General features: G+C 45.4%; 2 protein-coding genes across 2 annotated transcripts; one reads left to right on the forward strand and one right to left on the reverse strand.

Annotated features, from left to right (window-relative positions):
- Window positions 1-32,308: 32,308 nt before the first annotated feature.
- UBQLN4 (ubiquilin 4) lies at window positions 32,309-46,164 on the reverse strand. Its single transcript, XM_069727952.1, has 11 exons — window positions 45,918-46,164; window positions 39,040-39,191; window positions 38,757-38,971; window positions 38,414-38,676; window positions 38,179-38,337; window positions 37,802-38,027; window positions 36,859-36,998; window positions 34,735-34,818; window positions 34,536-34,651; window positions 34,290-34,452; window positions 32,309-32,932 (listed from the first exon to the last, which is right to left on the reverse strand). Exons 1-11 carry the CDS (start codon window positions 46,053-46,055, stop codon window positions 32,780-32,782), a joined length of 1,809 nt encoding a protein of 602 aa, XP_069584053.1. The 5' UTR covers window positions 46,056-46,164; the 3' UTR covers window positions 32,309-32,779.
- Window positions 46,165-46,320: 156 nt separating this feature from the next.
- Window positions 46,321-60,644, forward strand: LAMTOR2 (late endosomal/lysosomal adaptor, MAPK and MTOR activator 2). The gene is made up of 4 exons (XM_069727976.1): window positions 46,321-46,679; window positions 49,273-49,435; window positions 57,676-57,765; window positions 59,507-60,644. Exons 1-4 carry the CDS (start codon window positions 46,612-46,614, stop codon window positions 59,561-59,563), a joined length of 378 nt encoding a protein of 125 aa, XP_069584077.1. The 5' UTR covers window positions 46,321-46,611; the 3' UTR covers window positions 59,564-60,644.
- Window positions 60,645-65,664: the final 5,020 nt, after the last annotated feature.

Raw genomic sequence — 65,664 nt, forward strand, 5'->3', positions numbered from 1 at the left:
CCGTCTGGAAACACGAGAATCCAAGATCTTCTCCACAACATACTCCAATTCTCCCTCCACCAGCACCGGAGCAGGAGGCTCAAGCGAAGGAACAACAAGTACCTCATACTTCCGCAACAACGACCGATGGAACACATTATGAATAGCAAACGATGCCGGGAGATCCAAACGAAACGACACAGGGTTAAGAATTTCCAAGATCCTATAGGGACCGATGAACCGAGGCTTGAACTTAGGAGAAGAGACCTTCATAGGAACAAAACGAGAAGACAACCACACCAAGTCCCCAACACTAAGTCGAGGACCCACGCGGCGACGGCGATTAGCAAACTGCTGAGCCCTCTCCTGGGACAACTTCAAATTGTCCACCACATGACTCCAAATCTGATGCAACCTATCCACCACCATGTCCACTCCAGGACAATCAGAAGGCTCCACCTGACCAGAGGAAAAACGAGGATGAAACCCCGAATTACAAAAGAAAGGAGAAACCAAGGTAGCAGAACTAGCCCGATTATTAAGGGCAAATTCGGCAAGCGGCAAAAAGGTAACCCAGTCATCTTGATCAGCAGAAACAAAACACCTTAAATAAGTTTCCAAGGTCTGATTAGTTTGTTCCGTCTGGCCATTCGTCTGAGGATGGAATGCAGACGAAAAGGACAAATCAATGCCCATCTTAGCACAGAACGTCCGCCAAAATCTAGACACAAACTGGGATCCCCTGTCAGAAACGATGTTCTCCGGAATCCCATGCAAACGAACCACGTTCTGAAAAAACAGAGGGACCAACTCAGAGGAGGAAGGCAACTTAGGCAAGGGTACCAGATGAACCATCTTAGAAAAGCGGTCACACACAACCCAGATGACGGACATTTTTTGAGAGACAGGGAGATCCGAAATAAAGTCCATGGAAATGTGCGTCCAAGGCCTCTTCGGAATAGGCAAAGGTGACAACAATCCACTGGCCCGAGAACAGCAAGGCTTAGCCCGAGCGCAAACTTCACAAGACTGCACAAAAGAACGCACATCCCTCGACAAGGAAGGCCACCAAAAAGACCTGGCCACCAAGTCTCTAGTACCAAATATTCCAGGATGACCTGCCAACGCAGAAGAATGGACCTCGGAGATGACTCTACTGGTCCAATTATCCGGAACAAACAGTCTTTCAGGCGGACAACGATCAGGTTTATCCGCCTGAAACTCCTGCAAAGCACGTCGCAAGTCTGGGGAGACAGCCGACAAAATCACCCCATCCCTAAGGATACCAGTGGGCTCAGAATTTCCAGGGGAGTCAGGCACAAAACTCCTAGAAAGAGCATCCGCCTTCACATTCTTTGAACCTGGCAGGTATGAAACCACAAAATCGAAACGGGAGAAAAACAGTGACCAACGAGCCTGTCTAGGATTCAGACGCTTGGCAGACTCAAGGTAAATCAGATTTTTGTGATCAGTCAAGACCACCACACGATGTCTAGCACCCTCAAGCCAATGACGCCACTCCTCAAATGCCCACTTCATGGCCAAAAGCTCCCGATTACCAACATCATAATTCCGCTCAGTGGGCGAAAACTTTCTAGAAAAGAACGCACATGGCTTCATCACTGAGCAATCGGAGCTTCTCTGTGACAAAACCGCCCCCGCTCCAATCTCGGAAGCATCAACCTCAACCTGAAAAGGAAGCGAAACATCTGGCTGACGCAACACAGGAGCAGAAGAAAACCGGCGCTTAAGTTCCTGAAAGGCCTCCACAGCCGCAGGAGACCAATCAGCAACATCAGCACCCTTCTTAGTCAAATCCGTCAAAGGCTTAACAACACTAGAAAAATTAGTTATGAAACGACGATAAAAATTAGCAAAGCCCAAGAACTTCTGTAGACTCTTAAGAGATGTAGGCTGCGTCCAGTCACAAATAGCCTGAACCTTGACGGGATCCATCTCAATAGTAGAAGGGGAAAAAATATACCCCAAAAAATAAATCTTCTGGACTCCAAAGAGACACTTTGAACCCTTTACAAACAAAGAATTGGCCCGCAGGACCTGAAACACCTTCCTGACCTGCTGAACATGGGACTCCCAGTCATCCGAAAAAACCAAAACATCATCCAAATACACAATCATAAATTTATCCAGATATTCACGGAAAATATCGTGCATAAAGGATTGGAAGACAGAAGGAGCATTAGAAAGTCCAAAAGGCATCACCAAATACTCAAAATGGCCCTCAGGCGTATTAAATGCGGTTTTCCACTCATCACCCTGCTTTATCCGCACAAGATTATACGCACCCCGAAGATCAATCTTAGTGAACCATTTAGCCCCCTTAATGCGAGCGAACAAATCAGTCAACAATGGCAAAGGATACTGATATTTAACTGTAATCTTATTCAAAAGACGGTAATCTATACAAGGCCTCAAGGAACCATCTTTTTTGGCCACAAAAAAAAACCTGCTCCCAAAGGGGACGAAGATGGACGGATATGTCCCTTTTCCAAGGACTCCTTAACATAATCCCGCATAGCAGTATGCTCTGGCACTGACAGATTGAACAAACGACCTTTAGGAAATTTACTGCCAGGAATCAAATCTATAGCACAATCGCAATCCCTGTGAGGAGGAAGCGAATTGAGCTTAGGCTCCTCAAAAACATCCCGATAATCAGACAAAAATACCGGAACCTCAGAAGGAGTAGATGAAGCGATAGAAATCGGAGGTGCATCATCATGAACCCCCTGACATCCCCAGCTTAACACAGACATCGTTTTCCAGTCCAAGACTGGGTTATGAGTTTGTAACCATGGCAGACCAAGCACTAAGACATCATGTAAATTATACAGTACCAGGAAGCGAATCACCTCCTGATGAACGGGAGTCATACGCATGGTCACTTGTGTCCAGTACTGAGGTTTATTCATAGCCAAAGGTGTAGAGTCAATTCCTTTCAAAGGAATAGGGACTTCCAGAGGCTCCAGACTAAACCCACAGCGGTTGGCAAATGACCAATCCATAAGACTCAGGGCAGCGCCTGAATTCACATAGGCATCAACGGAAATGGCTGATAATGAACAAATCAGAGTCACAGACAGAATGAACTTAGACTGTAAAGTACTAATGGCAACCGACTTATCAACCTTTTTTGTGCGTTTAGAGCATGCTGATATAACATGAGCTGAATCACCACAATAAAAACACAACCCATTTTTCCGCCTATAGTTTTGCCGTTCACTTCTGGACTGAATTCTATCACATTGCATTGTCTCAGGTGCCTGTTCAGAAGACACCGCCAAATGGTGCACAGGTTTGCGCTCCCGTAAACGCCGATCAATCTGAATAGCCATAGTCATAGACTCATTCAGACCTGTAGGCGCAGGGAACCCCACCATGACATCTTTAATGGCCTCAGAAAAGCCATCTCTGAATCTTGCAGCCAGGGCGCACTCATTCCACTGAGTAAGCACCGACCATTTCCGAAATTTCTGACAATATATTTCTGCGTCATCTTGCCCCTGAGAGAGAGCCAATAAAGCTTTTTCAGCCTGAATCTCTAGGTTAGGTTCCTCATAGAGCAAACCCAATGCCAGAAAAAACGCATCCACATTGAGCAACGCAGGATCCTCTGATGCCAATGCAAATGCCCAATTCTGAGGGTCACCCCGCAGGAAAGATATAACAATCTTGACTTGCTCAGCAGGGTCTCCAGAAGAGCGAGATTTCAAAGAAAGAAACAACTTGCAATTGTTCCTAAAATTCAGAAAACTAGATCTATCTCCAGAAAAAAACTCTGGGATAGGAATTCTAGGTTCAGACATAGGAGCATGCACAACAAAATCTTGTATATTTTGAACCTTAGCAGCAAGATTATTCAGGCTGGAAGCCAAACTCTGGACGTCCATGATAAACAGCTGAGGTCAGAGCCATTCAAGGATTAAGAGGAGGTAAGACGCAGCCAGGCTGCAATTAAGGCTATGCAGCAAACTCTGAGGGGAAAAAAAAAAAACTTCCTCAGACTACTTTTCCTCCTACTTCAGCCAATACGATTACCACTTTTGTGCTGGCTATACTGTCATGATCCCAATGGCAGGGGATCACAAAAGGACAAGCACAAAAAACAAAACAAGCTCTAGGGTGATGGAAACTGAGCTGACCGCGATCCTGAACCTCAACACACAACTAGCTGTAGCCGGGGAACGTGCCTACGATGATTCTAGATGTCTCGCGCCAGCCGAAGAACTAACTTTCCCTATTAGAAGAAACACAGACCTCTCTTGCCTCCAGAGAAACACCCCACAGAAATAGCAGCCCCCCACATGTAATGACGGTGAAATGAGAGGAAAGCACATACGTAGTTATGAAAACAGATTCAGCAAAATGAGGCCCGCTAAAGCTAGATAGCAGATTATACAAAAGTGAACTGCGCGGTCAGCGAAAAACCCTACAAAAAACCATCCTGAAATTACTTGAACTCATGTTCCAACTCATGGAACATGAGGAGTAATATCAGCCCACTAGAGCAACCAGCAAAAAGGAATCACATATCTGCAAGCTGGACTAAGACAAAAATTAAGCAAAACGTGGAACAGGAAAATCAAAAACTTAGCTTGTCCTGAAGAATACAGAAGCGGGAAGCAGAGGTAACAAGACACACTGATTACATTGATAGCCGGCGAGGAAATGACAAGAAAGCCAGGTTAAATAGGAAACTCCCATATCCTGATAGAACAGGTGGACACCAGAGACCGCAGAGAACACAAGTCACCCAGTACCATCTGTAACCACCAGAGGGAGCCCAAAAACAGAATCCACAACAGGTATCCATCCACAGACACCTGTTTCGGGGTTTTTGCCCCTCATCAGTGCAGAGTAGGAAACTGGCTATCAGGAGCAGTGCCTAGTAGAAAGTCTATAAAGGCATGGATGATTGACCTCGTGGAGACCAAAACATCCAACACCGCGAAGACACCATCACGTGTTTCTCAACGCAGTGATCCAGAACACTGCCCCCAAATATGCAAATGCATGTAGAGGAGCTGCGGAGACACCATCACATGTTTCTCAACGCAGGCAGTGAATAGCCAGGCCTTTCCCCGGGAAGGAACAACCAAGGGAAGGACAGCATCCAATAAAGGAAAACATCCAATAAAGGAAAACCACCTATGCCAAGCAAGGTATCCATCCACAGACAGCTGTTTCGGGGTTTTTGCCCCTCATCAGTGCGGAGTAGGAAACTGGCTATCAGGAGCAGTGCCTAGTAGAAAGTCTATAAAGGCACGGATGATTGACCTCGTGGAGACCAAAACATCCAACACCGCGAAGACACCATCACGTGTTTCTCAACGCAGTGATCCAGAACACTGCCCCCAAATATGCAAATGCATGTAGAGGAGCTGCGGAGACACCATCACGTGTTTCTCAACGCAGGCAGTGAATAGCCAGGCCTTTCCCCGGGAAGGAACAGCCAAGGGAAGGGCAGCATCCAATAAAGGAAAACCACCTATGCCAAGCACGGTATCCATCCACAGACAGCTGTTTCGGGGGTTTTGCCCCTCATCAGTGTGGAGTAGGAAACTGGCTATCAGGAGCAGTGCCTAGTAGAAAGTCTATAAAGGCACGGATGATTAACCTCGTGGAGACCAAAACATCCAACACCGCGGAGACACCATCACGTGTTTCTCAACGCAGTGATCCAGAACACTGCCCCCAAATATGCAAATGCATGTAGAGGAGCTGAGGAGACACCATCACGTGTTTCTCAACGCAGGCAGTGAATAGCCAGGCCTTTCCCCGGGAAGGAACAACCACGGGAAGGGCAGCATCCAATAAAGGAAAACATCCAATAAAGGAAAACCACCTATGCCAAGCATGGTATCCATCCACAGACAGCTGTTTCGGGGTTTTTGCCCCTCATCAGTGCGGAGTAGGAAACTGGCTATCAGGAGCAGTGCCTAGTAGAAAGTCTATAAAGGCACGAGGTCAATCATCCGTGCCTTTATAGACTTTCTACTAGGCACTGCTCCTGATAGCCAGTTTCACGTGATGGTGTCTCCGCGGTGTTGGATGTTTTGGTCTCCACGAGGTCAATCATCCGTGCCTGTGTTGTTATGGTGACATCACAATTGATTTTCTGTTTGTTTTATTACGTTGACATCACAAGTGAGTTTCCATCTGTTTTGCTACGGTGACATCACAAGTGAGTTTCCGTCTGTTGTGTTATGGTGACATCTGAAGGAGGTTCCCATATTTTGTGCGATAGTGATAATACAAGTGAGTTTCCGTCTGTGTTGTTATGGTGACATCACAAGTGAGTTTCCTATTGTTTTTTTACGGTGACATCACAAGTGAGTTTCCGTCTGTTGTGTTATGGTGACAACACAAGGAAGTTCCCGTATTTTGTGCGACAGTGATAATAAAAGTGAGTTTCCGTCTGTTTTGTTATGGTGACATCACAAGTGAGTTTCCGTCTGTTGTGTTACAACGACATCACAAGTGAGTTTCCGTCTGTTTTGTTACACCGACATCACAAGTGAGTTTCCATTGGTTTTGCTGCGGTGACATCACAAGTGAGTTTCCGTCTGTGTTGTTATGGTGACATCACAAGGAAGTTCCCATATTTGGTGCGACAGTGACATCACAAGTGAGTTTCTGCCTATTGTGTTATGGTGACAACACAAGGAAGTTCCCATATTTTGTGCGACAGTGATAATACAAGTGAGTTTCCATCTGTTTTGTTATGGTGACATCACAAGGAAGTTCCCATATTTGGTGCGACAGTGACATCACAATTGAGTTTCCGTCTGTTGTTTTATGGTGACATCACAAGGAAGTTCCCATATTTTGTGCAACATTGATAATACATGTGAGTTTCCGTCTGTTTTGTTATGGTGACATCACAAGTGAGTTTCCCATTGTTTTATTACGGTGACATCACAAGCGAGTTTCCATCTGTGTTGTTACGGTGACATCACAAGTGAGTTTTCGTCTGTGTTGTTACGGTGACATCACAAGTGAGTTTTCGTCTGTGTTGTTATGGTGACATCACAAGCGAGTTTCAGTTTGTTTTATTACGGTGACATCACAAGTGAGTTTCCATCTGTGTTGTTACGGTGACATCACAAGTGAGTTTCCGTCTGTGGTGTTATGGTGACATCACAAGTGAGTTTCCGTTTGTTTTATTACGGTGACATCACAAGTGAGTTTCCGTTTGTTTTTTTACGGTGACATCACAAGTGAGTTTTCTATTGTTTTGTTACGGTGACATCACAAGTGAGCTTCCGTCTGTTGTGTTATGGTGACAACACAAGGAAGTTCCCATATTTTGTGCAACAGTGATAATACATGTGAGTTTCCGTCTGTTGTGCTACGGTGACATCACTGGTGAGTTATTCCAGGGTACTCCATCAAAGCACTGCGACCAAGTTGAGGCCTGAGATTGACCGTTTACGGTCACGTGGGGTGACAGGAGGGAAGGGCAATGAATATCAAAACGTGATTGTCAAAATGGAGCAACATAAGAACAGAATACCGGCATGGAGAATCGTGGAGTGAAAAGTGAAAGAAAAGGCGAATATAGTTGTTTTTTTTTGTTAACCCTTTTCAAGCCCTCAAAGAATAAAGCAAAATGGTGGCTTCCTGGGTAATTTTTTGGGAATTCTTTGTTTTGTAGAATGTCCCCTTTAAAAAGATGTTAGTTTAGAGCAAATCCAGTTCTGTCTTAATAGAGCCCTTAAAGTGAAGATGTGGCCACATTTTGGCTTTCATCGCCTGCTATCCTTTTAATTAGGGGGTCATTATGGATTTTGATTTGCACTTTATGGAGTTAAAGCAGCTATGGTGGTGTATTATTACTGAGATCAAGGTAAAAGGTGCAATTAACAAGATGGAGGGTGGCATTAACTGGGCATGGAAAGATCCGTCGGCGCTGGGCACCATCAGTTAAGGCTTTTAAAATTTGGACACAATTCATCCCCCCTTTGAGAATGTAATAACAGGGACAATACTGGGAAGGATGAAATGCGTATATTCCGTAAGAGGGCTGAAAAGGGACGCACATTAAAAGGCCTAGAACAAAAGGACGGCAGATCATTTGGGAACCTTTGTGTGAGGCACAACAAAGGCTCAGGGATGGCAGTTGTCTGCCTCTCATGTCTCCGGGCACTGCTGTTCCAATCTGTCTCTTTTAGAATGGAGCCGGGAAAATTTCCTGCACAGCTTTAAAATGAATAAATAAAACCATCAGACTTGAAAAAGTGAGGGTCTCTCGGCTCCAGCCTGATTATCTTGGTATCTGAAGGCCCTCTTGGTCGAGCAGATGATGGAGGCGGCGGGGGGATTCAGAGAAAGTAGCAGAAAACTCTGAAGATGGATGTCTGAATGAGCAGACTTTAGAAGTGCAAGACTTTATTAAAAAAAGGGCAGCGGAGCCCCCTATGTATAATCCTACAAGTGGGCCAGAGATCTGAATCTAGACAGTGCCGGAGAGTGTTAGGATATCCATAACTCCTGACTGTGAAAGACGGAAGAAATGGACTTGTGGTGCGGAAAGTTGTTTGTTGTTGTTGTTGGTTTTTTTTTAATTTTACCAAAAGCCACCACCTTTAATTCAGCCCAGTGTTTTTTTTGTATGCCCACACAGAAATAATGACCATAATTGAGCCCACACAGTTTGATAACATGTTTATGGCCCCCAAGCAGTACAATTCCCCAAAAGGCCCTTCAAACAGCATGATGCTCCAATAAAGTCATCACAGTGCCCCTCCACACACACAAAGTCGCCAGTGCCCACACACACACATACACAAATTACATCCTACAGTGCCCCTACACACACACGCACACGTCCCCACAGTGCCCCTCCACAAACACAATGAAGTCCCGACAGTGCCCCTCCACATGCGTGCGTGCACACACAATGTCTTTATAGTGTCCCGCCACACACACACACACTGAAGTCCCCTCAGTGACCCTCCACACACAATGATGTCCCCACAGAGCCCCTCCACACACAGACATACACAATGAAGTCCCCAGTGCCCACACACACACACACACAACGTCCTCTCAGTGCCCAGCTACACACAGTTAAGTTCCCACAGTGCCCCTCCACACACACACAATGATATCCTCACAGTGCCCCTCCACACACACAATAAAGTCCTAACAGTACCCCGCCACATACACAATGAAGTCCTCACAGTGCCCCTCCACACACAAACGATATCCCGCAGTGCCCATCCACACACACACAATGATGTCCCCCCAAATAGCCCCTCCACACAATGATGTCCCCACACTGCCCCTCCACACACACACAATCACATCCTCAGAGCTCCTCCACACTCAAAGAAGTTCCCACAGTGCCCCTCCACACACACAAACCACATCCCGCAGTACCCCTCCACACACAATGATGTCCACACAGAGCACCTCCAAACAATGTCCCCACAGTGCCCCTCCACACACACAATGAAGTCCCCACAGTGCCCCTTCTCACACACACTGAAGTCCCGACAGTGCCCCTTCACACGCCCACATACACAACGTCCTCAGTGTCCAGTCACACACACACGATGATATCCCCACAGTGCTCTTCCGCACACAATGCAGTTCCCACAGTGCCCCTCCACACACACTCTGATGTCCCCAGTGTCCCACACACAATGAACTTCCCACAATGCCCGCACACAGTAGGATGCTCATATTGAGCTGCACACAGTAGGATGCCTCTACAGTGCCCCAATGGAGTATGACGCCACAAAAAAGCCCATCCACACAGCATAATTCTCTAAAAATATCATCACATTGCCTCCCATATACACAATGCTAATTCTACAGCGCACACATTATGATGCTCGTACAGTGCCCCCACTGCACAGTATAATGCCCGCACACAAGATGATGCCTCCACTGTGCCCCCATATAGTATGGTTACAATCTACTATTCCCTCTGGCAGATGATAAAAAAAAACCATTCCCATGAAGAGCAGATCTCTGCTCTGTTATGTGATTGGTCAGATGAGCCAGGCACATGTAGTAACATAGAGTCTCCTGCTCCGAACCTCAGACATGACTTTTGGATACGGGATGGACCCCACTACTTCTTAAAACCACCATAACTACTGTAAACCTAGGTACTAAAATAAAAACACAAAACACATTATTTTGGTTGTCAAAATGGCCACAGCTTTTATTCAAATCACAGGATTAAATAATCACAGTAGGAGTCAGGTGGAGTGCTAGTACATTGGGATTCACAAGTACTGCGATATCCCCAGCTGTCTGACATACAGCACCAGGACAGACAGCCATAAAGGGGCGGCACGCACTGGCTTGCCATTCAAGCAGAGCCAGTAAACTTTCAGGGCACCAATGACCCTATTATCCTCACTCCTGTGCTTAACCACTGTGCCCGCCCCTGATTGATGTTACCATTACAACGTCCTTGAGGCTGCCCACCAAAGCTGAGCCTGCTCACCACCATGAGGTTTTACATCCTCTATTAGTTAAAATGAGTCCACCTTAACTTGTCTGCAACTTCCACATGACTCCTAAACCGCAAAGCCGTGACGGTTTATAAATTCCAAGTCTCATTTGACACTTTTTTTTTTAATAATTAAATCATTTTTGTAAACTTAAAAACTAGAAGTCCCTGCAAAAGCATTAATGGGACTAAACTTGGCAAACCCCCGACTCACAAAGAGTCATCCTACAGCGCTCAGGAGAGGAAAAAACCCCTGTGGAGGAAACCTCCAGGGAACCATGGCTGAAGGATTGCCCTTCCCTTGGGCTTAGAAGGTTACCAAAAATAATAACTCTTTATAGCCAATATACAATTGAACCTGGTACAAGATATACAATGACAAATTCAAAAATACAATAAAGCATTTATCATTATACAAGCAATAATTAAAAAGTTTAAGGACAGAGATTATAAACAGGGCGGGAGGGTGGGTAATGTTTCCTCCTGTCCATCCTGTGAGAGAAAGAGGGAGAGCCAGAGTTGACTCCCCTATACAGGTCCTTCTCAAAAAATTAGCATATAGTGTTAAATTTCATTATTTACCATAATGTAATGATTACAATTAAACTTTCATATATTATAGATTCATTATCCACCAACTGAAATTTGTCAGGTCTTTTATTGTTTTAATACTGATGATTTTGGCATACAACTCCTGATAACCCAAAAAACCTGTCTCAATAAATTAGCATATCAAGAAAAGGTTCTCTAAACGACCTATTACCCTAATCTTCTGAATCAACTAATTAACTCTAAACACATGCAAAAGATACCTGAGGCTTTTATAAACTCCCTGCCTGGTTCATTACTCAAAACCCCCATCATGGGTAAGACTAGCGACCTGACAGATGTCAAGAAGGCCATCATTGACACCCTCAAGCAAGAGGGTAAGACCCAGAAAGAAATTTCTCAACAAATAGGCTGTTCCCAGAGTGCTGTATCAAGGCACCTCAATGGTAAGTCTGTTGGAAGGAAACAATGTGGCAGAAAACGCTGTACAACGAGAAGAGGAGACCGGACCCTGAGGAAGATTGTGGAGAAGGACCGATTCCAGACCTTGGGGAACCTGAGGAAGCAGTGGACCGAGTCTGGTGTGGAAACATCCAGAGCCACCGTACACAGGCGTGTGCAGGAAATGGGCTACAGGTGCCGCATTCCCCAGGTAAAGCCACTTTTGAACCATAAACAGCGGCAGATGCGCCTGACCTGGGCTACAGAGAAGCAGCACTGGACTGTTGCTAAGTGGTCCCAAGTACTTTTTTCTGATGAAAGCAAATTTTGCATGTCATTCGGAAATCAAGGTGCCAGAGTCTGGAGGAAGACTGGGGAGAAGGAAATGCCAAAATGCCTGAAGTCCAGTGTCAAGTACCCACAGTCAGTGATGGTGTGGGGTGCCATGTCAGCTGCTGGTGTTGGTCCACTGTGTTTCATCAAGGGCAGGGTCAATGCAGCTAGCTATCAGGAGATTTTGGAGCACTTCATGCTTCCATTGGCTGAAATGCTTTATGGAGATGAAGATTTCATTTTTCAGCACGACCTGGCACCTGCTCACAGTGCCAAAACCACTGGTAAATGGTTTACTGACCATGGTATTACTGTGCTCAATTGGCCTGCCAACTCTCCTGACCTGAACCCCATAGAGAATCTGTGGGATATTGTGAAGAGAAAGTTGAGAGACGCAAGACCCAACACTCTGGATGAGCTTAAGGCCGCTATTGAAGCATCCTGGGCCTCCATAACATCTCAGCAGTGTCACAGGCTGATTGCCTCCATGCCACGCCGCATTGAAGCAGTCATTTCTGCAAAAGGATTCCCGACCAAGTATTGAGTGCATAACTGAACATTATTATTTGATGGTTTTTTTGTTTGTTATTAAAAAACACTTTTATTTGATTGGATGGGTGAAATATGCTAATTTATTGAGACAGGTTTTTTGGGTTATCAGGAGTTGTATGCCAAAATCATCAGTATTAAAACAATAAAAGACCTGACAAATTTCAGTTGGTGGATAATGAATCTATAATATATGAAAGTTTAATTGTAATCATTACATTATGGTAAATAATGAAATTTAACACTATATGCTAATTTTTTGAGAAGGACCTGTATAAGCCCCACCCTCCTCACAGTAATACACCAGGCACAAACATCTAAACTCCTTCCTCTTAAAGCAACAGCTCTCTTGTTTAAAATCTACACCGCAATACAACAAAAGCTGCAGGAGTTCTCGGTCCACCCATCCCCAAGTCATGTCCACCTCCATCTAGTCTCCGGTGGTTTCTGTCCAGATAATGGGGGGCTTAATGCTCCACCATTAAATTCAACTAACCGTGTTCTGAGTGTGTGGAGAACATCATGCAACCAATATAAAAAGCAACTAAGTCAGTGTATCTACTTTAATTCTATATCTTGTGCGATATTGTCTGTTGAGCTGTGTATCTAATTCTGTGATACTGCCTGCTGAGCTGTGTATCTAATTCTCTCCTGTGTGATACTGTCTGCTGAGCCGTGTATCTAATCCTATCCTGCATGATGCCGTCTGTTGTTGATTAGACACAAGATCCGTTTTTGGCAGATACACCCGTTAGTTAGGATACCCGCGATGATGTGCCCGTGCTGTCACATGCGGACCCTGTGTCCCCCCCACCCCCCCAATAATCCTTATAACAAACAGCTCCTCATTATCCATGGGATGACAATGGCTGCAATTTTCCTGTCCTTGCCTCATCTTACAAAATGAAAAGAGGTAAAAGAGAGGAAAAAAAAACATGCACAAAATATAGAGGTAAGGCCGAGGTTGTGAAATAGGGAAAAACAACAAGCAGATGATGCGTTCCCAGCACTGATTTTTTTTTTATGCTGGAAACAAAAGCCGTTGCCTAATTATCGCCATTTTCAGCCCAGTGAACGGAATTTATTTTTTGTAATAATGTCATTTATCGGCTCTCTCGCTTATTGTGAGACATAAGTGTCCCTGATCCATTATCTGAACAATAGGAGCCGTGTTTTTGGCTGATAGGAGGAGAATCGGCCATTTTAAAGCTGAAGCTGTGGCTCCTAGCAACATAAAGGACCACGACCTCGCACAGCGCCCCATCCCTGGCTAATTATGGTGCTAAGGTAGATGACGGGAAGGAATCGAAAATTAAAACTAAAAAAAAGCCATCGGCTTCTCTTTTCATGACACAAACCGAGTAATTATTTATCGGACTGAAATCTCCACATTAGGCCTGGGAAATGGGGCCAGTTCTTTATATTCAGTAGGAAGAGGTGCATTCCAGCAAAGAGCAGCATATCCACAGCGGCACGATCGTGCGGCCTCACACTGAGCAGCGGTGATCGTGTGCTGGTGTCAGCTGTATGTAACAGCTGACACCCCGCAATCAATGCCCACGATCGGTGCTAGCACCGATTACGGGCATTTAACCCCTCTGATGCCGTGTCAGTAGTGACAGTGGCATAGAGAAGCATCACACAGGGAGGGGGCTCCCTGCACGCTTCCATCATGGCATCGCATTGCGATATCCTGATGGTCTCCATGGAAGCCCCCGGCATCAAGATGGCCGCAGGGTCCGTCCGGGTCCCAGCATGCCTCCTTCCCTGTCTGCAAGATCACTGATCTGATACTCTGCTGTGCATTATATAGTGATGTCCCATACTGGGTCAAATTAAAAAAGCTAAAAAAGAAAAAAAAAACATAAAAAATTACAAGGTGTAAAAATATATATATTTTTAAAAATCCCTAAATAAAGAATAAAAAATATTTTTTCCAATAAATACATTTATGTAAATAAAAACAATAAAAGTACATATATTTGGTATCGCCACATACGTAAGAACCTGCTCTATAAAACTGTCCCACTAGTTAGCCTCTTTCCTGCACACCATTAAAAAAAAAGAAAAAAAAAAAAAGGGAAACAATGCTTTATCAACATACCGCTGAACAAAAAGTGCAATAAAAAGACAAAAAGCAATTCCTGAATTACTGGTTTTCGTTCATTGTCTCCCAAAAATCAGAATAGAAAGCGATCTAAAAATATCATGTGCCCGAAAATGGTACCAATATAAACGTCAGCTCGTCCCGCAAAAAAACAAGCCCTCACATGACTGTCAGACGAAATATGAAAATATTTATAGCTCTCAAAATACAGTGATGTAAAAACTAGCTTTCGCAATAAAAAGCATCTTTTAGTGTGCGACAGTAGCCAAACAAAAATCAGCTATTAATCTGGTATCGCTGTAATCGCACCAACCCGAAGAATAAAGTCATCTAATCACTTATACTGCAAGAGGAATGGCACAAAAAAATAAATGAAACCAGTGCTTCACCTACTGTTGATTTGTTCATTCTGCCTCTCAAAGATCGCAGTAAGGCGCACATTTATCCTGCGCTCACACTGGGGTTTCCGTGTAAATCTCTGAAATACTTGATTCAGACAGAACCTCAGCAGAAGATTCCCTATGAGTCAGATGGAAATCACTGTGGACACCATATGACCCGTGATCCAGTGGTTTCCGTCTTTTCAGGAGTGCAGTTTTGTGCCTAACTCTGCTGCCTCATTATAGTGAATGGATCCCTCAGGGGTATCCTCTGTCACGTCACTCAGATTTAGATGGAAAACCCAAAAGTAAGTGCTCAGTGTAGAGCGCTAGATAAATGTGATACCTAACGTTATGTAAAATGTTCCAAATAAAAGTGTCAACTCAATCCACAAAAAAAAAAAAAAAAGTCCCCACTCAGGTCCATCACCTGTTAACAGAAATATAGGAAGCTTTCAAATTACTGGTAGTACAAAGGCTCTGGAAAAGCAAAATGGCTCCTCACCCACCAAAAGAAATTTAGCAAATTCTCCGCTCCCAAATCCAAATGTCCCCTCCCCCCTGTGTGCCTAAACCACATTTAGCGTCCACACGTTTGGCATTCCTGTAGTGATGAGAGCCCACCTAATTTACAGGTGCGTGTCTCCAGAAGCACGGGCTGGGCATAACGTACTGGTCACTACAACGGCAATTTGCAATTTTCACTCAGCAACATTCACTGCTGCCTGTTTCTGGAAAACACTCATGGAGCCAAAATAGTCACTACATCTGTAGATAATTCCCGAAGGGGTATAATTTCCAAAATGGGGTCACTTGAGGGGGGTTTCCACTGTTTAGGCACATCAGGAGCTCTTCAAACGAGACATGGGGTCCGCTTATTCCAGCATATTTTACATTCAAAGAGTCAAACGGTGCTCCTTCCCTTCCAAGCCTTGTCGTGCACCCAAACAGTAGCATTCCCCCACATACACTGTGTGCAGAATTATTAGGCAAGTTGTATTTTGATCACATGATACTTTTTATACATGTTGTTCTACTCCAAGCTGTTCAGGCTTGAGAGCCAACTACCAATTAAGTAAATCAGGTGATGTGCATCTCTGTAACGAGGAGGGGTGTTGTCTAATGACATCAAAACCCTTTATAACGTGTGCTTAATTATTAGGCAACTTCCTTTCCTTTGGAAAAATGGATCAGAAGAGAGATTTGACGGGCTCTGAAAAGTCCAAAACCGTGAGATGTCTTGCAGAGGGATGCAGCAGTCTTGAAATTGCCAAACGTTTTTAGTGTGATCACCGAACAATCAAGCGTTTCATGGCAAATAGCCAACAGGGTCGCAAGAAGCGTGTTGGGCAAAAAAGGCACAAAATAACTGCCCATGAATTGATGAAAATCAAGCGTGAAGCTGCCAAGATGCCATTTGCCACCAGTTTTGCCATATTTCAGGGCTGCAACGTTACTGGATTAACAAAAAGCACAAGGTGTGCGATACTCAGCGACATGGCCAAGGTAAGAAAGGCTGAAAAACAACCACCTTTGAACAAGAAACATAAGATAAAATGTCAAGACTGAGCCAAGAAATATCTTAAGACTGACTTTTCAAAGGTTTTATGGACTGATGAAATGAGAGTGACTCCTGATGGGTCAGAGGCTGGATCAGTAAAGGGCAGACAGCTCCACTCCGACTCAGACGCCAGCAAGGTGGAGGTGGGGTACTGGTATGGGCTGGTATAATCAAAGATGAACTTCTGGGACCTTTTCGGGTTGAAGATGGAGTGAAGCTCAACTCCCAGACCTACTGCCAGTTTCTGGAAGACAACTTCTTCAAGCCGTGGTACAGGAAGAAGTCGGTAAACATGATTTTCATGCAGGACAATACTCCATCACATGCCTCCAACTACTCCACAGCGTGGCTGGCCAGTAAAGGTCTCAAAGAAGAAAAAATAATGACATGGCCACCTTGTTCACCTGATCTGAACCCCATAGACAACCTGTGGTCCCTCATAAAATGTGAGATCTACAGGGAGGGAAAACAGTCCACCTCTCGGAACAGTGTCTGGGAGGCTGTGGTGGCTGCTGCACGCAATGTTGATCGTAAACAGATCAAGCAACTGACAGAATCTATGAATGGAAGGCTGCTGAGTGTCATCATAAGGAAAGGTGGCTATATTGGTCACTAATTTTTGGGGGTTTTGTTTTTGCATGTCAGAAATGTTTATTTCTAAATTTTGTGCAGTTATATTTGTTTACCTGGTGAAAATAAACAAGTGAGATGGGGATATATTTGGTTTTTATTAAGTTGCCTAATAATTCTGCGCAGTAATAGTTACCTGCACAAAACAGATATCCTCCTAAGATAGCCAAATCTAAAAAAACCCCCACTCCAATAGGGTATCGGCGTACTCAGGACAAATTGCACAACAAATTTCATGGAGCAATTTCTCGTTACCCTTATGAAAATGCAAAATTTGGAGCTAAAAAAGATTTGGGAAAAATGTGATTTTTTTTTTTTTTAATTTTCACAGCTTAACCCCTTAATCCCATATGACGTACTATCCCGTCAAGGTGACCTGGGACTTAATTCCCAGTGACGGGATAGTACGTCATATGCGATCGGCCGCGCTCACGGGGGGAGCGCGGCCGATCGCGGCCGGGTGTCAGCTGCCTATCGCAGCTGACATCCGGCACTATGTGCCAGGAGCGGTCACGGACTGCTCCCGGCACATCAACCCCCGGGACACCGCGATCAAAGATGATCGCGGTGTGCCGGCGGTGCAGGGAAGCATCGCGCAGGGAGGGGGCTCCCTGCGTGCTTCCCTGAGACGATCGGTACACGGTGATGTACTCACCGTGTACCGAGCGTCTTCTCCCTGCAGTCCCCGGATCCAAAATGGCCACGGGGCTGCATCCGGGTCCTGCAGGGAGCACTTCCGGGTCAGGATCAGGCTGCAGCTGCAGCTCTAATCCTGCACGGCTGTATGTAAGATCACCGATCTGACAGAGTGCTGTGCACACTGTCAGATCGGTGATCTGTGATGTCCCCCCCTGGGACAAAGTGAAAAAGTAAAAAAAAAAAATTTTCCACACGTGTAAAAAAAAAAAAAAAAAAAAAAAAAAAAAATTCCTAAATAAAGAAGAAAAAAAAAAAATATTATTCCCATAAATACATTTCTTTATCTAAAAAATAAAATAAAAAATAAAAGTACACATATTTAGTATCGCCGCGTCCGTAACGGCCCAACCTATAAAACTGGCCCACTAGTTAACCCCTTCAGTGAACACCGTAAGAAAAAAAAAACGAGCCAAAAAACAACGCTTTATTGTCATAACGCTGAACAAAAAGTGGAATAACACGCGATCAAAAAGACGGATATAAATAACCATGGTACCGCTGAAAATGTCATCTTGTCCCGCAAAAAACGAGCCGCCATATAGCATCATAACCAAAAAAATAAAAAAGTTATAGTCCTCAGAATAAAGCGATGCCAAAATAATTATTTTTTCTATAAAATAGCTTTTATCGTATAAAAGCGCCAAAACATAAAAAAATTATATAAATGAGGTGTCGCTGTAATCGTACTGACCCGAAGAATAAAACTGCTTCATCAATTTTACCAAACGCGGAACGGTATAAACGCCTTCCCCAAAAGAAATTCATGAATAGCTGGTTTTTGGTCATCCTGCCTCACAAAAAATCGGAATAAAAAGCGATCAAAAACTGTCACGTGTCCAAAAATGTTACCAATAAAAACATCAACTCGTTCCGCAAAAAACAAGACCTCCCATGACTCTGTGGACCAAGATATGGAAAAATTATAGGTCTCAAAATGTGGAGACGTAAAAACTTTTTTGCTATAAAAAGCGTCTTTTAGTGTGTGACAGCTGCCAGTCATAAAAATCCGATATAAAAAACGCTATAAAAGTAAATCAAACCCCCCTTCATCACCCCCTTAGTTAGGCTAGGTTCACATTGCGTTAATGGGTTAACGCTAACGGAAAGCGTTGCACGGCGAAAATGTCACAATTAACGCCGTGCAACGGGTCCGTTAGCACACCCATTGACAGCAATGTGATTTTCGGGTGTAGCGTATCGCTAGAGCGTGCCATTTTCGGCTTGCGCTAGCAAGGTGCCGTTCTTTTGTGGCGTGCCTCGGACGCTGCTTGCAGCGTCCGCGGCGCGCCCGAGGTCCGATCCCCGATCTTCCAGAGCGGGGACGTTAACGCGACCACTAAACGCGACACCTAAAAAGACATTGCGTTAGCGCAATCCGCTAGCGCTAAACGGATTTCCCTAACGCAATGTGAACCTAGCCTTAGGGAAAAATAATAAAATTAAAAAAAATGTATTTCCATTTTCCCATTAGGGTTAGGGCTAGGGCTAGGGTTAGGATTACATTTACGGTTGGGATTAGGGTTGGGATTAGAATTAGGGGTGTGTCAGGGTTAGGTGTGTGGTTAGGGTTACAGTTGGGATTAGGGTTAGGCGTGCGTTTGGATTAGGGTTTCAGTTATAATTGGGGGGTTTCCACTGTTTAGGCACATCAGGGGCTCTCCAAACGCGACATGGTGTCCGATCTCAATTCCAGCCAATTCTGCATTGAAAAAGTAAAACAGTGCTCCTTCACTTCCGAGCTCTCCCGTGCGCCCAAACACGGGTTTACCCCAACATATGGGGTATCAGCGTACTCGAGACTAATTGGACAACAACTTTTTGGGTCCAAGTTCTCTTGTTATCCTTGGGAAAATAAAAATTTGGGGGGCTAAAAATCATTTTTGTGGGAAAAAAAAAGGATTTTTTATTTTCATGGCTCTGCGTTGTAAACTGTAGTGAAACACTTGGGGGTTCAAAGTTTTCACAACACATCTAGATAAGTTCCTTGGGAGGTCTAGTTTCCAATATGAGGTCACTTGTGGGGGGTTTGTACTGTTTGGGTACATCAGGGGCTCTGCAAATGCAACGTGACTCCTGCAGACCAATCCATCTAAGTCTGCATTCCAAATGGCGCTCCTTCCCTTCCGAGCTCTGCCATGCGCCCAAACAGTGGTTCCCCCCCACATATTGGGTATCAGCGTACTCAGGACAAATTGGACGACAACTTTTGGGGTCCAAATTATTCTGTTACCCTTGTGAAAATACAAAACTGGGGGCTAAAAAATAATTTTTGCGAAAAAAAAATATATATTTTCACGGCTCTGCGTTATAAACTGTAGTGAAACACTTGGGGGTTCAAGGCTCTCAAAACACATCTAGATAAGTTCCTTAGGGGGTCTAGTTTCCAAAATGGTGTCACTTGTGGGGGGTTTAGGCACATCAGGCGCTCTCCAAACCAACATGGCGTCCCATCTTAATTCCAGTCAATTTTGCATTGAAAAGTCAAATGGCGCTCCTTCCCTTCCGAGCTCTGCTATGCGCCCAAAAAGTGGTTTACCCCCACATATGGGGTATCGTCGCACTCAGGACAAATTGCACAACAACTTTTGTGGTCTAATTTCTCCTCTTACCCTTGGGAAAATAAAAAATTGGGGGCGAAAAGATCATTTTTGTGAAAAAATAAGATTTTTTTATTTTTACGGCTCTGCATTATAAACTTCTGTGAAGCAATTGGTGGGTCAAAGTGGTCACCACACATCTAGATAAGTTCCTTAGGGTGTCTACTTTCCAAAATGGTGTCACTTGTGGGGGGTTTCAATGTTTAGGCACATCAGTGGCTCTCCAAACGCAACATGGCGTCCCATCTCAATTCCTGTCAATTTTGCATTGAAAAGTCAAATGGCGCTCCTTTCCTTCCGAGCTCTGCCATGCTCCCAAACAGTGGTTTACCCCCACATATGGGGTATCAGCGTACTCAGGACAGATTGTACAACAACGTTTGGCATCCATTTTATCCTGTTACCCTTGGTAAAATAAAACAAATTGGAGCTGAAATAAATATTGTGTGAAAAAAAAGTTAAATATTCATTTTTATTTAAACATTCCAAAAATTCCTGTGAAACCCCTGAAGGGTTAATAAACTTCTTGAATGTGGTTTTGAGCACCTTGAGGGGTGCAGTTTTTAGAATGGTGTCACACTTGGGTATTTTCTAGCATATAGACCCCTCAAAATGACTTCAAATGAGATGTAGTCCCTAAAAAAAAAAATGGTGTTGTAAAAATGAGAAATTGCTGGTCAACTTTTAACCCTTATAACTCCCTAACAAAAAAAAATTTTGGTTCCAAAATTGTGCTGATGTAAAGTAGACATGTGGGAAATGTTACTTATTAAGTATTTTGCATGACATATCTCTTTGATTTAAGGGCATAAAAATGTAAAGTTGGAAAATTGCGAAATTTTCTAAATTTTCGCCAAATTTCCGTTTTTTTCACAAATAAACGCAAGTTATATCGAATAAATTTTACCACTACCATGAAGTACGATATGTCCCGAGAAAACAATGTCAGAATCACCGGGATCCGTTAAAGCGTTCCAGAGTTATAACCTCATAAAGGGACAGTGGTCAGAATTGTAAAAATTGGCCCGGTCATTAACGTGCAAACCACTCTCGGGGCTTAAGGGGTTAATGTTATAAACTTCTGGGAAGAGTCTGTGGGTTCAAGGTGCTCAATACACATCTAGATAAGTTCCCTAAGGGGTCTAGTTTCCAAAATGGTGTCACTTGTTGGGGGTTTCCACTGTTTAGGCACATCAGGAGCTCTTGAAACGCGACATGGCAGCTGCTAATTATTCCAGCATATTTTAAATTTCAAAAGCAAAATGGCCCTCCTTCCAGTTTTTCGAATGGTGTCATTTTTGGATATTTTCTGTCATATAGACCCCCTCAAAGTGACTTCAAGTGTGAGATGGTCCCTAAAAAAATGGTTTTGCACATTTTGTTGTAAAAATTAGAAATCACTGGTCAACTTTTAACCCTTATAACGTTCCAACAGAAAAAAAAGTTTCCAAAATTGTGCTGATGTAAACATGTGGGAAATGTTATTTATTAACTATTTTGTGCGATATGGCCGATTTAAAGGCGTAAAAATTACAAGTTTGAAAATTACAACATTTGACAAAAAAAAAAGAATTTCTTTAAAAATATTATATATATATATCTCACACACAGCGTTCCATTTTGGGGACAAAACCTTGCAGTGTATATAGTTTCCATACAGGCAAGAGTAAGATTTATTTATTTTTAAAGAAATTAAACCTCCAAAACGCCACCATACCAGGTATCAAGAAAAGTATAAGGTTCAGAGTTATGTTCTTGCTGCTGGTGCTGAACGTCCTAGCAGTCGAACCCCACAGTTCAAAAAGTAATCACCTATCCTATGGAATTGTTGGATTGTGGCCGATTCCTGGTGAAGGCTACGTTCACACAGTTTTTTGCCGTCACCCTCAATCCAGCGAGTTGTGAAAAAAACGGATCCGTTGCAAATTGTGAAAAACTGATGGATCCGGAGGGAGGGAGGGAGGGAGAGACCCCAGAATGGAAACCGCATGCTTAGTTTAAGAAAATGGAATCAGTCGCCATAGGTTTCCATTATACCAAACGATGGATGGCGACGGATCCATCACTGTCCGTTTTTCAATGGATACAAAAAAAGTTACTATGTCCGTTTTCTCCGGCCGCCAGAAAAACAATTTGAAGGATCCGGCGAAAAATGGATGAAACGTGAGGCCATCCGTCGCTAATACAAGTCTATGAGAAAAAGTGGATCCGGCGGCAACTTTTGCCAGATCCGTTTTTTTTTTTCCAAATTCACTGGATCGTGCAAAAAACTGATGTGTGAAAGTAGCCCAAGTCAAACTTGCCAGACACCCTACTCACTTGACTGATGGCCGGCTAGCCAGGTAATTCTTTCCTCTATGTGATTTCCAACTCCAAAACAGGAGGTTAAAAACATGGCTTTTCAATGCTTTAAAGCTATGGACCCATTACTGGGAAAAATGTTTTTTTTTTTTTTATTATAAAGTAGCCTTAATATCAACACAGCTTTAATTTTGCACTTATTTCCTCTTGATATGATTTCCAACTATTGTCTGATTTTCTCTGCCCTCCTTGAGACTGTAGATACTGTCTCCAGTCTCAACACAGTTGAAATCAATATAGAGTTAGCTCTGAAATTTCTTTGGTGCCTTCTTAGTTTATTCAATACTGCAGTGAATTTTACATGATTTAAAACCACCTTTAACAGGATCCGGAGCACCTTACGATGGAAAAAGAAACAGAATTCTCAAGCCTGTATACAGTCACAGGGGTGGTGCCATTTTCCAGGGAAGTCATGATGGACGTTCCCCCTCTCCTAGAATGACTGATCCCAGGTATCGCAGATTAATTCCAGCACATGGGCACCTCATGTTAGAAAAAGATCCAGAATTCAAGCCCATGGAGCCGCTTTTCAAAAAAAAAAGTGAGGCCAGCCGATCCCCCTCTTGGGCACGTACGTCATTACAAGCCACTTCCAGTGACATACGACACATGCGCAATGCAGACCTCGTTCTCTGTGTGTGTGCTCTAAATTGGTGGTCATGATAAATCCAGCCTGTGGAACTGCTCACCCGGACCTCTCTGGAAATATCTCCACCTCCATGACTTTACAACACGTACTGCAAAACCACCACCGAGAAAGAAATAATAAAAGAATAAGAATCCCATTCCAGTGCAAACCCTTAAAGGGAACACACAGAATTTGACTTCGTTATTAATATGCATTTTACGGTAATCATCATGGTGCCTGGAGCAACATGAGAATAATCAGAGGCATTGCCTGAGGCTGACACAGCCCCACAGCAGGGATATTCCAGCAGGCGTCTGCTCTATAGGAAGGAATAGTGTGAGTCTTTAAAGCCAAAAACCAAGCTTTGCTATTTTTCCCCCATCAATTTTGAAAGGTGATTTAGCACAAACACTTATCAGCCTCTCCATACATTATCATTGTGTGGTTTAGAGATATGAAACTCGGGTCATCGCCTTTAAGAGATGGGACACCCCTTTAAAGAGGAGCAGGCACCAAGTCAAATGTGGCTTTCAGCTTATACCCAATTAATTTTTCTCTTTTGTTCCTCTCATGGGAATAGGGCTGCTCTGCACTAAGACATGCCCATGAGGATCCCAGGAGCACTGCCCTATTGTTAAGACCATAACATTAAAGCCCCGATTTCCAGAACTGTAGCAAAGACTTTTTTTTTTTTTTAAATAAAGAAGGCATATTCAGGGGAGCGGCGAGAATAAAATGGGGACAAACTGTTCACTTTGGACCTGGTGACAGGCAAGGGACCCACCTCCCGACTTCAATGGTCAACTCAGGTCCTCCATGATGCTTGGAGGCTCCATGGATCAGGGGCCATCATATGGGCAGGGACTACGGTATATAGATGGAGGTCTATGCTTAATAACTTTTTTTTTTTTGTATATTTTCAGGAAAGCAGCAGCCACTCTCTTCTTGGTCGGTGTGGAAGACTAGTGATTTTGTTGTTTTTAGTGTAAGAGACAAAACAGCAAATCATAGTCTCCAAACTGCCCCGGAAAAAAAAAAATCTCTTCAGAGAAGACAAGATGGTGGACAGACGCAACGTGAAACCTCCTAAGCTACGCAGATGGTGAAACTTTTGCGCGTGTGACAAGCATGAAACGCCCTTTCCACTCGGATGATTCCCACCCCCCCAACATCAGCCGTGTGTGCCCCCATGCCAACGGCCATTTTGAAGGCAACACCAGTTTTAATGAGTTGCTGCCTCAGCGTGAAGGCCTCATTTATCACCCAGTCTCCATTTACTGGGCCCTAGAAACGGTGAGGTGACCATACCAGCCAATCAGAGCTTAGCTTTCATTTTGTACCCTGCGCTAGAAAGAGGAATGATTGGTTGCTATGGGCAACATCTGCTCTACAGCGGTCTCAATACATCTGAGGCCTAGTGACCTGACTAGATTTACTGACACAAATTAATGCCATTAACAACAAAATGGCGTACATGCCACGGAGACCGGCATGTTAAGAGCCGCAAATCTCCATTTTTCCAGTCAGGAAACAATTTCATCCTTCATTGGCTGTATGTACTGTATAGCAATAAATGCAGTTTTCTAGAAAAACGTATTAGGTAAAAAAAAAAACTAAAAAAAAATTTCTGTACATTTGTCTCATTTCATTTTTATGGACTTTACCATTTTATGAGGGTGTGATTATCTATACAAGAAGGTTACAGTGAGATTAAAGAAACTGACATTGCTTTGATAGGAAAGAGTTAAACAATTTTTTTTTTTTTTTTTTATGCTTTAGTCTTTTCTTCCAAGAGCCATAACTTTTTTTGGCTGTACGAGGATTGTTTTGTGGGACGATTTGTAGTTTTGCACAGTGTTATTCATTTTTATCATAAAACAATGAAAAACGAAAAAATTCCAAGAGGAGTGAAATAGTGAAAATAAGCCTTTAAATATATTTTTGTGGTTAAGATTCAGAATTTTCTATATAAAACACAATAAATATTTTTACATTGTTTTAAGTTGACTTTTGTTGAAAATCAAGAGCCTTTAAAGGATATCATTTTGGGGCACATGTTTTAATTGCATTTTTTGGGGAAATGCAGCCATCCCCCCCCCCCCCCAAAAAAAAAAAATGGGCAAATTTATACATTTCTTTTCTTATTTTGTGGCTTTTTATATACGCAATAGATATTTTTACAGATCGGACCTTTGGGGAAGCTGCAAAGACTTTCTTATGGGAAAAGAGGGGTACGGTACATATAAGTTTTTTTTTTTTACATTTTCTTAAAAAAAAAAAAAAAGTGTACTCGGCTTGACTGTCCGTTAGTGCTTTATAGTGCGTTACTTTATTGTATAGTGAATTTGACACTATGAACAAAAATCTGCTCCAGACATCTGTAATTATGCCATATTTTGCTGCAAATATGGAAACAAAATTCATTTTTTATACTGCATCTAATTAATACTACAGCCGAGGCTTACCCCTTAGTGGATTGTCGTGCGAGCGGTGAGTCGTGGAGCCAAATCCCCATCTGCCTTATTTTAGGTCTATGACAGCTGACGTTTCGTCCCTCCATAATCCTAAGTAGCTTCTCACATTCTAAAACAGACGACCTCCTGTCCGCTGGTTGGTTGCGGTATCACACCTCAGGGAGAGGGCTAACCATAGTTTTACAAACCTAAACTATACAATAATATGTATACATATATACAGTGAAGGAAATAAGTATTTGATCCCTTGCTGATTTTGTAAGTTTGCCCACTGACAAAGACATGAACTGCCTAGAATTTTAAGGGTAGGTTAATTTTAAAATTGAGATACAGAATATCAAAAATAAAATCCAGAAAATCACATTGTATAAATTATATACATTTATTTGCAGTGAGAAATAAGTATTTCATCCTATACCAACCATTAACAGTTCTGGCTCCTATAGACCAGTTAGACGCTCCTAATCAACTCGTTATCAGCACTAACCCCTTCCCGCCGCGGCCCTTGTTCGTTTGTGTTTTTCGCTCCCCTCCTTCCCAGAGCCATAATTTTATTTTTCCGTCAGTATGGCCATGTGAGGACTTGTTTTTTTGCGGGACAAGTTGTACTTTTGAATGACACCATTGGTTTTACCATGTCTTGTACTAGAAAACGGGAAAAAAATTCCAAGTGTGGGGAAATTGCAAAAGAAGTGCAATCCCACACTTGTTTTTTGTTTTGCTTTTTTGCTAGGTTCACTAAATGCTAAAACTGACCTGCCATTATGATTCTCCACGTCATTACGATTTCATAGACACACAACATGTCTATGTTATTTTTTTTTATCTAAGTGGTGAAAAAAAAATTCAAAACTTTGCTAAAAAAAAAAAAAAAAAAAAAACACCGCAATTTTCAGATACCCGTAGGGTCTCCATTTTTTGTGATCTTGGGTCGGGTGAAGGCTTATTTTTTTGCGTGCCGAGCTGACGTTTTTAATGATACCACTTTTGTGCAGATACGTTCTTTTGATCGCCCGTTATTGCATTTTAATGCAATGTCGCGGCGACAAAAAAAAACGTAATTCTGGCGTTGCTAATTTTTTTCTCTCGCTATGCTGTTTAGCAATCAGGTTAATGTTTTTTTTTTTTTTTTGATAGATCAGGCAATTCTGAACGCGGCGATACCAAATATGTGTAGGTTTGATTTTTTTATGGTTTTATTTTGTATGGGGCGAAAGGGGGTGATTTAAACTTTTATATTTTTTTTCATATTTATAAAAACTTTTTTTTTTTTACTTTTGCCATGCTTCAATAGCCTTCATGGGAGACTAGATCAAATTGCTGCTATGTAGCCGAATTGCAGGCTTGCTATGAGCGCCGACCACAGGGTGGCGCTCACAGCAGGTCGGCATCAGCAACCATAGAGGTCTCAAGGACCTCTATGGTTACCATCCTGACGCATCGCCGATGCGCTCATTTCCGGCCGCGCGGCCGGAAGCAGTAGTTAAATGCCGCTGTCAGCATTTAACAGGTTAATAGAGGCGGGTGAATCGCGATTTCACCCGCCGCTATTGCGCACACGTCAGCTGTACAAAACAGCTGACATGTCGCGACTTTGATGTGGGCTCAGCGCTGGAGCCCACATCAAAGCAGGGGATCCAACCTCCGCAGTAATAGTACGACGTAGGTCGGTAAGGGGTTAAAGACAGTTGTCTTTATAAAAGACTCCTGTCCACAGACTCAGTCAGACTCTAACCTCTACAACATGGGCAAGACCAAAGACCTTTATAAGGATGTCAGGGACAAGATCATAGACCTGCACAAAGCTGGAATGGGCTACAAAACCATAAAGACGACGCTGGGTGAGAAAGATACAACTATTGGTGCAATAGTAATAAAATGGGAGAAATACAAAATGACTGTCAATCGACATCAATCTGGGGCACTGTAATGTGAATATAAAAATGGCTATTTTGAGTCCATTTTGGAATATACTGAACGCATACAGACCATTACAGAGCAGCATCTCTTGTCATACATTTACAGACAATGCTCATTGTGACACAATCTTGAGAGCTGTTTATTTATTGTCTGAAGACCTTTCAGTTCACAAACAGTTCTATGTTTCTGTTTGTTATTGTAAAACAAGGTTTATTTAACCTCTGTCTGAGGTGGGTTAATAACCTTTGTGGGCTTTTATGTATCTATGGGTTTATGGCCCATTGTCTGATGTATGACTGATATCTTGGTCTCATCCTATCTTGAAAGCTGGCCACTTGAAGGGCAGAATGAAACCAAATGAAACATAGTGCAAATCACTATATAAAGGCCAGAGAAACATGACTAATACAGAGGCATAAACTGGTGAACCTGTACTTACATGTGTACAGTGTTTGATACCTGCATAAGTAGGGACGCCCGTGCAGTGTTTTGAATTTTCCAGGGGTTCTCTGTCTAAGGCTATGTGCACACGTTGCGGATTATTTGCGGTTTAGCTTTTTTGCGCTATAAAAACGCTATAAAACCGCAAATAATCTGCATACATTAAGCATCCTATCATTTTTAATGAAATCCGCAATTTCTGTGCACATGATGTGCGTTTTTCCGCATGAAAAACGCATGGCGGAAAAATAATGAACCTGCTCATTAATTTTGCGTTTTTTTTCGTGGTTTTCCCACTGTCTAATGCATTGGGAAATGTCCGGAAAAAACTGCGCAAAAACTGCGTCAAAACCGCACCAAAAACGCATGCGGTTTTCTTACGGAAATGTAGCAGAAATGTCCGGATTTTCACGGGAATTTTCTGCATGAATTCCTGAACGTGTGCACATAGCCTTAGTGTTGCTCCTCTGATTTTCCAGACAGATGATGTTTAAAAGCCCCTTAGTGATGGATGATGTGAGTATATGTACTTAATCATTATATGTATTTAATCCTTATATGTACTTAATCATTATATGAATTTAATCCTTATACTGTATGTACTTTGTATCTTAAAATATACAAAAGGTGTACGCAATCAAACTATTCAATCATACTATTCCTTTAATTTTGTATTTTGAATTAAAATTGCATTATATCGCAAGTAGTAGCCTTCTTTAAAGCCGTATCCGAACCTTAGTGTTAAAAACTTGGCAATATAGGCACCATGCAAAATCTCACCTCGTGGGGTATCCTTGATCATGGAGAAGGTGAGAGATCAGCCTAAAACTACACGGGGGGGAACTTGTTAATGATCACAAGACAGCAGGGACCACAGTCACCAAGAAAAACCATTGGTAACACATTACGCCGTTAGGGTAGGTGCACACGTTCAGGATTTTGTGTTTTTTTTCGCGTTTTTTCACTATGAAAACAACACTTACATATGCCTCCCATTATTTTCAGTGGATTCCGTATTTCTTGTGCAAATGTTGCATTTCTTTCCGTGGAAAAAAAAAAAAAAAAAAAAAAAAAAAAAAAAAAAATCGCATCGTAGAAAAAAAAAGCAACATGTTCATTAAATTTTTGAAATCGCAGGGATTCCGCACACCTAGGAATGCATTGATCTGCATACGTCTCGCATGGCGCTATGCACACCATGCGGGAAGTAAGCAGATCGTGTGCGGTTGGTACCCAGGGTGGAGGAGAGGAGACTCTCCTCCACGGACTGGGCACCATATAATTGGTAAAAAAAAAAAAAAAATTAAAATAAAAAAATAGTGATATACTCACATTCTGATGGCCCCAGAGTCTTCCCGCCTCTCATCGGTGCATGCTCTCTCTTCCGTTCCTATAGATGCTCTGTGTGAAGGACCTGCGATGACGTCACGGTCATGTGACGTCATCGCAGGTCCTACACATAAAACAACAGCTGAGGAGATCGGGGGCCATCAGAGGGAGAGTATAACTTTTTGTTTTTTTTATTATTTTTAACATTCTAGCTTTTTACTATTGATGCTGCATAGGCTGCATCTATAGTAAAACGTTGGTCACACTTGTCACGCACTATGTCTGACAAGTGTGACCAACCTGTCAATCAGTTTTCCAAGCGATGCTACAGATCGCTTGGAAAACTTTAGCATTCTGCAAGCTAATAACGCTTGCAAAATGCTAAAAAAAAAAAAAAAAAAACGCGGGAAAAAACACGCAAAAAGCAGCATGCGGATTTCTTGCAGAAAATTTCTTCAATAAATCATGACGTGTGCATAGCCTAAAGGTTTAAAATCCTGCAGTGCCTGCAAGGTCCCCCTGCTCAAGAAGGCACATGTGCAGGTCTCCCCTTTGAGAAAGCCATCACGCGAAACGCGCGTCAGGGGTCATAGGGCGGACCACTGCACTTCTCGGACTTACAATGGGTGAGCACTGATGCCAATGTTATATATGCTGTATTGAATTGGGCGGTGTTTTCAACACATGTGTGTTCTCTGATGCTATCTTGATCTTTTGAATATACTACTCTGAAAGCATCCGCAGTAATGGGGCCTCATTTTGTGTATCGGTATATACTCTCCCAGGTCTTATAATGGAGCAGTGTTCCTCCCTTTGAGTGTTCAGTTGTTGTTCCTTCCTCCATTTTTTTTAATTAAAAAATGCTACATGTTATCACAATATAAGTTTAATAAAAATTACTTTTATTGAGTTGATGTGTTGGTGATATATGTACTCTTGTTCTTTCTGTGTTGAATTGCTGTTTTGGAGTATTTCACCTGGCGATATGCCGATATACAATATATGGGAAAGGTTTCTATAATAATATACCTTTGGCCCTGATGGATATGAAGTGCTGGATTATTTTTGTTTATACATGTGCAGGTCTGTCTGAAGTTTGCCAATGAACACCTAAATGATTCTGTGAGTGATTGGGAGAAGGTGCTGTGGTCAGATGAGACAAAAACCTGAGGTCTTTGGCGTTAACTCAACTCGCCGTGTTTGGAGGAAGAGAAATGCTGCCTATGACCCAAAGAACACCGTCCCCACTGTCAAGCATGGAGGTGGAAACATTATGTTTTGGGGTGTTTCTCTGCTAAGGGCACATGACTACTTCACCGCATCAATGGTAGAATGGATGGAGCCATGTACCGTAAAATCCTGAGTGACAACCTCCTTCACTCCACCAGGACATTAAAAATGGGTCGTGGCTGGGTCATCCAGCAAGACAATGACCCAAAACATACAGCCAAGGCAACAAAGGAGAGGCTCAAAAAGAAGCAATAGAAATTACAAGTCAGCTCAAAGTATATGGGTAACTTCCATCTCCATCAATGTATTGGCCTAGCCAGTCTCCAGACCTTAATCCCATAGAAAACTTATGGATTGAGTTGAAGCTCCGATTTGCCAAGTGACAGCCTCAAAATCTTAATGATTTAGAGATGATCTGCAAAGAGGAGTGGACCAAAATTCCTCCTGGCATGTGCACAAACCTCATCATCACCTACAAATAACGTCTTACTGCTGTGCTTGCCAACAAGGGTTTTGCCACCAAGTATTAAGTCTTGTTTGCCAGAGGGATCAAACACTTATTTCTCACTGCAAAATGCAAATAAATTTATAAAATTTATACAATGTGATTTTTCTGGATTTCATTTTTGACATTCTAACTCTCAAAGTTAAAATTAACCTACCCTTAAAATTATAAACTGTTGATGTCTTGGTCAGTGGCAAACTTACAAAATCAGCAAGGGATCAAATACTTATTTCCTCCACTGCGTAATATATTATATATAACAAAATATAGGAGCAGCACCAGCAAAAGATTATAAACGGGTGCAAAATCAAACCTAAAAGCATGTCTAGAAAAGATGAAGGCAGCACTCCAAAATATAATTGTTTATTGACCCATCATGCCAGGTTGACATTTCGTTCCAAAGAGGTCTTGGAAAAGTTCCCCATTTGGAATGAAACGTTGCCCTAACATGATGGGACAATAAAGCACTATATTTTTGGAGCGCTGCTGTTCAAGCTAGCCTACACCCTTAACACTTAAAGGGGTATTCTGGGCCCACTCCCTTCCACATAGGAAGACTATCCTAGCCAGTGACTTCTTTACCAACGTAAACGATGATGAACGATAACGGCCCATGTGGTAGGTTAGAGTTACCATCCGAATTGGAAGTGAGCGGAGCTAGAATATCCCTTTAACAGCCAAGGTCTAACAAACCATCAGGACCAAAGACAATCCCTTTAGCTAGACTGGCTGGAAGTTTAGCAAACCCTCAGCTGTGACAATTAAGAGTTTTCAAAATCTGGGGGTAAGTTTGGATATTTCCATTCACTCTCAGGATGCAGAGATGTTGAAGATTACACTTGGTGGAGACCCTGTTTGGACTCTGACAGGTCCCCCTGGAATGGAGTGGTGGGCTCCATACTTCAGCAGCCGGCGAGGCACAGCCACAGCTTCTACTATGAGGCATGTCAGAATCCCATTTTGTGGGGAACCAGGTGATGGTAACCATTGCACACAGCCATTACCCATCCTTGATTTTGAAAGAACATTCTCCAAACCTCCCCTCCTTCCTCTTATATCAGGGGTCCAGGCCCGACCACCATCACGAGGTCTTGTGCGCAAGATCAGGAAAAATAAAACATTTGGTTTTATTGTTAAAATTAAAATCTAATGAAAATAAGACTCCAAATCGTTAGGGGTGATGGAGGGGTTAAACTTTAAAATATATCAGTGGGGTAAGGGCAAATAAAAAAAAAAAAAATCCTAGGTGGTTTGAGAAGTTGTGATATCCGCTGAGCAAAGTCACGTGGAGATTAGCGAGTTAAATAATTATGAGCAGTCGGCTATGAGCGAGCTTTGCAGGCTGTGGCGGTCCGGTATGGAAAATGGAGCCCCGATGATGGGGGAGATGAAATGTGTACAGCACCACAGAGCGCCTCCTATGGGCAGGAGACCGGAACTGTCCAGTGTCAATATAGTATGGAGGCCACTTCCCATGATGCTCGGCGGTCAGGACTAAGTACTAGAGGCCCGGATGGTTCTGGCAGGGTTTGCGCGTTTGTGGCTTTTGTTTTTTTCCTCGCTTTTGCTCATTATTAAGAGGGCTGGGAGCCCAAGAGTCTTTCGATGGCAGCGTTGATGTCCCCGCCCGTTGCTATCAGCGCCTGTAGGTTGGCTTCCCGGTTAATAAAACCCATCGCGTTTAACTGGTCCAGTTGGGACTGGAAGCGCACTTCTGGGGTCTGTCCCTGCAATAGAAATTACAAGTCAGCTCAAAGTATATGGGGTTTCTTTTATCAAAGACCCTCCAAAAGGACCCCTGAAAGGGTAACTTCCATCTCCATAAATGTGTATTGTAGAAACAAGCATTTTTTGCAGTTTAATGCTTTTTCAAGTTTTCAGCAGTTCTTGAGATATCAGCCCTTTGTTTACAGCTTGATGCCTTGGAGGCCGACCACGGCTGCTAAACTGTACAACATGCACAATGCTTACAAGGTGTATTCTATTGCGCTTTTAAAGTGGACCATGATCGCTGGAGCGCTATTACCTCCTAATCATGGCCAGCTTCAGCGCAGTACTTACAAGCTAGGCAGCAGTGGTGGTCGGTCTCCTAGGCAATGAATTGTAAACAAAAAAGTGTTAATATCTAAAAAAAATGGCTAAACATTTTTGAGTAAATTGCAAAAATGCTCGTCTCAAAGCACTATCCAACATAAAAGAATGTAAAAACCCCTTTAACTACTTCCTACTCAGGTTTACAGGGCACTAGTGCCAAATGCAAGCAGATTATCCCCCTAAATAAAGGGGTGGTCTATTCAGAAGTACATCATTCCTTTTCATGCTAATGGCACTGTCTTAACCAGACTACTGTAGATGCTCCTTGATGTTATCTTAGTACTTATAAGGTGGGGGGAAAAAAAACAAACAAAAAAACAAAACAAAACCGGAAATTAGAATAAGTATTGTGGTGTCCAAAAATGTACAGCAAAAACACACACCATATGAATAATACATAGGCCAAAATTGTGGTTTTTCAGTCTACGCACCCCCCTCTTCCCCCCTCTCAAAAAAAAAAAAAAACCAAAACAAAGGGATTAGAAAAAAAAAATTTTTGATTGAAATGTCTTATGTATGCCAAAATGGTACCAGCATCAAACTAGAGCTTTTCCACTGAAAAACAAGCCCTTGCACGGCTATAAAATTGGGGAAAAATATAGGGATCTTGGGAAAAAAAAAAATGGTGACAAAACATGAAAAATGAATAATATATATTATTTTGAACCGTAAAAATGGAAAACTTTTCTTACAATTTCACCTCATTTTGAATTATTTTCACAATTCTCAGAGCATTATGTGGTAATGTGAATGGTGTTGTTCAAAACTTGTCAAAAAAAAAAAAAAGCGAGAAAAAAAAAAAAGCAAGTTCAAAAACAAATACACAGTGGTAGGAAGGGGTCGATTCACATACCGGGGGCCGCCATGACACTTAAAAAGCCCACAGGAGTGCAAAACAGGTTTTGTGACCATTACTAGTGGAGACTGTTAAAGGGGTCATTTTCTAAAGGGGCTTGTCCGCATTTCTCCCCACCCCGCCCGCTCTCATACCGGGGCGCTTCCTCCTGCTAGAAGCTGGATCATTTGCTGCATCATTTGTTGCTGCGCACTGCTAGTGCCCCCTGCTGGAGAGGCACTGGCCGGTGTGGGGGGATTGGGATTATCAGGGACTGTGCTTCCGCTGGATGTAGGGGGAATCCCAAAAGTACCGAGACTGGAAGACAGAAAATGTGAAGGTCAGAGGGAAGATCATTAAGAAGAAAGGAACAGGCAGGGCACTAGTTAGGGAAATCTTACCCGGAGATCAGGCTGGGGGCTTCTGTCTGGAGAGTCTGCAGCCCCTGCTGTATCTGGAGGAGGGCCTGCATGGCTCGGGGATTGGTCATTACAGAGAGAGATTCTGGATTCTGCATCTACGGCCCACAACAGGGGTATAAGGTGAGCACCAGTCACACTGGTTTACCATCTCGGACCGTGGTAGCATTATGGCACTCACCTGCTGTAGGAAGACTGGCAGCTGGAGCCGGAGCTGTTCCTGTAGCTGGGGGTTACCCGAAAAGATTGGAATGTTTCCCATCATCTAGAAAAGACACAGAAAGAGAAGGTTGCATCAGTCACTAAAGGGTATATAATTGCGGGGGATCTGAGCTCGGAGACCACTACTGACCCTAAGGTCAGTTTCACACGCCAGTGCCTCCGTGTAGTGACAGTTTTCTCACGTATCGGAGACACCAACACACGTAGACCCATTCAGATGAATGGGTCTATGCAGATGTCAGCGTGTTTTTCCGGACCGTGTGCAAAACACGCAGACATGTCCATTTTTACCTGGACTCACGGCCCGCCAAACATCCTGCACACAGAACAGTGTACACGGCGGCCGCGGGGGAAGCAGCGATACTGTAAGCCGCTGTTCCCCTGCATGTGGTGCTGAACCTGGCTTTCATCCATTGTCCCCTGCTCTGCTGGCAGCAGCGCGATCAGGGGACAATGAATGAAAGAGAAAAAAAAAAAAACGACATGGGGTCCCCCCTATATTTTACAACCAACCCGTCAGAACTCACAGGTGCGGGCTGCTATTCTATTCCAGCCTGAGAATAGCAGCCGGCACCTGTGAGTTTTGCCAGGTTGGTTTATAAATATAGGGGGGACCCCATGTTTTTTTCTTTCATCATTTCTCCCCTACTTGCCGGCCGAGCAGGGGAGGAAGGATGAGAGCTGGCTTCAGCACCACACGCAGAGGAACAGATCTTACTGTAGCGCTGCTTCCCGGCGGCTGTCCATATGGTCCTGCTGCGGCACACGGTTGCCACACGGATGTATCACACGGACACATGGATATCTCCGGTACCGTGTTTACCAGTAATATCAGGACGTGTGAAACTGGCCTAACAGAGATTTCCCTGCACTTCCATAAAGGAGAGCTGCAGTTACCTGCTGAGCCACAGCCATCATTTTTAGGATTGTTAAACAGTCCTACCCCAACAAAACAATGATGGCGTTTACTAGTAGTATTCCCCTTTAAACGTCTGAATGTCCAAGGATCACATTGATGCAGGGCCAGTTATAGATAAAGTGGGGCCCCAAATGCTCACATATTGCTCCATCCCCCAGAAACATTTCTGCTACATATACATGCGCAGACTTCAGGCCGCTAAACGAGCGTGATCGACAATATTGAAGTCATTCGACGCTTGTTTCCCGGCCTCTTTACATCGGCTGAGGGTGAATGATGAGGACAGAACGACCACTAATAGATCAAGCTGTCCCTGTACATGTAATGTTATCAGCAGCAGTTTACCCCGGCAAAGTGCTGCCGAGAACAAGGATTTCTGTTGCGGCATAAACAATCCAATCTCCTGATGAATAGGCAGCATTACGCTCGTTTGATGGGCGATTACCGATGTTTACACCTATGGACGCCCGTCTGTGCTACCGATATTGATAAATGTGGCTGCCAAACACAAGCAGTATGTGACACACACTTGTACACAAACTGCATCTCACATATACACACAAACATAGCACAGATGCATGGATACACGGAGCACATACTTACATGCAAGGACGCACATAGGACCCCACACAGCCCTATAAACAATATAATGGTGCCACACAGTGTGATGGACCCCACACTAACCATCACATTGTATAATTGCTTACATAGAGTATAATGCACAGCCCGACTCATGGCCCCCAAAGTGACCACTTAGCTTGCAGAGGCTGCGGGCCCTTGGGGGGGGGGGGGGGGGGCAGGGGGGGGTTGGGTGGGAGGGAGTGTGTGCCACGGGCAATTGCCTAGTTTGCCTCCTCCCCTACCCAATGATGGCCCTGCACCGACGGCGCCACTAATCAATGCCTATAAGACACTTCTATACCCCCATTCTTATGGTATTACAGGGGCTATTCAGGATATTTAAAAAAAACAAAAAAAACAGTTAAGTTATAAGAACAGCGCCACCACTGTCTACAGGTTGTATGTGATACCGCAGCTCAGGTCTAGTGGAGTGAAAGAGCTGTAGGGCAAACCGTGTAGACAGTGGTGATGCTGTTATTGAAAGAAAGCAGCCATTTAAACAAAAAAAAAAAACGGAAACCCCCTTTTAAGAAACAGACCAACCTGAGCCGCAAAGTCGGGATTTTGGGAGAGTGTCTGCATCATAGTACGCATGTAGGGGGCAGATATCATGCTCTGTATTAGCTGGGGGTTCTCAGATATCTGCTGTAACAATCCCTGCATCTCGGGGCTGTTGAACATGCCTAAACCAAGAAAAGAAATACATTTAATCATTTACAGAATAAAGTCACCTAAAAGGGTTATGAGGTACTTCCTATGTCCACGTGGGCGGTGGAGGCGCAGTTTGTCACCATTTTCACAAACCCGTACCTTTTTTTATTTTATTTTACTACTAAAAGAACAGCTGTCAGTGATTGGCAGCGGCATCTAAGCAGTACAAAAATGGCGACCTCAGCTGCTGACTGCTAAGTGGGCCTGGTGATGAGCCCCACCAACCAAGCAAACCAATGAGGATGCATCTAAGGCTATGAGCACACGTTGCAGATTTACTGCAGATCCGCAGCGTTTTTTTCCACGCATAAACGCTGCAGATCCGCAAGTGATTTACAGTACAATGTAAATCAATAGAAAAAACAAAACGCTGTGCAGATAGTGCGGAAAATTCTGCATGGAAAACGCAGCGGATTGAAGGAAGTAGCATGTCACTTCTTTTGCGCGGATCTGCAGTGATTCTACACCCTTCTATTATAGAAATCCACAGGGGTAAAAACGCATGAAATCCGCAGCAAATCCGCAAGAAAAATGCATCAAATCTACACATGCATTTTCTGCCAAGAGATGGAGATTTTGTGCAGAAAATTCTGCACCCAAATCTGCAACGTGTGCACATAGCCTAACAGTGACTGGCAGCAGCATCCAAACTACAATAATGCAGCCGGCTCCAGACCCCCACGCCGTGTCATGTCCACGCCATGAAGGGGTTAGCGTTAAGTCGTCTATGGATCGTCAAACATGGAGAGAAGCCGAATGTCTCCGGAGATCATACCTGTCCCCAGGCTGGCAGCATTGATACCAAATGGGTTGGATACAGTTGGAGCGCTCTGGCTGGTCGTGGACCCGCTGCTGGTGCCACCACCCTCACTGGTGGGGGGCTGACTCTGAGGGGACGATGGATTCCAGGGGTTGGGAAGAGGCTCGCGATTCTCTGTGCGTAACGGCTGTGAGGCGGAACCATCCGAGCCCCCTGCCGATGAAAAGGGGTTGTTGCCAAACTGGGGGAAGGAAGAGAAACAGACACAATAAGCAAATATTATACAGAGCCCCTCCAGAAAATATACTGGGGACAAAGCATCATGGGAAAGGATACGTCCCATGTTGGAAATTACTGGATGCCCTCTGCTGGCAAAGTGCGCCCTGCATTACCTGCTCCCGGGCCGCGCTGAACATGGGCTCCTGGATATCAGTGTACATGCGCCGTAAGGCGTTGTACCCTCCAGGGATGCTTTCCAGGTTACTGAGGGCCCGGTCCTGGTTCCTCATCATTTCCTGCATCATGGCGGGGTTGCGTGCCAGCTCCATGGTCTGAAATAAAGGAAGCAATCAATGGAGGCATAGGGGCAAACATCTACGACATGAGATAGTGCCCAGCGACACCTACCTGTCTCATCAGCTCTGGGTTGTTCAGCATGTGGCTTATTTCGGGGTTCCTCTCCATCAGCTGCTGCATCTGTGGATTGGCCATGATCATTTGTCTCATGAGGTCAGGGTTAGACATCATGTTCTGCACCAGCGGGTTCTCCATGATCTGGGACAACATCTCTGGGTTGGACATAAGCTGGCGCTGCATCTGTTGCTGAAGCTCCATGAAGTTAGCAGAGCCCATTCCCAGGTTGCCCAAGCCGGACAGGCCCCCAAACCCAGCTGAGGACAGAACATTCACATGTTATACCTCTGTGGCAGGAGAAGCCCCTGCAAGTCAACCATGGAGGCTTTATACTCACAAAGGATGCTGGGAGAAGAAGCTCTATCAGGCGGGCTTGTGCCAGACCCCCTGGCGGTACCACCAGAGCTTTCAGGGGAGGCGGCAGATGACGAGTTTGACTGAGAAGAGGGGGCAGCAGTGTTTCCTGTGGGTGAAGAGGATGCGGTAGAGGCAGCAACGGCAGCAGCGGTGGCAGCAGCAGCAGAAGGGGACAAAGCGGATGGATCCTGCGACCTGAAGCCATAAAAGTGCATTAGTACTTTAGATGTTTAGATTCCCCCTATCCTGAGAACGTCACTCACTTCTGTGCTGTCTTGATGACTAGATGAACGGTGAGGCCGTCTTTGATGCCGTGTTGGTTCAGCGTATCTCCATCTTTCAAGATCTTCCCGGCAAAGATCAGTACCAGCTGATCCTTCTTGGCTTTAAACCGCCGGGAAATCTCCTCTTTGAACTGTGGAGAGGGAAAAAATAAAAAATTCAATCAGTTGGGAAAGGAAGGGGGTGACAGCTTAAAAAACAAAAAAAAAAAAAAGGATGAACACGACAGACCTCATTCTTAAAATCGAGGACACAGACCCCTATTGATAGTAAAACTGAGGGAGACATATCCCTGCTGCGCCCCCTTCATTCTCAGAATTGGCCAGGATGGCCGTGTGTCTCTTGCCTCCTAAAGGCAGCCTACACAGGGATGGCGGAGGGAGCTACACACCAATCCCCCTCTACACAGACATGAAGGGGTATTCCTGATAGATGATATTGTTGGATAGTACTTGTAAGAACAAGCATTTTCCTCATGTTCTGCTTCCTAAAATTCTCCGCCATTCTTGAGATAGCAACACTTGTTTACAGCTTGTTATGGGAACGTAGGACTGATGCACTGCAGGCTGCAGCTCTGGGTGTGACTAGTGTCAGGCAGCATGCCATGGATCTGTAACATGTGAGAAGATTGGAAATCTCTTTTCACTGTCAAGGGGTTAATAAATCCTACATTCCCAGGGCCCCAGCTCTGGAAACACTGCAACCAGGCGCGTCAGCTGCGATTACACCACCACCTCAGCTGTGTCAGAAGGACATGGGCAAACTCCACAGAGACTGTCAGCCTGGCACAGAGGAGTTCTGACTACAGAGACGCCATTATACATACCGGGAGGACAGGGCACAGGTGGCTAAAGCTGCGGCCCTGCTAAGAGAGGGGATGCCGGCCCCTACAGAAGTGCTGGACACCATCACAATTAACGGCTATCCTGCTGCCGTCAGTGAACGGGAGCCGGCATACCAGCACCTAGCGCTTGACCACCTGTACCCCATACTCCTGGCAGCTGAGAGCTCCCTCCACTCATCTTCATCCTGACAATGTAACAAACCATCTAGGAATCAGTTCTGCTGAATGGAGGACTGACAAGACCGGATACAACTGTGGCAAACCCTCAGCTGAGAGAAGTGCAGGGCAGGCGCTCTCTGGATGTAAACGGCATAGCTCAAATCACAGACAGCAAACAGATCTAGAAAATAGTGCAGGACTAAAGCAATCTCTGGTGGAGAACTTCATAATATACAAAGATTAAGCCGCATTACAGCAGCCTGGACTAGCCGGGTACAGAGGGGGCTGCAGTGCTTGGCAATCAGAATTACACCATGGTGACACAGATCAGTGGGGGAGGCACAACCAGGATCAGGGGATCAAACATTGCCCAAACAGCGGTGACTGCCAACCATACCGACACCATCAGTACTGTGATACAGTGGGGCAAAAAAGTATTTAGTCAGTCAGCAATAGTGCAAGTTCCACCACTTAAAAAGATGAGAGGCGTCTGTAATTTACATCATAGGTAGACCTCAACTATGGGAGACAAACTGAGAAAAAAAAATCCAGAAAATCACATTGTCTGTTTTTTTATCATTTTTTTTTGCATATTATGGTGGAAAATAAGTATTTGGTCAGAAACAAACAATCAAGATTTCTGGCTCTCACAGACCTGTAACTTCTTCTTTAAGAGTCTCCTCTTTCCTCCACTCATTACCTGTAGTAATGGCACCTGTTTAAACTTGTTATCAGTATAAAAAGACCCCTGTGCACACCCTCAAACAGTCTGACTCCAAACTCCACTATGGTGAAGACCAAAGAGCTGTCAAAGGACACCAGAAACAAAATTGTAGCCCTGCACCGGGCTGGGAAGACTGAATCTGCAATAGCCAACCAGCTTGGAGTGAAGAAATCAACAGTGGGAGCAATAATTAGAAAATGGAAGACATACAAGACCACTGATAATCTCCCTCGATCTGGGGCTCCATGCAAAATCCCACCCCGTGGGGTCAGAATGATCACAAGAACGGTGAGCAAAAATCCCAGAACCACGCGGGGGGACCTAGTGAATGAACTGCAGAGAGCTGGGACCAATGTAACAAGGCCTACCATAAGTAACACACTACGCCACCATGGACTCAGATCCTGCAGTGCCAGACGTGTCCCACTGCTTAAGCCAGTACATGTCTGGGCCCGTCTGAAGTTTGCTAGAGAGCATTTGGATGATCCAGAGGAGTTTTGGGAGAATGTCCTATGGTCTGATGAAACCAAACTGGAACTGTTTGGTAGAAACACAACTTGTCGTGTTTGGAGGAAAAAGAATACTGAGTTGCATCCAACAAACACCATACCTACTGTAAAGCATGGTGGTGGAAACATCATGCTTTGGGGCTGTTTCTCTGCAAAGGGGCCTGGACGACTGATCCAGGTACATGAAAGAATGAATGGGGCCATGTATCGTGAGATTTTGAGTGCAAACCTCCTTCCATCAGCAAGGGCATTGAAGATGAAACGTGGCTGGGTCTTTCAACATGACAATGATCCAAAGCACACCACCAGGGCAACGAAGGAGTGGCTTCATAAGAAGCATTTCAAGGTCCTGGAGTTGCCTAGCCAGTCTCCAGATCTCAACCCTATAGAAAACCTTTGGAGGGAGTTGAAAGTCCGTGTTGCCAAGCGAAAAGCCAAAAACATCACTGCTCTAGAGGAGATCTGCATGGAGGAATGGGCCAACATACCAACAACAGTGTGTGGCAACCTTGTGAAGACTTATAGAAAACGTTTGACCTCTGTCATTGCCAACAAGGGATATATTACAAAGTATTGAGAAGAAATTTTGTTTCAGACCAAATACTTATTTTCCACCATAATATGCAAATAAAATGTTAAAAAAACAGACAATGTGATTTTCTGGATTTTTTTTTCTCAGTTTGTCTCCCATAGTTGAGGTCTACCTATGATGTAAATTACAGACGCCTCTCATCATTTTAAGTGGTGGAACTTGCACTATTACTGACTGACTAAATACTTTTTTGCCCCACTGTATATAGTCTACAAACACTGAGGAGACCCCATGTACATGACTTAGAATTTATTATACTCCAGAGCTGCACTCACTATTCTGCTGGTGGAGTCACTGTGTACATACATTACTGATCCTGAGTCAAATCCTGTATTATACTCCAGAGCTGCACTCACTATTCTGCTATGTACATACATTACTGATTCTGTACTGATCCTGAGTTACATCCTGTATTATACTCCAGAGCTACACTCACTATTCTGCTGGTGCAGTCGCTGTGTACATACATTACTGATCCTGTACTGATCCTGAGTCACATCCTGTATTATACTCCAGGGCTGCACTCACTATTCTGCTGGTGCAGACACTGTGTACATATATTACATTACTGATCCTGTACTGATCCTGAGTTACATCCTGTATTATACCCTAGAGCTGCACTCACTATTCTGCTGGTGCAGTCACGGTGTACATATATTACTGATCCTGTTCTGATCCTGCGTTACATCCTGCATTATACTCCAGAGCTGCACTCACTATTCTGCTGGTGCAGTCACTGTGTACATATATTACTGATCCTGAGTTACATCCTGTATTATACCCTAGAGCTGCACTCACTATTCTGCTGGTGCAGTCACTGGGTACATACATTACTGATCCTGTACTGATCCTGAGTTACATCCTGCATTATACCCCAGAGCTGCACTCACTATTCTGCTGGTGCAGTCACTGTGTACATACATTACATTGCTGATCCTGAGTTGCATCCTGTATCATACCCCAGAGCTGCACTCACTATTCTGCTGGTGCAGTCACTGTGTACATACATTACTGATCCTGTACTGATTCTGAGTTACATCCTGCATTATACCCCAGAGCTACACTCACTATTCTGCTGGTGCAGTCACTGTGTACATACATTACTGATCCTGAGTCACATCCTGTATTATACTCCAGGGCTGCACTCACTATTCTGCTGGTGCAGTCGCTGTGTACATACATTACATTACTGATCCTGTACTGATCCTGGGTTACATCCTGTATTATACTCCAGGGCTGCACTCACTATTCTGCTGGTGCAGTCACTGTGTACATACATTACTGATTCTGAGTTACATCCTGTATTATACCCCAGAGCTGCACTCACTATTCTGCTGGTGCAGTCACTGTGTACATACATTACATTACTGATCCGGAGTTACATCCCGTTTTATACCCCAGAGCTGCACTCACTATTCTGCTGATGCAGTCACTGTGTACATACATTACTGATCCGGAGTTACATCCTGCATTATACGCCAGAGCTGCACTCACTATTCTGCTGGTGCAGTCACTGTGTACATACATTACATTACTGATCCTGAGTTACATCCTGTATTATACCCCAGAGCTGCACTCACTATTCTGCTGGTGCAGTCACTGTGTACATACATTACATTACTGATCCTGAGTTACATCCTGTATTATACTCCAGAGCTGCACTCACTATTCTGCTGGTGCAGTCGCTGTGTACATACATTACATTACTGATCCTGTACTGATCCTGGGTTACATCCTGTATTATACTCCAGGGCTGCACTCACTATTCTGCTGGTGCAGTCACTGTGTACATACATTACTGATCCTGAGTCACATCCTGTATTATACTCCAGGGCTGCACTCACTATTCTGCTGGTGCAGTCGCTGTGTACATACATTACATTACTGATCCTGTACTGATCCTGGGTTACATCCTGTATTATACTCCAGGGCTGCACTCACTATTCTGCTGGTGCAGTCACTGTGTACATACATTACTGATTCTGAGTTACATCCTGTATTATACCCCAGAGCTGCACTCACTATTCTGCTGGTGCAGTCACTGTGTACATACATTACATTACTGATCCGGAGTTACATCCCGTTTTATACCCCAGAGCTGCACTCACTATTCTGCTGATGCAGTCACTGTGTACATACATTACTGATCCGGAGTTACATCCTGCATTATACGCCAGAGCTGCACTCACTATTCTGCTGGTGCAGTCACTGTGTACATACATTACATTACTGATCCTGAGTTACATCCTGTATTATACCCCAGAGCTGCACTCACTATTCTGCTGGTGCAGTCACTGTGTACATACATTACATTACTGATTCTGAGTTACATCCTGTATTATACCCCAGAGCTGCACTCACTATTCTGCTGATGCAGTCACTGTGTACATACATTACTGATCCTGAGTTACATCCTGCATTATACCCCAGAGCTGCACTCACTATTCTGCTGATGCAGTCACTGTGTACATACATTACTGATCCTGTATTGATCCTGAGTTACTTCCTGTACTATACACCAGAGCTGCACTCACTATTCTGCTGGTGCAGTCACTGTGTACATACATTACTGATCCTGTACTGATTCTGAGTTACATCCTGTATTATACCCCAAAGCTGCACTCACTATTCTGCTGGTGCAGTCACTGTGTGCATACATTACATTACTGATCCTGAGTTACATCCTGTATTATACCCCAGAGCTGCACTCACTATTCTGCTGGTGCAGTCACTGTGTGCATACATTACATTACTGATCCTGAGTTACATCCTGTATTATACTCCAGAGCTGCACTCACTATTCTGCTGGTGCAGTCACTGTGTACATACATTACATTACTGATCCTGAGTTACATCCTGTATTATACTCCAGAGCTGCACTCACTATTCTGCTGGTGCAGTCACTGTGTACATACATTACATTACTGATCCTGAGTTACATCCTGTATTATACTCCAGAGCTGCACTCACTATTCTGCTGGTGCAGTCACTGTGTACATACATTACATTACTGATCATGTACTGATCCTGAGTTACATCTTGTATTATACTCCAGAGCTGTACTCACTATTCTGCTGGTGCAGTCACTGTGTACATACATTACATTACTGATCCTGAGTTACATCCTGTATTATACCCCAGAGCTGCACTCACTATTCTGCTGGTGCAGTCACTGTGTACATACATTACTGATTCTGAGTTACATCCTGTATTATTCCCCAGAGCTGCACTCACTATTCTGCTGGTGCAGTCACTGTGTACATACATTACTGATCCTGATTAACATCCTGCATTATACCCCAGAGCTGCACTCACTATTCTGCTGATGCAGTCACTGTGTACATACATTACTGATCCTGTATTGATCCTGAGTTACTTCCTGTACTATACACCAGAGCTGCACTCACTATTCTGCTGGTGCAGTCACTGTGTACATACATTACTGATCCTGAGTTACATCCTGTATTATACCCCAGAGCTGCACTCACTATTCCGCTGGTGCAGTCACTGTATACATACATTACATTACTGATCCTGAGTTACATCCTGTATTATACTCCAGAGCTGCACTCACTATTCTGCTGGTGCAGTCACTGTGTACATACATTACTGATCCTGTACTGATCCTGAGTTACATCCTGTATTATACCCCAGAGCTGCACTCACTATTCTGCTGGTGCAGTCACTGTGTGCATACATTACATTACTGATCCTGTACTGATCCTGAGTTACATCCTGTATTATACTCCAGAGCTGCACTCACTATTCTGCTGGTGCAGTCACTGTGTACATACATTACATTACTGATCCTGAGTTACATCCTGTATTATACTCCAGAGCTGCACTCACTATTCTGCTGGTGGAGTCACTGTGTACATACATTACATTACTGATCCTGAGTTCCATCCTCTATTATACCCCAGAGCTGCACTCGCTATTCTGCTCGTCCCTCCATGCACCTAATAGCGGGCAGTACCACACATGTGACCTGTGCAGTGTGAGCGCCATCTACCACAATGCAGCCCGCTCACCTCCCGCACACACGCCGTCTCTCCGATCACGATCTCCTCCTTGTCCTTGGGTGTCTTCACTGTGACCCGAATAAAGCCTTTACCCGGCGCCTGTCCGGGGTTACCGGAGGCCGCACCGTCAGCGCCGCTCTCCGCCATCTTGTGTGCACCCGCCCACCCCGAGGAGGAGCAGAAAAAAAGTGAGGGAGTGTAGCCGGCTACCGCGAGACAGACAACTCCGTGCTTTGTTTTAATTCTCAGACTCTTCATCGCCATCTAGCGGTGCGGGGGACCCAGCGCAGACTAATGATGCTGCGTCATTCGCGCGACCAGCTGATTCAAGTCCTCCAATCAAGACGCAGCTCTTTGAAACGTAGGAACTTCCAGAGCAAATCAAGAAGCTAGTTTTGAAACATAAAAACACAATCGAGTCCTGACACGCAGGGCCTGGACCGTTCCCAGGGCAACACACCTTTGTACCAGTTTATTACAAGCTCTAAGCTTCAAAATTATTTTATTTTAATTGGTTTATTAAGATTTTTAAAGTTTATGTTTTATGAAGTGATACTAGAGCGAAATTAAAGTGCATAAATAGAGTCTTCGAATTTCGGACTGCATTTCCCAGCATGCAATGCACGGGTGGGGAGTTTGTCTCGTCACATGACCGCTGGTACTGAGGCTGCTCGGTGTGTGGACCTGCTGCAGGAAGGATATTATGTTGCGGCCCAAAGCTCTGACCCAGGTGCTGAGCCAGGCCAACACTGGGGGCGTGCAGAGCACTCTGTGAGTATGAGCCCACCCTGCACTGTGAGTGCCACTGCTCTCTGTTATCAGCCACTTCACTAGGACCCCTCCCACTGGTCTCTTCTAGTGACACCTGGATAAATAGATCCCCTGATGGATCCCACCAGGAACGCCCCCAATACTACGACTTATCCAGATCCCACCAGGAGTGCCCCCAATACTACGACTTATCCAGATCCCACCAGGAGCGCCCCCAATACCACTAACCTATCCTGATCCCACCAGGAGTGCCCCCAATACTACGACTTATCCAGATCCCACCAGGAGCGCCCCCAATACTACGACTTATCCAGATCCCACCAGGAGGGCCCCCAATACTACGACTTATCCAGATCCCACCAGGAGCGCCCCCAATACTACGACTTATCCAGATCCCACCAGGAGCGCCCCCAATACTACGACTTATCGAGATCCCACCAGGAGCGCCCCCAATACTACGACTTATCCAGATCCCACCAGGAGCGCCCCCAATACTACGACTTATCCAGATCCCACCAGGAGCGCCCCCAATACTACGACTTATCCAGATCCCACCAGGAGTGCCCCCAATACTACGACTTATCCAGATCCCACCAGGAGTGCCCCCAATACTACGACTTATCCAGATCCCACCAGGAGTGCCCCCAATACTACGACTTATCCAGATCCCACCAGGAGTGCCCCCAATACTACGACTTATCCAGATCCCACCAGGAGTGCCCCCAATACTACGACTTATCCAGATCCCACCAGGAGCGCCCCCTATATCACCGACTTATCCAGATCCCACCAGGAGCGCCCCCAATACTACGACTTATCCAGATCCCACCAGGAGCGCCCCCAATACTACGACTTATCCAGATCCCACCAGGAGTGCCCCCTATACCACCGACGTATCCAGATTCCACCAGGAGCGCCCCCCTATACCACCGACTTATCCAGATCCCACCAGGAGCGCCCCCTATATCACGACTTATCCAGATCCCACCAGGAGCGCCCCCAATAGCACCGACCTATCCTGATCCCACCAGGACTGCCCCCTACACCACTGACTTATGCAGATCCCACCATGAGCGCCCACCCCTATATCTCCAACTTATCCAGATCCCACCAGGAGCGCCCCCTATATCACGACTTATCCAGATTCCACCAGGAGCGCCCCCCTATACCACCGACTTATCCAGATTCCACCAGGAGCGCCCCCCTATACCACCGACTTATCCAGATCCCACCAGGAGCGCCCCCTATATCACCGACTTATCCAGATCCCACCAGGAGCGCCCCCAATAGCACCGACCTATCCTGATCCCACCAGGACTGCCCCCTACACCACTGACTTATGCAGATCCCACCATGAGCGCCCCCCAATACCACTGACCTATCCAGATAATACCAGGAGTGCCCCCAATACCACCAACCTATCCGGATCCCACCAGAAGCGCAATCAATACCACTGACTTATCCGGATCCCACCAGAAGCGCCCTTATACCACCAACCAATCTGGATTCCACCAAGAGTGCCCCCAATACTACTGACCTACCCAGATCCCACCAGGAGCGCCTCTATACCACCGACTTATCCTGGTCCCACCAGGAGTGCCCCCAATACCACCAACCTATCCTGATCCCACCAGGAGTGCCCACAATACCACCAACCTATCCTGATCCCACCAGGAGTGCCCACAATACCACCAACCTATCCTGTTCCCACCAGGAGCGCCCCCAATACTACGACTTCTCCAGATCCCACCAGGAGTGCCCCCAATACTACGACTTCTGCAGATCCCACCAGGAGTGCCCCAAATAGCACCGACCTATCCTGATCCCACCAGGAGCGCCCCCAATACCACTAACCTATCCTGATCCCACCAGGAGTGCCACCAATACCACCAACCTATCCTGATTCCACCACAAGCGCCCCCAATACTATGACTTATCCGCATCCTACCATCAGCGCCCCCTATATCACCGACCTATCCAGATTCAACCACGAGCACCCCCAATACCACCGACCTATTCGGATCCCACCAGAAGCGCTCCCCGGCATAACTATTGGTTGATTGAACGTGACTTTCCCTGAATATTAAGGGTATGTTTCCACGTTCAGGAAACGCTGCGTTTTTGACGCTGCGTTGAGCCGCAGCATCAAAAACGCAGCGTTCAGTTGTTACAGCATAGTGGAGGGGATTTCATGAAATCCCGTCTCCACTGTGCATTAAAAGACGCATGCGGCAGACCCGTGAAAACGCACATGCGGCGCGTCTTTTAAGAACGCAGCATGTCCTTACATTGCAGAAACAAAGCAAGGACAATGCAGGAGACCTGCCAGTGACCTCAGGTGCAGATTTGGTCAGGATTTTACCTGCATAAAATCCTGACCAAATCCTGATGCAATCCTGAACGTGAAAACATACCCTGAGTGTCTGTTTGGGCAGGATCAGAGATAAGAGAATCAGGACAGGAAGTGTGGTGTGCGCAGGAGAATGTCTTCCCCTCCTGATTGTTCTCTTTCCCATCACTGTTCCTCCTGCGGTCCGGTGCCATTGTGGGATCTCGTCTCACGGATGTGACTGTCTCGCCTTCTTCCCCGCAGGCTCCTGAATAATGAAGGCTCTCTACTTGCGTATTCTGGCTATGGTGACACAGATGCCCGAGTTACAGCTGCTATTGCTAGCAACATTTGGGCTGCCTATGATAAAAACGGACATCAGGCATTCAACGAGGACAACCTTAAATTCATCCTTATGGACTGTATGGTGGGTATTGCTTCAGGGGCAACCCTTTAACCCCTTCACCCCCGGGCTGCTATTTCCGTTTTTGTTTTTTTGTTTTTTCCGTTTAGTTTTCTCTCCCCTTCTTCCAAGAGCCATAACTTTCTTATTTTTCTGTCCCGATAGCCGTATGAAGGCTTGATTTTTGCAGGACGAGTTGTACTTTTGAATGACAACATTTATTCTACCACATAGTGTGCTGGAAAACAAGAAAAAAAATTCCAAGTGCTTTGAAATTCCACATTTTTCATTTTTATATTTACCATGTTCATTATATAGTAAACTGACCTGGCAATATGATTTCCCAGGTCAGTACAAGTTTGCAGACACCGAACATATATAACTTATTTTTATTTAGGAACCCTGAAAACCCCCCTGAAATTTGTAAAAAAATAAATAAATAAAATTACATATATATTTTCCAGGACGTCCCTCCTGACAGCACCCTGGAGGATGTCCTCCTCCTCCTTGCCGGGACAGGAAAAACACGAGAGTTTAAAGGTCCGATCCCACCCCCAATTCCTCAGTGTTTTTTCCTGTCCCTGCATGGAGGGAAGAAGAGCTGAAAGCTTACCGAGCTCAGGGGGATCGTGCGGTCCACCAATATCCTTCCTCCTGTCAAGAGGCACAGGGTCGAAACTTCCCAAGGGGAGTTCCTCGGCCCCAAAGGCCTGGAGCAGGACAAGGTGGGAGGCTCTCGGCTCAGGACGCGTTGCCGCAAGGATAAGTTTCAAAAAACTGACCGTCACATCCAAACATAGACTAAGTGTGAACAGGTGCTGAACCTAGAGTCGCCAACTCGTATATAGTCAAGTAATTAAGGCAGCACACTGCAGCGCTAAAACATGCAAACATGAAACACGAAAATTGAACTGCATTACTGCACTAGAAATATGAAAAATGAGAGCGTTTAGCGCATAAAAATGGCCAATTTTATGTGTACCTGGTAGCCACTTTACGGCATCTCTCTTATACCAGGTCCTACACTTGCCTTTCCTTGCTGGGAATAAACGTCTCCATCTGAATGGGTACATGTGAAACCTCTTCTTAGACTAAAATTCTCTCTCTCTGTGGAGGGGTATTGAACCTGCTGTAATTAAAACACCTGTGGCTAGGAGGTGGAGTGCTCGATCAGAAGGCTAAAGAATACATTTCAAAAACCTGACCGTCACATCCAAACATAGACTAAGTGTGAACAGGTGCTGAACCTAGAGTCGCCAACTCGTATATAGTCAAGTAAATAAGGCAGCACACTGCAGCGCTAATTACAGCAGGTCCAATACCCCTCCACAGAGAGAGAGAATTTTAGTCTAAGAAGAGGTTTCACATGTACCCATTCAGATGGAGACGTTTATTCTCAGCGAGGAAAGGCAAGTGTAGGACCTGGTATAAGAGAGATGCCGTAAAGTGGCTACCAGGTACACATAAAATTGGCCATTTTTATGCGCTAAACGCTCTCATTTTTCATATTTCTAGTGCAGTAATGCAGTTCAATTTTCGTGTTTCATGTTTGCATGTTTTAGCGCTGCAGCGTGCTGTCTTATTTACTTGCCGCAAGGATAAGGACCCTGGCGTGGTGACCGTTCTTTGAAACAGCGAGAGCTCGCTGTCCCAGCGACGCTACATCCAGCGGGCGGCTTCCGGAATCCAGGCAGCGCGTCACTTCCAGTATCGGCAGTGTCGGTAACGTCACTTCCGGTGACGTATTGGAAGCGGGGAGAGCGAGCGCTCCATCAAGGGAACACATATCAGCGTGGTTGCTACTTGCAATAGCGTCCAGCGTCGTGCAGTGGTGCTTCTGGCTCCAGCTTCACATATATGGAAGGAGACATGATCGAGGATGGTGGGGTAAGTCCGCCTTGGCAGTCCACCCTCACCTCAGATAAAAACCCCAGCATGCCATCTAGCCTATTACTCCCTATCTTATGTCGTTTAGGATAAGGGAACCCCCGCTGCTCCCCCAGCCACAGCTAAAAAACCTGGCAAGGTCTCGGTGAAGTCCAGCAGATGTCCTGTGTGCCACGTAAAACTTCCAGAGTCCCATGGCAAGACTGTCTGTGCACCCTGTACTTCATGGGTCATGAAAGATGAGTAGTCATCACTGCTTTCAGAGATGAGATCCCTAATTCGGGAGGAAGTTCAGGCCTCTATGTCCAGCCTTTCACATTCACGCCCGTCCAGCCCCATCTCAGGCCGGAAGCGGGCCAGGCGGGAGAGAGACCAAGGGGAGCCGGAGTAAACTTCTGATGAAGATTCCGATGTAAGGAAGAGGGGGAACTCCCAGCAGAAAGCCAGGATTGAGCCAGAAAGTACCTTTTCCAGTCAGAAGAGACAGACGAGCTTGTCCAGGCAGTGAGGAGTACCATGCAGATTGAGGTGACCTCTAAGCCGCAGTCCAGGCAGGACTTGATGTTTGGGGGATTCGTGTCACGAAATCAGACTGTTTTCCCTATAAGTGAACATATTAAGGCCATGGTTCTAGAAGAGTGGAAGGAAGCTGAGCGCCGGCTGGTGCTATCTCGTGACTTTAAAGGTCGTTTACCATTCGACCCTGAGGAAGTCAAGTTATGGGAGGAGATCCCTAAAATTGACTTTCCTGTGGCAAAGGTCACCAAAAAGACTATTATACCTTTTGAGGACTCTTCTAACTTGCGTGACCCTATGGACAGACAAGCCGACATTCTCCTAAAGAGGGCATGGAATGCTTCCGCGGCCCTAATTAGGACAAACATAGCAGCCACTTCGGTGGCCAGATCTATGTACTTATTGATGGGTCAGTTAGAAGAGCATTTGTCCAATAAGACCTCTAGATCGGATATTCTGAGTTCCCTTCCTATTATGAAGTCGGCCATGGCATTCTTATCTGATATGACGGCGGAGTCGGTTAGATTTTCAGCCAGAAACCGTTCCCTGTCTAATGCTGCTAGGAGGGCTTTATGATTAAGGTCCTAGTCAGGAGATAATGCCTCTAAGACCAAGCTCTGCTTCATTCCATTTTCAGGTCAGAGGGTATTTGGGCCAGCGTTAGATACTATCCTTGAGTCAGCCTCTGACAAAAAGAAAGGGTTCCCTGAGGAAAAACCTAGAGGACAGAGTAGGTCCAGCAGAGGGTCATACAGGGGCTCCCGTAGCCACGGTAATAAGAGCAGAGGTTTCTTCTTTTGTCCAACCTCCAGAAATAAGACACAATGACGGCACCTGCATTGGGGGAAGGCTACGTCACTTTACAGAAAATTGGGCCCAAATCACTCGAAATCAGTGGGTTCGCAGAACTGTGTCAGAGGGATACAGCATAGAGCTTTACGCCCCTCCTCCAGAAAGGTACATCGCTCCTACCATAGTCGCAGCAGATTCTACCATGCTAATAGATTTACAGGACATGCTCAGTGCGCCAGTAATAATTCCGGTTCCGCAGTCGGAAATAGGAAGGGGGCACTATTCATCCTTATTCGCCATCACAAAACCATCGGGCAAGACTCGCACTATAATAAATCTAAAACCTTTAAATGCTTGGGTGAGATACAAAAGGTTCTGAATGGAATCTATTCGGTCAGCAGTTCATCTCATAGATCAGGATGCTGTAATTTGCACTCTCGACCTGAAGAGTGCCTACTATCAGGTCCCGGTGCATCCCTCATCACAGAATCTGTTAAGATTTGCGGTAGCTCCGCCAACCCGGACCTGCCACTACCAGTTTCAAGGCCTTCCCTTCGGACTGGCTTCGGCACCCCGTATATTCACGAAGCTGGTGTCAGAGGTGGTGGCCTTCCTGAGAAGCCAGGGCATCATAGTAATTCCATACCTGGACGACTTTCTTCTTGTGGCAAAATCAGTAGAAATCTTGAAAGATCACAAGATACGGACAAAATCAGTGTTGGAACATCTAGGCTGGGTCATAAACTAGCAGAAGTCCAACCTGTTACCAGAACACAGAAAGATCTTCCTGGGAGTGTGTCTAGACTCCAGACACAGAATATCCCACTTACCAGAGGTCAAGCAGGAGACAATTCGAGCCCGGGTTCGGTACCTTCTAGAACATCGAATTTCCATAAGGATCGCGATGAAAGTACTAGGCCTAATGACGGCATGCATACCATGTGTCAGATGGGCACAGTCACCCTCAAGACCCCTCCAGAGACGGATTCTGTCTATTTGGGATCGCCGCCAATCTTCACTAGATGCTCCCTTGAGGCTATCAGGACCAGTACGGAGATCTCTCCACTGGTGGACACAGAGAACCTAAGGGTGGGCGTATTATGGTCCACCTCCCCCTACGTAGTGGTCACTACAGACGCCAGCGCATGGGGCTGGGGAGCTCATCTACAGGGCAGAATCCTCCAGGGCGAGTGGCCAGCAAACATCAGAGACAGATCCTCCAACTTCAAAGAACTATATGCCATATGGGAGGCCTTAAGACGAAATCGGCTCATGCTCTCAAATCGTCATGTCAGAATATTTTCAGACAACGGTCTTGTTCTTGAAACATCAGGGAGGCCCGAGATATCGATCACTGCAGGATCTAGCAGAAACAATTTTCAGCTGGGTAGAAAATACAGTTCTATCCATAACGGCAATCCACCTGGAAGGTTCTCAGAATGTGATAGCAGATTACCTGAACAGATGGCGAGTGTGTCCACCAGAGTGGGAGCTGAACCAGAATATCTTCCTGAAGTTATGTCATCAGTGGGGAACCCCCAGTATAGACTTATTCGCAAACAGAAGAAACTCGAAGGTCTCAAAATTCTTCTCTCTGAACCCCTTGGATCTTCCAGACGGGATAGATGCCTTGAGCCAAAAGTTGGTGGAACCTCTCTCGTATGCATTTCCACCCCTGGCATTGATTCCAGCTGTTCTGCGGAAGATCAAGGAGGACCAAGCAAAGGTCATTCTGATCATCCCATACCGGCCAAGAAGAAGCTGGTTCCCTCTACTGGGGGGCCTTAGCGATCAAGAACCCAATCGAGCTGCCTCTGTGGGGGGGGGGGGGGGGGATGTCATTCACCAGGGTCCAGTATACCATCCGAACCCAGGAAAGCTCCATCTTTCAGCTTAGATCCTGAAAGTGACATCTTGAAGGCAAAAGGCTTATCAGATCAGGTCATAGCCACGATCCAGGCTTGTAGAAAACCTGTAACATCAGCAATTTACCTAAAGGTTTGGAAACGATTCTGTCTGGAGGGTGGCAGGTCCGACGTTGTGACAGGCTCTCCGGACATGCCCGGTATCTTAAACTTCCTTCAAAAAGGATTCAACAAGGGTCTTAGACCCAGCACCTTAAAGGTGCAGGTTTCTGCACTAAGCTCTTTCTTAGACTATCCTTTAGCATCTCACCCATGGATAGTAAGGTTCATTCGGGCTACCCAGAGAATGCGTCCCACCATTAGGCAGTTCTCTCCATCTTGGGACCTTAACTTAGTCCTCAGGTCCTTGTGTAGAGGTACTTATGCTCTGGGTGATGACATGCCTATATCAATTCGCACACGAAAAACTGCGTTTCTAGTGGCGATCACCACTGCCAAGAGGGTTGGGGAAATCCAAGCCCTATGTACCAGAGACCCTTATCTTCAGATCAGGGATGATAGCTTAATCCTGAAACTAGATCCTGCATTCATACCAAAGGTTGGCTCTGCTAAGGGTACCGTCACACTATAACATTTCGATCGCTACGACGGTACGATTCGTGACGTTCCAGCGATATCGTTACGATATCGCTGTGTCTGACACGCAGCAGCGATCAGGGATCCTGCTGAGAATCGTACGTCGTAGCAGATCGTTTAGAACTTTCTTTCATCGCTGGATCTCCCGCTGTCATCGCTAGATCGGTGTGTGTGACACCGATCTAGCGATCTAGCGATGCGATCCAGCGATGCGTTCGCTTGTAACCAGGGTAAACATCGGGTAACTAAGCGCAGGACCGCGCTTAGTTACCCGATGTTTACCCTGGTTACAAGCGTTAAACTAAAAAAAAACAAACAGCACATACTTACATTCTGGTGTCCATCAGGTCCCTTGCCGTCTGCTTCCCGCACTGTGACTGCCGGCCGTAAAGTGAAAGCAGAGCACAGCGGCTGTGCTTTCACTTTCACTTTACGGCCGGCAGTCACTGAGTGCGGGAACCAGACTGCAAGGGACCTGACGGACACCAGATGTAAGTATGTGCTGTTTTTTTTTTTTTTTAGTTTAACGCTTGTAACCAGGGTAAACATCGGGTAACTAAGCGCGGTCCTGCGCTTAGTTACCCGATGTTTACCCTGGTTACCCAGGGACCTCGGCATCGTTGGTCGCTGGAGAGCTGTCTGTGTGACAGCTCCCCAGCGACCACACTACGATTTACCTACGATCACGGCCAGGTCATATCGCTGGTCGTGATCGTAGGTAAATCGTATAGTGTGACGGTACCCTAAGAATAGATATCAGGAGATACTGCTTCCATCCTTCTGTAACATTCCTTCCAACGCGAAGGAGAAAGCCCTCCACTCGCTGGATGTCAGACAGGCGATTATCTGGAAGCTACAAGTACTTAGTGTATACACCCAAACCTCTTTATTCTTTTTGGGTGTAATAACGGGAAAAAAGGCCTCTAAGGTCTCAATTTCGCGTTTGATCACAACAGTAATCTCAGATGCCTACTAGTCTGATGGGATTTCCCCTCCAGTAGGTTTACGTGCCCACTCTACAAGTGGCGTTTCTGCTTCCTGGGCTGAGCGGGCAGGAGCATCATTAGAACAGATCTGTAGGGCTGCGACATGGGCCAGCTTCTTCCTGTATTGAGCAGTGACATGGTACCGCTCATTACAGTAATGAATATGCGGCTCCACCCCTATGGGTCGGAGGGGTCCAAATGGCCCCATAAGATGCTCCATACAGACATTTGCCCGATGTAATGCTGCACAAATGCTGATTATGGCCCCATAAGATGCTCCATACAGACATTTGCCCCATATAATGCTGCTCAAATGCTGATTATGGCCCCATAAGATGCTCCATAGAGATATTTGCCCGATATAATGCTGCACAAATGCTGATTATGGCCCCATAAGATGCTCCATAGAGACATTTGCCCGATATAATGCTGCACAAATGCGGATTATGGCCCCATAAGATGCTCCATAGAGACATTTGCCCGATATAATGCTGCACAAATGCTGATTATGGCCTCATAAGATGCTCCATAGAGATATTTGCCCCATATAATGCTGCACAAATGCTGATTATGGCCCCATAAGATGCTCCATACAGACATTTGCCCCATACAATGCTGCACAAACGCTGATTATGGCCCCATAAGATGCTCCATACAGACATTTGCCCCATATAATGCTGCGCAAATGCTGATTATGGCTCCATAAGATGCTCCATACAGAAATTTGCCCCATATAATGCGGCACAAATGCTGATTATGGCCCCATAAGATGCTCCATAGAGATATTTGCCCCATATGCTGTTGCTGCGATTAAAAAAAAAAAAAAAAAATCACATACTCGTCTCTCATCGCTCAGGCCCCCAGCACTTGCTATAGTCACCTGTGCCCATTCCACCGCTGGGCGCCGCTCCGTCTTCCGCGTCCTCTGCACTGACTGTTCAGGCAGAGGGCGGCGCGCATACTAATCGTGTCATCGCGCCCTCTGACCTGAGCGTCATTGCAGAGGACGCGGAAGACGGAGTGGCGCCGACGGTGGAATGTGGGACAGATGAATATGCCCCCGTTATACTCACGTGCTCCTGGCATGGTCCCTGCACGTCCCTGGTTCACCTGGCACCGGCAGCTTCTTGTATTGAGCGGTCACATGGTACCGCTCATTACAGTAATGAATATGCGGCTCCACCCCTATGGGAGTGGAATGGGGTCCATATTCATTACTGTAATGAGCGGTACCATGTGACCGCTCAATACAGGAAGAAGCTGTCAGCCCGGAGAACCAGGGACGTGCAGGGACCGCGCCAGGAGCAGGTGAGTATTATTACACAGCTGCTGCTCCCCCTCCACTGCCGACCCCTGGGAATGACTCGAATATAAGCTGAGAGGGGCAATTTCCGCCTAAAATAAAATGGGCTGAAATTCTCGGCTTATACTCGAGTATATAAGGTACCGTAATTACTTTTTGAGCCACGCTCCCAAGGTAAAGACCATACAAAGTCTCTGCTCATTAGTTAAGAGACTGGTTTTCTTCATAATGCTCTCCACACTCTCCTGTACCCTCGCGTTTTCCTGTTTCTCCCCCCAGGAAGGTCGCGTGGCAATTACAAGAGTGTCCAACCTGCTGCTGTGCATGTATGCCAAGGAGACTGTCGGATTTGGCATGTTGAAAGCCAAGGTGAGTGAATGTCTTTACTTCTGCCCTAAGCTGCAGTCGCTGCAGGCACTGGACACCATCCACGATGGAAATACAGGTGCATCTCACAAAATTAGAATATCATCAAAAAATTAATTTATTTCAGTTTTTCAATACAAAAAGTGAATCTCCTATATTATATAGAGTCATTACAAACGGAGTGATCTATTTCAAGTGTTAATTTCTGTTAATGTTGATGATTATGGCTTACAGCCAATGAAAACCCAAAAGTCATTATCTCAGGAAATTAGAATAATTAACAAAACGCACCTGCAAAGGCTTCCTAAGCATCTAAAAAGGTCTCTTAGTCTGTGTCAGCAGCTCCACAATCATGGGGAAGACTCCTGACTTGACAATGTCCAGAAGGCAGTCGACACACTCCACAAGGAGGGTAAGCAACAAAAGGTCATTGCTAAAGAAGCTGGCTGTTCACAGAGTGCTGTATCCAAGAATATTAATGGGAAGCTGAGTAGAAGGAAAAAGTGTGGTAAAAAAAAAAAAGGTGCACAGGCAACCGGAATAACCGCAGCCTTGGAAGGATTATTAAGAAAAGGACATTCAAAAATTTGAGGGAGATTCACAAGGAGTGGACTGCTGCTGGAGTCATTGCTTCAAGAGCCACCAGACACAGATGTATCCAGGACATGGGCTACAATTGTCACATTCCTTGTGTCAAGCCACTCATGACCTATGGACAACGCCAGAAGCATCTTACCTGGGCCAAGGAGAAAAAGAACTGGACTGTTGCTCAGTGGTCCAGGGTGTTGTTTTCAGATGAAAGTAAATGTTGCATTTCATTTGGAAATCAAGGTCCCAGAGTCTGGAGGAAGAGTGGAGAGGCCACAATCCAAGCTGCTTCAGGTCTAGTGTGAAGTTTCCACAATCAGTGATGGTTTGGGCAGCCATGTCATCTGCTGGTGTAGGTCCACTGTGTTTTATCAAGACCAAAATCAGCACAGCCGTCTACCAGGAAATATTAGAGCACTTCATGCTTCCCTCTGCCGACAAGCTTTTTGGAGATGGAAATTTCATTCTCCAGCAGGACTTGGCCCCTGTCCACACTGCCAAAAGTACCAATACCTGGTTTACAAACAACAGTATCACTGTGCTTGAGTGGCCAGAAAACTCACCTGACCTTAACCCCATAGCGAACCTATGGGGTATTGTCAAGAGGAAGATGAGACACCAGACCCAACAATGCAGACGAGCTGAAGACTGCTATCACAGTAACCTGGGCTTCCATAACACCTCAGCAGTGCCACAGGCTGATCACCTCCATTAATGCGGTAATTGATGTAAAAGGCACCCCGACCAAGTATTGAGTGCAATTACTGAACATACATTTCCGCTGGCCAACATTTCGGAAAATCATTTTTCCAGCTGGTGTTATAAATAATGACTTTTGGGTTTTCATTGGCTGTAAGCCATAATCATCAACATTAACAGTAAGAAACACTTGAAATAGATCACTGTTTGTAATGACTCTATATAATATACGAGTTTCACTTTTTGTATTGAAGAACTGAAATAAATTCACTTTTTGATAATATTCTAATTTTGTGAGAAGCACCTGTATATGTCGTGGGGTATGAAGGCTCTCCCATGCTTTACACTGCGGCACTGTTAGGCACCAATGTGTAAAAGTGGGTGAGCGAGTCCCTGCTGTGCATAGAGGGGACTTTAATAAAGGAGCTGTCCATTAACCGCTGTGTTGTTTTTCCAGGCCCAGGCTTTGGTGCAGTACCTCGAGGAGCCCCTGAACCAGGTTTCTGCTTGCTGAGCAACTCTGGATCCACATGGACTGATATCCCCCCATTGACACCTATGAAGGCAAGCTCCATCCCCGATGCCGGTGTGTGCAGAACTACCCCTGATCCTACCGTATTGTTATTATTTTCTCTGTTTTCCGATGTCTGAATTTCAATGAAGGCGAAATGCAGCTGATTAAAGGATGCTCAGATTTTTTTTTTTTAGTATCTAAGAAATATCACCGTGGCATATAAGGCCCTAATTGTGGGATGATATAGGCTAACCCCTATTTTTAGGGTTAATGTGGTGAGATTCCAGCAGTGTTGTTATTGGCCACAAGGTGGCAGCAGACACCTGCACAATATTCATAGCGACCACTATGCAGACTGAGTCCCCCAATCATTGATCCCCTGATCTACGCTGACTACATCCAAGGGGTGTTTATCTGAGAAAATCAGTGCCAGCCACTAAATCAGTACTTCGGTTGGATACTGCCATAATGGTTATAGATTTGTCCTTGGGTTGTGACAGAGGAAGTTTAAAGGTCGTACAAAATCCAAGTAATGTTCTAGTCAGAGCATTTTTTTATTTCCTGCTTGCCATATGCCGCCTCACCACTAGGTGGACCCCTTATGAATCACAGCTAATGATGTACAGCTGCGCATACTGGCTCTGGGGGTCTCAGATGTCAGACCCCAACAATCTACAAATTATAAATCACCCGAAGAATAGGTTAGAACTTATAATATAAATGGACGCCCCTTTAATAGTAGTATTGCCCCCTTAAAGGTATAGTCTTTAAGAAATGGCATCAAAAGTTAGACATGTCTGATTAGTGGGGTCCTGACCTTTAAGACTTCGACAGAAGGCTCTGAAAATCAGGGAATGCTGGGAGATTTCAGCCCTCTTAGCTACAGAATTGTGAATACAGCTTTGGAGCCCAAGGTCAGCACTGTTAAGACTTTTTTCCATATGTAAATGGACACTCCCTTTAAGACCCTTTACCTCCGTATCTGGTCCTGGTTGCTGTCTGGAGCCATCACCTTTGGCCCCTCTTGTATCTGTCAACTTGTCGCTTCTAGTGAACCAAATAAAGTTTACACCGTCCTCCATATTGTGTGCTTTATTGAAGCAAAAAGGAAGACTGGAATGTCAAATCCATTATTCCGGTGTGTGATAGTCTGGACCCCAAGGATTATTCAGAAGATATTGGGAATGTGGGATCAGCGTATAACCAGCAAAGTCAATACACAATATTGGAGATGGCACAGGCTGTACCACTACACCACCGAGGACTGAGCAGTAGAACATATTGGACTGACTGTACCACTACACCACCGGGGACTGAGTGGTAGGACATATTGGACTGACTGTACCACTACACCACCGGGGACTGAGCAGTAGGACATATTGGACTGACTGTACCACTATACCACCGGGGACTGAGCAGTAGGACATATTGGACTGACTACCACTACACCACCGGAGACTGAGCAGCAGGACATATTGGACTGACTGTACCACTACACCACCGGAGACTGAGCAGTAGGACATATTGGACTGACTGTACGACTATACCACCAGGGACTGAGCAGTAGGACATATTGGACTGACTGTACCACTATACCACCGGGGACTGAGCAGTAGGACATATTGGACTGACTGTACCACTATTCCACCGGAGACTGAGCAGTAGGACATATTGGACTGACTGTACCACTATACCACCGGAGACTGAGCAGTAGGACATATTGGACTGACTGTACGACTATACCACCAGGGACTGAGCAGTAGGACATATTGGAGTGACTGTACCACTAAATCACCGGGGACTGAGCAGTAGGACATATTGGACTCACTGTACCACTATATCACCGGGGACTGAGCAGTAGGACATATTGGACTGACTGTACCACTATATCACCGGGGACTGAGCAGTAGGACATATTGGACTGACTGTACCACTATACCACCGGAGACTGAGCAGTAGGACATCTTGGACTGACTGTACCACTATATCACCGGGGACTGAGCAGTAGGACATCTTGGACTGACTGTACCACTATACCACCGGGGACTGAGCAGTAGCACATATTGGACTGACTGTACCACTACACCACCGGGGACTGAGCAGTTGGACATATTGGACTGACTGTACCACTATACCACAGGGGACTGAGCAGTAGGACATAATAGACTGACTGTACCACTATACCACCGGGGACTGAGCAGTAGGACATATTGGACTGACTGTACCACTACACCACCGGGGACTGAGCAGTAGGACATATTGGACTGACTGTACCACTACACCACCGGGGACTGAGCAGTAGGACATCTTGGACTGACTGTACCACTATACCACCGGGGACTGAGCAGTAGCACATATTGGACTGACTGTACCACTACACCACCGGGGACTGAGCAGTTGGACATATTGGACTGGCTGTACCACTATACCACTGGGGACTGAGCAGTTGAACATCTTGGACTGGCTGTACCACTATACCACCGGGGACTGAGCAATAGGACATATTGGACTGACTGTACCACTACACCACCGGAGACTGAGCAGTAGGACATATTGGACTGACTGTACCACTATACCACCGGGGACCGAGCAGTAGGACATATTGGACTTGGACTGACTGTACCACTACACCACCAGGGACTGAGCAGTAGAACATATTGGACTGACTGTACCACTATACCACCGGGAACTGAGCAGTAGGACATCTTGGACTGACTGTATCACTATATAACTGGGGACTGAGTAGTTGAACATATTGGACTGGCTGTACCACTATACCACTGGGGACTGAGCAGTAGGACATATTGGACTGACTGTACCACTACACCACCGGGGACTGAGCAGTAGGACATCTTGGACTGACTGTACCACTATACCACCGGGGACTGAGCAGTAGCACATATTGGACTGACTGTACCACTACACCACCGGGGACTGAGCAGTTGGACATATTGGACTGACTGTACCACTATACCACCGGGGACTGAGCAGTAGGACATAATAGACTGACTGTACCACTATACCACCGGGTACTGAGCAGTAGGACATATTGGACTGACTGTACCACTACACCGCCGGGGACTGAGCAGTAGGACATATTGGACTGACTGTACCACTATACCACCGGGGACTGAGCAGTAGGACATAATAGACTGACTGTACCACTATACCACCGGGGACTGAGCAGTAGGACATATTGGACTGACTGTACCACTACACCACCGGGGACTGAGCAGTAGGACATATTGGACTGACTGTACCACTAAACCACAGGGGACTGAGCAGTAGGACATATTGGACTGACTGTACCACTATACCACCGGGGACTGAGCAGTAGGACATACTGGACTGACTGTACCACTACACCACCGGGGTCTGAGCAGTAGGACATATTGGACTGACTGTACCACTACACCACCGGGGACTGAGCAGTAGGACATATTGGACTGACTGTACCATTTTACCACCGGGAACTGAGCAGTAGGACATCTTGGACTGACTGTATCACTATATAGCCGAGGACTGAGTAGTTGAACATATTGGACTGGCTGTACCACTATACCACTGGGAACTGAGCAGTAGGACATCTTGGACTGACTGTACCACCGGGGACTGAGCAGTAGGACATATTGGATTGACTGTACAACTATACCACTGAGGACTGAGCAGTTGAACATCTTGGACTGGCTGTACCACTATACCACTGGGGACTGAGCAGTTGAACAACTTGGACTAACTACCACTATACCACCGTGGACTGAGCAGTAGGACATATTGGACTGACTGTACCACTACACCACCGGGGACTGAGCAGTAGGACATATTGGACTGACTGTACCACTACACCACCGGAGACTGAGCAGTAGGACATATTGGATTGACTGTACAACTATACCACTGAGGACTGAGCAGTTGAACATCTTGGACTGGCTGTACCACTATACCACTGGGGACTGAGCAGTTGAACAACTTGGACTAACTACCACTATACCACCGTGGACTGAGCAGTAGGACATATTGGACTGACTGTACCACTACACCACCGGGGACTGAGCAGTAGGACATATTGGACTGACTGTACCACTACACCACCGGAGACTGAGCAGTAGGACATATTGGACTGACTGTACCACTATACCACCGGGGACCGAGCAGTAGGACATATTGGACTTGGACTGACTGTACCACTACACCACCGGGGACTGAGCAGTAGAACATATTGGACTGACTGTACCACTATACCACCGGGAACTGAGCAGTAGGACATCTTGGACTGACTGTATCACTATATAACTGGGGACTGAGTAGTTGAACATATTGGACTGGCTGTACCACTATACCACTGGGGACTGAGCAGTAGGACATTTTGGACTGACTGTACCACTACACCACCGGGGACTGAGCAGTAGGACATCTTGGACTGACTGTACCACTATACCACCGGGGACTGAGCAGTAGCACATATTGGACTGACTGTACCACTACACCACCGGGGACTGAGCAGTTGGACATATTGGACTGACTGTACCACTATACCACCGGGGACTGAGCAGTAGGACATAATAGACTGACTGTACCACTATACCACCGGGTACTGAGCAGTAGGACATATTGGACTGACTGTACCACTACACCGCCGGGGACTGAGCAGTAGGACATATTGGACTGACTGTACCACTATACCACCGGGGACTGAGCAGTAGGACATAATAGACTGACTGTACCACTATACCACCGGGGACTGAGCAGTAGGACATATTGGACTGACTGTACCACTACACCACCGGGGACTGAGCAGTAGGACATATTGGACTGACTGTACCACTAAACCACAGGGGACTGAGCAGTAGGACATATTGGACTGACTGTACCACTATACCACCGGGGACTGAGCAGTAGGACATACTGGACTGACTGTACCACTACACCACCGGGGTCTGAGCAGTAGGACATATTGGACTGACTGTACCACTACACCACCGGGGACTGAGCAGTAGGACATATTGGACTGACTGTACCATTTTACCACCGGGAACTGAGCAGTAGGACATCTTGGACTGACTGTATCACTATATAGCCGGGGACTGAGTAGTTGAACATATTGGACTGGCTGTACCACTATACCACTGGGAACTGAGCAGTAGGACATCTTGGACTGACTGTACCACCGGGGACTGAGCAGTAGGACATATTGGATTGACTGTACAACTATACCACTGAGGACTGAGCAGTTGAACATCTTGGACTGGCTGTACCACTATACCACTGGGGACTGAGCAGTTGAACAACTTGGACTAACTGTACCACTATACCACCGTGGACTGAGCAGTAGGACATATTGGACTGACTGTACCACTACACCACCGGGGACTGAGCAGTAGGACATATTGGACTGACTGTACCACTACACCACCGGAGACTGAGCAGTAGGACATATTGGACTGACTGTACCACTATACCACCGGGGACCGAGCAGTAGGACATATTGGACTTGGACTGACTGTACCACTACACCACCGGGGACTGAGCAGTAGAACATATTGGACTGACTGTACCACTATACCACCGGGAACTGAGCAGTAGGACATCTTGGACTGACTGTATCACTATATAACTGGGGACTGAGTAGTTGAACATATTGGACTGGCTGTACCACTATACCACTGGGGACTGAGCAGTAGGACATTTTGGACTGGCTGTACCACTATACCACTGGGAACTGAGCAGTAGGACATCTTGGACTGACTGTACCACCGGGGACTGAGCAGTAGGACATATTGGATTGACTGTACAACTATACCACTGAGGACTGAGCAGTTGAACATCTTGGACTGGCTGTACCACTATACCACTGGGGACTGAGCAGTTGAACATCTTGGACTGGCTGTACCACTATACCACCGGGGACTGAGCAATAGGACATATTGGACTGACTGTACCACTACACCACCGGAGCCTGAGCAGTAGGACATATTGGACTGACTGTACCACTATACCACCGGGGACCGAGCAGTAGGACATATTGGACTTGGACTGACTGTACCACTACACCACCGGGGACTGAGCAGTAGAACATATTGGACTGACTGTATCACTATATA

The sequence above is a fragment of the Ranitomeya imitator genome, chromosome 1, assembly GCF_032444005.1.
Source record: "Ranitomeya imitator isolate aRanImi1 chromosome 1, aRanImi1.pri, whole genome shotgun sequence".
NCBI classification, from domain to species: domain Eukaryota; kingdom Metazoa; phylum Chordata; class Amphibia; order Anura; family Dendrobatidae; genus Ranitomeya; species Ranitomeya imitator.

What these genes read in the sequence shown, in the direction of transcription:
- UBQLN4 (XM_069727952.1), bottom strand. Translation starts at nt 46,055, where the DNA reads ATGGCGGAGAGCGGCGCTGACGGTGCGGCCTCCGGTAACCCCGGACAG. An exon ending in GTCATCAAGACAGCACAGAA is followed by an intron (nt 38,972 to 39,039) that starts GTGAGTGACGTT and finishes TTATGGCTTCAG; the next exon opens with GTCGCAGGATCCATCCGCTT. An exon ending in ACCCAGAGCTGATGAGACAG is followed by an intron (nt 38,338 to 38,413) that starts GTAGGTGTCGCT and finishes CCTTTATTTCAG; the next exon opens with ACCATGGAGCTGGCACGCAA.
- LAMTOR2 (XM_069727976.1), top strand. Translation starts at nt 46,612, where the DNA reads ATGTTGCGGCCCAAAGCTCTGACCCAGGTGCTGAGCCAGGCCAACACT. An exon ending in TCATCCTTATGGACTGTATG is followed by an intron (nt 49,436 to 57,675) that starts GTGGGTATTGCT and finishes TTCTCCCCCCAG; the next exon opens with GAAGGTCGCGTGGCAATTAC. An exon ending in TTGGCATGTTGAAAGCCAAG is followed by an intron (nt 57,766 to 59,506) that starts GTGAGTGAATGT and finishes TTGTTTTTCCAG; the next exon opens with GCCCAGGCTTTGGTGCAGTA.